Source organism: Pinus tabuliformis, chromosome 2_1 (genome assembly GCF_031772625.1).
Source record: "Pinus tabuliformis cultivar Carrire ecotype Pingquan chromosome 2_1, CPIR1, whole genome shotgun sequence".
NCBI classification, from domain to species: Eukaryota; Viridiplantae; Streptophyta; class Pinopsida; order Pinales; family Pinaceae; genus Pinus; species Pinus tabuliformis.
The window spans coordinates 750,533,882-750,605,970 of record NC_142299.1 but is presented as its reverse complement, the minus strand read 5'-3'; positions in this window follow the sequence as shown (position 1 = coordinate 750,605,970).

Below are 72,089 nucleotides of genomic sequence, written 5' to 3'. Positions count from 1 at the left end.
CTGGGAGACCAATGGGGACACCAAAATGAAGAATATAAGTCCCTCGGCCCTACCTCACTTCCATGGTTTGGCAACAGATGACCCTGACACCTTCTTGTTTGAGTTTGCTATCATCTGTTGAACCTATGACTATGAAAAAGATGAGAAAAAGTTGAAACTATTTCCTTATACTCTCAAGGATGTAGCATTGCATTGGTTCATGGGGTTACCTAGCAATAGCATCACAACTTGGGCTTAGACGCAGCAGGCCTTTAACAAAAAATACCGAAACTAATGTAGGTCAAAAGATACCAAGGAAGAAATCTTCCGAATGACCATGGGAAGTGATGAATCCTTGGAAGATTATGAAGAGAGGTTCTAGCTCAGTTACAAAAGGGCCAGGTGCACACTTGACCCTGAATCTCTAAAGTTGGTCCTACTCAGTGGAATTCCAGAAGACCTTCTGGACACCCTCCATTTACTAGCTAGGGGAGATATCTACCAACTACCTTATGAGGACATAAAGTCTGTCTTTAGAAACCATTCTAGAGTAGCCAGAAAGAGAGGTAGGGGGAGTCAACCCATAGCTAGTGCCTCCTCATCCAATTCATACATTAAAGGTGAACTTGGAACATTCTGGAAGACTTCAAGAGTGAGATGTTGCAGACTCTTGTGATGCAAATGCATACCTTGCATATCAAAAGGAAACAAGAGGAAGCAGAGAGGGTTTTGGCCATTTTTTTTCCTAGGTGCACCAGGAGGCATCCTAGGAATGAATGCCCATGGAACCCTTTAGAGGTTTTTTCAGTCTGTGAAGAAGATCATTCTACATACAAGTGCCCTTCCTTGCCCAGACTTAAAGTTGTATACAAAGGGGCTGAAGGAACCACTAAACAACTCTATTTCACGAACCAAAGGAGACCGCATGGACCTAGACCATACCAGCAGGGGATGCAAGGGACATATCAGGCATACTATAACCCCAACCAAGTCACTTCCATACCTTCTTTGGGCCCTCATGCTCATCCTTCCTGGTCCACGCCTCCTCCTTGGTCCTTTCCATCTCAGTACCATGCCCAACCAGCTGCTCATTCATTCCAATCCTATGCTCAACCAAAACCTCAGTGGAATGCATCTCATTAGGGGTGGAGGCCCTAGCACAACTCTCCTCCCACTCTTTTCCCTCCACCACTTGCTCAACCACAAAAATTGCCTCCTGCTCCACCAAGGCAACCCCAAATGCCTGCCCAGCCGAACCCAAACCCGAACAACAGACAGGCTCAACAAGTATATAGTGGGGAACCATCATGCTCAATTTATGCTGTGGAGATTTAGGAGATTAACTTGCGATATGGGAAGGTTCTCCCAGATAGATAGCCTCCCCCTATGGAGGTTGAGGAAGATAAAGAGTAAAGTGAACCTAAAGTAATTCCACCCTTTCCTGAGAGACTATCTGGGACAACACAGCCCACCTCAGAAGAAACTAAACTTCTGAGAGAATTGAAATAGTTATGTGTGAAGATACCACTTCTCCAAGCCATAAAAGATGTGCCCATATACAATTAGTTAATCAAAGAGAAGCGCTTTAGGCATCCTGATAGGAACAAGAGAGATGCCCCAACCATTAATGTCATAACACAACTTTTCAGCCTGATGTTGGGGCAGGTAATCTGTCTGAAATATCTAGACCCTGGAAGCCCAGTAGTTGATGTCCACATCAATGGCACCATGATCCCACACACCTTGATTGATCTAGGAGCTGCCATTAATGTGATGACAAAGGATACCATGCTCAAACTCAACCTCCAGGGCTCCTTGAGGAAGACCATGATAGTACTGCAGCTAGCAGACTGCTCCACCCTGATCCCTGAGGAGATTGTGGAAGATTTGATGGTCTCCATTAATTCTTGGGAGTACCATGCTGATTTCTTGGTTCTCCAGCTGAAGGAAAAGCTCACTGGGTATCCTCTCATCTTGGGAAGACCCTGGTTGGCTACTGTCGATGCCTATATCATTTGTCAGGCTGGGAACATGACCATGAAGAATGGGCATATGTAAAAATAGTTAGTCATATACCCTTATACCCAACCCTTGCTAGAACATGATCTACATCTCTAGCTAGAGGAGGAGGATGAGGACGAATTCCATTTTGCACCACTTTGTGCATTGGAAGCCACCATGGGGGGGAAACCGCAAGATGAGAATGATATCATTGAAAATTTAATTCAGAATCCACCTCCCAGTACCTTGCCATTAGAGGACATGGTGAAAGAAACCCAGAACAATCCCTTAACTAATCTCTATGTGGCCAACCCAACCTCTCTCTGTGTTAAGAATATAGAGTTCTCTCTACCCTCGTAAAAACACACCTCTGACTTTTCATTGAATGGCACAATATGTGTAATTCCACACTCTTAGTATTTCATTTGATTTCTATGCGCTCTTACTCCAGTTTTGTGTGTATGCTGATATTTGAATAGAGTTTTTTGCCAAGTTGAATAGAGCTATATTAATTGCACTGGTTGTGAAAATTGAATAGTCACAGTCGAATCTCCGACATTATTGGTTGTATTATGTGTTGAGTCACTTATGCGATGTCGCTTAGTGTGCTCGGTGTGGTGTTCTACTCTACAAGCTCAAACCCCTGCCAGTTTTTGATGGGGTTATCTCTGTCTTGCCTTAGTTAACCAATATTTGCAATTGGTGATAGACTTACAAAAGGCATTTGATTGTTCATAATTTTCAGAGGGAATCATAAGAAATACTCTCTCAACATCAATTAAAGCTTTATCTTGAAGGTGTTACCATGAGATACACAAGGTTTAGTGGATAGAACCAAAGATTCTAAGCTATTCTATACCATGCTATTGGTCTGGTCTCCCAATTGTATAACATTGTAAATCTTCTCCATTCAGGTATCTATGGTGCTGGCTGTGGTAGTCTCCCAATTTATAGCGTTGTCTCACTTTCTCAGTCTCGACACAAACGCTGCTCCAGGCACGCATTAATACTGCTCCAAGGCACGCATTACTATAATGATGTCTTCAACGCCATACAAATTGTCTTCCCTTGATTTCCAGCTTCCAGCTTTGGAGTTTAGCAGTAGGTCAGTCTGATGAGAGGACTTGACTTTTAACCTTGAGAGTGTTCATTGAAGCCCCGAAAAGCTACTTGACTGAGAAGCCCATTGGAAGGATTTCAGTAGCATTTGCTATTGGTGATGTAGCTGGACTAGAGCAGTCAATCAAATTCAGGTACTTGATGCTCACAACTCTCCTTGTTTTGTTATGAAATATGTTTGAGTATTTTGTTTATATGGTATAAGGGAGGTGACTAAGATCAGATTCACGCAACTAGTGTGTGAAAATTGTGCCACATGATTCTTACATTTGAACTATGCGCTTGAACTGGATGATCCGTTGGTGAATTTAATTTCGAGCTGAATATTTTTGAAGGTCATGGTAAAATTCTATGGTATATATGACCAAAAGTGATACATATTCAATATATGGTATGTGTTGAGTTCCCATAAAAAAAATGGTGGTGCTGGAACGATGTTCATTGAAGACTCTCGCACATGATCGTGTATTAGTGAAGAAGGTGCATTGAACCATTCATGATAGAACATTAAAGATATGCCGAGAATACAACTTGGTGATATATGCGAGTTAGTTTTGTCACTATTCAAGTTATTTCCATATGAAATGATATACTGTGCATTGGTCATTTTGGTGTGGCTCCATATACTGTGCAGTGGTTGTTTTGGTATGGTTCCATTAGCTGTGCATTGATTTCCCTTAGAAACGATGCTCCTATGTCCATACATGCATTAAAGTTTCAAATAGCCATAGTTCATACATGTGTTGAAATTTATTGGGTAGTAGATGGCATTTGTTGAATAAACTTTTTTAAAAGGCAGTGTGTTGGAATGGAGCCAAGTCCATGCATAACTCCTAGTATGTTGCATTGAAATTTTTTAAGGGATATATTTGGTATTTGCATTTTGAAGACCGAGTATCATATGATTCATGAATTAACTACTGGGCATATGTGTGTGTTTAAATAGTTCTGGAAGACCATCTTTGGCACACCAAAGCAAGAAATTTGCAGTTTATGAGATTATGTACAACTCTTTCTCTGGCAATCTGTAATCCCACAATTGCAGTTGTTCAACATGTTATCATCAATGGTTACAAGAATGTATTAGCAGTCACTATTGAAATTGAATATTATTTTCCACTGGCCGAGAAAGTGGAGTATTTGAAAGATCCAATTCAATTTAAAGTTGTTGCTTGTTCAATTTTGCTTGTTGCTGTTGTGCAGTTAAAGCATAAATTTATGTGCAACAAACAATTTTTTTCTCAACATGTTCTAATGAGAAGGTTGCTTTAATTTTTGGGGTGATATTAGTGTTATATGCACTAGATTGTCTGCTATTTCTTTGCAACAATAATTCAGATTTATGAGTGTTTTTCTTGTTGTTTTCGACATTGCAATACAGTAAAGTACAAACACATGTATAAATTATATCATGTGCTAACTTGAAGTGCTTTCAATTTCCTTCAAATACTCGAAATATGAAGCCATTAAATTGAGGAAGGGAATTATTTCAAAGGGGACTATATTGTTTTATATCGACCGTGCTACAAGTGTCTACATATTTCTTTCTAGAGAATTCAAGTGCTTAAAATTGTTGTCATTATCCTGAGTTTTTCTTGGCACTTTTGAACTAGAGAAAATGGGGAAAGCTTATGAAGTATTAGAGTTTTTGAAAATTCTAATACAGTCTACTACTAATGACATAGTAAAAATCAACAAATCCTCTCTCGCTGACATTAGAATTTTTCTGCAAAATGCACAAGAGAAGATAGAATTTTTGGAGCTTGAATCTCAGCTTCAACAAAAGGAATTAAAACCGAGCAGTCATCATTTTGAACCTGCTTCTATTCATAACATTAAAACGGGCTCTCATAAGAAGCAAGCTCATTCTGATCCAATGCCCAATAAAGTAGTGCTTGTAAATGCAGAAGCAAAAACTCAGTCTACACTTCCCAAGCCCGTCATCAGACCTTGGGAACAACTTTTCCATAAAAAGTACAAAACTTGTCTTGGATATGAAAAGGACTTGTCCTTCCATATTACAGATTACTCAAAACCAATCTAATTTCAAACTGCTATATTTCTTGAGGATGATTCATCTTCACCTGTCCTTCATGACAGTTCCACTTCAACTGTTTCAGATTCTGGTTCTTTTCCACAGCAACAACAACAACCACCGCAACAAATTGTGAAATTCCAACACTATAACCGAGTTTGCCATCTGAAACATCATTGTTTTGATCTTCATCCAAGTAAGCACTATCATAAAACCAGTCATTCTTCAAACAGATGCTTCAGAAACAAACCTCCTGTAAGAATTAAGATTCATCTTGGATGGATCACTTCTTGGCAATGGGCATCAACAACCAAGAATATATTTCAATCACATGTTAGAACTTGTTCTAGAGTATTGAATAGTCTTGCAATTGAATTTTCTCCATCATCTCACCTTCTATCTGACAGGGGGAAAATGATGGTCATCTACAAGCTTCCACATCAAGCGAAACTGAGCCACAACCTACCATACCAGATTCATAGTTGTAGCTAGAAACAAAGATGCCCCTGAGCATGCCTTCAGTTGGTAATCTGGGAAACTTCCTCTAGCAGAACACTTCAACTTCTTGCCAGCTTCGGAAGAATTCCAGGAACAAAATTGGGGACACATCCTCTAGTAGAAGACTTCAGCTTCTTGCCAGTTTTGGAAGAGTTCTAGGAATTTCTTTAAACATTCTAGAGTTGTTGGTCATCCTTAAACCATCACAGATTAAGACTTCCCTTTTCAAGTTGAATCTCTCCCTTTTATGCGGGGTGAGACCTCCCTTTCATGGTTGAATATTTCCCTCTTCAAAACAATAGGAACACTTCCTCAAGCATATAAGACTTCAGCTTCTTGCCAGTTTTGGAAGAGTTATGAGAACTGCACTAAGCGTTCCAGTGTTGGTGGTCATCCTTAAACCACCACCCTTTATACCAACATTTCAGAGAGCACATTCAGCTTAGTGTTGCCATGCATTTTTGCACATTTTGTATTATAGCTCTCTTCTTGGACTCGTACATAACCCTTCAGATTAAGGGGGGAATGTTGAAAACCTAATCCTCAATGGGTTAGTGTGGAAGTAGAATAGACAAAAGGAGTCCAAGAGACCTTGGGATGTGGAACCCAACATTCAAACCATGTACTATAAATGTATATCATTTGTTAATAAAAATGTATTCTCATGTTTTATCTTTCAGATTATGTTGCTGCCATGTGTGTTTAACAGAATATACATTATTAAATTGGGAAAAAGAAACCATGGTATTACATGGCTATCAATTTTTAATATTTCTTCTACTACAATACTTTATTCTCTTTAGTTTATTGCTCATTTCCTTGGTGAATATTTAACAAGTATTTGCAACAGGAGGTCCATGCCTCCTAGTGATTATCCATTATTACTGGAGAGTGAGAAGGAGATACCCAAATAGCCTAGGGAGTCAACACTGCTACACATATAGAGAAGGATCCATAAAATACCATAAATTTCATCATGGATCTACATTCTTTTCTCAATATATTGTTAATGAAGATCATAAAAGAGGAATCCATACAATGTGTATGAAAATCATTGCACCTGGTTTTGATAGTGTGGTTTTATTCATATTCCTCATGGACAAGGAACGAGTGTAAATATTGGTCCCTTGCGTAGATACAATTTTATGTTTCATTTTTATGAGACTCTAGGTTTTCCATCTACTATACTTGTTACATCAGTTGTGACAAATTTGTATCATGGCAGAGTGATTATTAATCACCAAAAATCTGCAAATCCACCTTGGGTTTCCTAGATTGACTAATGGGGGCCTAAAGCAACAACATGTATTGTATACTTGATTGCAAGGGTGTGAGTTCTCCTTAAATTATACTATTGGAATTGGCATGGGTATAGGGCATCCCAGGGGCAGATACTTTGAGGATCATGATTTTTGTTAAAGAGGGGCCATGTGCCCAATGGAGCATGGGGCAAAAATGATTGTTTTTTATGGTCTTTAGGTGTTAGGGAAAAATAATTATATGTGCATTGTCTAACTTTATAAGAATTCATTAGTAGATAAATGTGTTCTTTTGTGTTGCTAGAATAATAAAGTTGTGGGGTATTATTTTGTTTCATTTCTTTTGGACAAGTCTTAAAGACAATAATTAAATATTTATTTTGATTGTTGTGCTTCTGATGATAGAGCCTTTCAAAATTGAATCTTTCAATACCAATTCCAAGCAGGAGGTTAATTTGGATTGAAACTGGTACATGGGGTTATTCTTTGGCTCCTGTCATTTCTATATCAGCAGGATCAACCAAGAACAAGTCTTATTATAATAATATTGGTTTTGGAAATTTTGTGCATTTGAATGCTTCTCCTAGTAGCACTATTGGGATAGACCCTCATTTATATGACCCAGATCAACCTTTCTTCAATGATGGTGATCCAGATTGACAATCTCTCCTTGGGAAGCTTCCTTCTCTCAGGAAAGGTGAGGACCAACATTTATCATATTCTAATCCACATTACAGACCTAACTATGATATTTCTAACATTGGTATCAAAAAAATGCCTTAGAGGTGTGTCACTTCAGATGGAATCTCTAAGAATAGAGTCTAATATATATAGGACCATATTGTCCTCGTGAAACATAAGTAGGTTCCTATAGTGAAGCTTTGCAACAAGAAAAACATACAAATAAAGAATCATATGAGGGCCAATGCTCCTATAATAATGGAGAAAATATTGGTGAATGACTGATAAGAATGTCGAGTAACGAATGCTAACCAACATGAAGTTTCAAGAGCCTCTCCTTATATGATACCTTGCCAAAACTGTGGATTCCTTGTAAGTATATCAATCCTCTTCGTTAATGTGACCTTTTCTTAGAATTACTACTGAACTCTCGACAATTCTATGGTGCAAAATGAAAAGTTATGTATCTAAAACAAATACCCCAAATTCTTAAATCTCGAAAAATACTAGAACCCTTTAATTAGAAAATCAATAAAAAATTACCACCAAAACCCTAAGAATTGATTGTGGGTTGTACATTCCTGTCATAGGTGGGCAATGAGGCAATTGTATGGCAATTTTACCAATTACAATATCAGGTGAGCCTATCATTGCTTTAGAATTGCGGTATCAAATGATGTTCTGATTTTTAAGATTGGGAATATACATTATTAAATTGGGAATTAGAACCCATGGTATTACATGGCTATCACTTTTTTAATATTTTTCTGTACTACATTATTTTATTTTGTTTAGTTTATCGCCCATTTTTGTGCTTGTTTGTAGAGGATTGTATTATATTTTTTTCACATTTTCATATTTTACATATTTCATGTTAGGAATTAATGCCAAAAGTGTTCTTTAAACTTATATCTCTTTGTGGAATGCCAAGATGAAATCATATCCTGCATTAGTGGAAAATTATGTGGTGGAGTTGAAAAATATCCGTGTTACTCAATTTCATGGGTTCCTTGGAGATAGTATGCGCTATTATCTATTTTTTCTTTAACATTTTAACTTTTTATGCTTATTAATTAATTAGAAATTTTTAAGTAATATATGAACTTTTAGACTAGAAATATTTGGATTGGTTATATATGTGTAGTTTGTGATTTTTTTTATGATTACAATGGCTTGGAAAGTGTTTTTATAGAGGGTTGTTCCTTTTGCATTCCCTACTTCACTCTAAACATACAACTTTAATGAATTTCTGGGTAACATTTTGCAATATGAGTTCAATCTTCAATGTGTCACTGAAATTTAGTTGTTAGAAACTAATATCATGTATATGAAGCTCTTATTTATCCCCTTCTTTTCCCATAGGTCATTAGTAATTGATTAGTTATTCTACAGTTTGAAGTATTATGATTTACTTGAAATTTTAAAATGAGAATTGTGGCTTAGTAAACTGTGGACTAGTAGAGAAATTATGTTTGTTAATTACCTCCAACTGGAACATAGAGCAATGAATAACAACGAAAAATGAAAATCTTAAGTGGAAGCTCGTATCATGCACTTAACAATAATCTACTAGAAGCCTCTCTTGATTCATTCTATGACAATTCTCCTACTTTCAATTGTCCACAAAGATTATAATTTCATGTACCTTTAGTACCTTTCACCTACTTTTGTGGTATCTTGTTGGATGTTAATAAAATTATAGAAGATTATGTTTTCTTTTAAAATCTCAAATAAGTTAATAACTCATATTTTGGTGTGTATGTGCCGATACCAAGTTTTTTGTCACAAAATTGTTTCATGCACTAGAAGATAGCACAATTCTGACATTTGTGGATGATACAGAATGTAGGAATCCTATAGATACCACTACTATGATTGTTCCTGGTGACTTTGCAGGTATGAGTTCATCTCTTCGTAATTAGAGAGTTCTTAGCATTATTGTTGGTTCTTTTTCTAAACATGATGAACAAGAGTGAAGTAATGATGAGGATGATGACCAAAACACTAAACACACAAGGAAAATTTTTGACTTTGCATTGTTTACAGAAGGTGAATATTTAAGAGGTATTTGCAATAAGAGGTCCAGGCCTCCTAGTGATGATCAGTCAGTACTAGAGAGTGAGAATGAGATATCCAAATAGTCTAGAGATTCAACATTATTACACACATAGAGAGGGATCCATAAAATACCATAAAGTTCATCATGGATATGCAATATTTTCTCGATTTATTGTGTATGGATATCATAAGAGAGGAAGCCAAACAATGTATAATGAAGTTGTTGCACCCCGTTTTGATAGTGTAAATGGTCTTACTCATCTTCCTCACCAAAAATTTCAAATCCACATTGATTTGCCTGGAACTAATGGAGGCCTAGAGAAAGAACACCTATTATATAATTGATTGCAAGGGAATGAGTTGTCCTTAAATTCTATCATTGGAATTGGCATGGGTATAGGGCATTTGAGGTGTAGATACTTTGAGTAGCATGGTTTTTGTTTAAAAGGAGACATGTGCCAAATGGAACATGGCGAAAATATGATTTTTGTCTATGATTTCTAGCTGTTAGGGACAAATAATTAGTCACATTTCTTATTAATATGTTTATTTTCAAACTTTATAAAACATTCATTGATAGAAACATATGTTATTTTGTGTTGTTAGAACAATACAATTCAGTAGTATTCTTTTGTTTAGCTTCTTTTGGCTAAGTCTCAAAAACAATAATTAAACATTGGTTTTTATTGTTTTGCTTCCGATCAAAAAACCTCTTAAAATTGATTCTTTCAATAACAATTTTAAGTAGGAGGTTAATGGGGATGAGAAGTTGTATAGGGGGTGGATTTCCGCATGCTTTCATTTCTATATCAGTAGGTCCAACCAGGAAAAAATATTATGATAATAATATTGGTTTTGGAGATTCTATGCATGTGAATGCTTCTCCTACTAGCACTATGGGGATAGGCCCTAATTTATATGACCTAGATCAACCTTTTTTAAATGATGGTGATCCAGATACATGATCTCTCCCGGGGAAGCTTCCTTCTCTCATGAAAGGAGGGGAATAGCATTTATAAGATGGTAATCCACCTAAAAGGCCTAACCATGAGATTTCTAACATTGGTGTCAACATAAGGCCTTAGAGGTGTGGCACTTCAGTTGGCATCTCTCATAATAGAGTCTCATTGTATGGGACCATATTGTTGCTTGGGAAACAAAGGTAGGTTCCTTTGGTGGATCATTTTAATAAGGAAAACTAACAAATCAATAATCATATGATTGCTATCACTCCTATAATAATGGATAAAATATAGGTAATGAAAATGTCGATGAATACTATGAGTATAAGGGTATCGACATTAGTGTGTGACATAGAAAACTAGACGAACTGAGACACATGGAGTGTAGGTGGACAGAGGCTCAGATTCATCCAAACATGTTGAAAGTGTCTGCCATAGTCACAGAAATCTGGTCTAGAGAAGTAGACAAGGGAACTAGAAGGAACAACACACACTATTTGTATCTTGTATTCCTTGCCAAAACAACATAGTGACATTACTTCTATCTCATTTTAAGAAATTTGGGGAGGTTTTTGGAATTCATATTCCACCAAACACTCAGAGGAATTTTTTTACAACATTAGGGAAATTAAGATTGTTAATTTCCTTCAATTGGAAAAAGGAGAAATGGATGGGAATGCAAAAGGTAACTCTTAAGAGGAAGAGTGTGTCATGCACTTAAAAATAATATACTAAAAGCCTCTCTTGAGTCATTCTAGGACAATTCTCCTACTATCAATTGTTGGCAGAGATAATAATTTCTTGTATCTTTGCTACCTTTCACCTACTTTTGTGGTCTTTTGTTGGATAATAAGTTAGTACTCGAGAATGGCAAGGAGATATCAAACAGTTTAGGGGTTCAACATTGTTACACATACAAAGAAATATCTATAAAATACCATAAAGTTTGTCATGGATCTGCATTGTTTTCCCAATCTATTGTGGATGGATGTCATAAAAGAGGAAGCCATACAATGTATAAAAGAGGAGGTTTATTGTGGATGAACATTGTTTGTATCTTGTATACCTCCAAAAAACAACAAACAAGAATTACTTCTATGTCATTTTAAGAAATTTGGGGAGGTTCTGGAATTTCTATTCAACCAAACACTTACAGGACTTTTGTACAATATTAGGGAGATTATGATTGTTAATTCCCTTCACTTCTCACATATCCCATCTTACACTAAATATGACATTCTAATTTGGAATGATAAAGGATATTCTATGCATCTGTGATTTTAATATCTGCTATTGGTTTTAATATCCAACATTTGGTAGGCATGGGGATGCATTCTGAAACACGAAAGTAGGGAAAATGGAGGAATGAGGTGTTCAGGATTTGTATGAGGTATATTTTTAGTGTTTTCCACTTCCATGTTTTGAGGAACTTGCATTTTTTTGCAGCTTAAGATGGGTTTCATATGTAAACATTGTTAAAAAAAATACATATTGTAGCCAAATATGCAATGGGTTCATGATCCATGGTTGTCAGTTCAAACTAGGGTTATCATTATTTACTTATTGTTTGTTTCTTACTACAAGACTTATGTCAAGTAGCTTATAAATGGTAGAAATCCAGACTGTAACTAGGAGGTTTTGTTTTATTACAAATTCGGTGATTTCTACAGAATATGTAGATTGTTATATGCATTAGTATGGATTCTTTTATTTGAATGTGATGTTTGAAAGTGATATTTTCTTGTAGCATTGATATGGAAATAACCAATTCCTAACTTCTAAAAATCACATATATAAGTTGTAAACAACACTTCTAAATAATTCATAAAATTATAATCCCTATATAAACACCATATAAATAAGTGGCCCCAAAATTTAACTCGTTTTTGAGAATTTTACCCATGTATTTTTCTATACTTTATTGTTAAAAGAATGCACATTTTAGCACATTGAAAGGTTGTGAGCATGTCTATGAGCAGATACATGGCCACTTGAAAAATTTGAAAAACATGTTAGAGATGAACTACTTGTATGGAGTAGAAGGCTTGATTATGGACTGAAATCTAGAGACCCCAATATCTTATTTCACTTACAACACTTTCTCCTATGCTACGTTAGTGATTGATTGTTTGCAATGAGTTACTACATGGAATCTCAATTGATCCTGCAGTTTTATTTTCTCCCATTCTCATTGGACTTCAAATAAATTTAGGAAAAATGTCAGTAAGGGGATTGAGACTTTATTAAAGATTCCCACCAATAATGTTAAGGATGATAATGTGTTGATGGTGTTGTGCCTGCTGACATTTAGGGGATCTCCATGATATGAAGTCTCAATTAGACCTCACACCACTTGGTGTAGGAGACCCATCTGGTACGATGGCCCAGTTATCATTTACCTAGATATTTTCCTTAGCTCTTGTTGTTCATCACATGAGAGTGTTATGTTGGTGCATTCTAAAAGTGAGGTGAGTATGCCTAGTGAGTGCGTAATCTAATTCATGTCTTGTTTCTCTTACTGTAAAGGGAGAGAGTAAAGTGAGCCTCAATGATAGGTAATAGCACCACCTAAGAAGAGATGCACATGAACCATAAAGGTTTGTCTAGCATCCAGTGGAATATTCCACAGTGGATGCAACAGTCATTAAAACTGAAGTGCAAGGGACAACATGTACACCACCTAGTGGAGTAGTCCTCGTGGATGTGACATTCGTTGGAAGCACAACACAAAGATGGTTTGTCGAGTATCCTATAGAATAGTCCACAAGGATGTGACAACGGTGATAAACAGTACATAAAGGTGGTCTGTCTAGTATCCCACGGAGTGGTACACATGGATGAGACATTGGTGATAACTAGTACAACACATTACCAACAATGTAAGTATTAAAACAACCGAAATAATTCAACTATCTTAGTACAAGTGAAACAAACATGCATTACATATGCCGAAATAATAGTCTTACAAACATATACAAAACATGCATGAAAATGTGATGGCCTTAATAGGCTTCTATATTAATAAAAATTCCAAAGACACATTTGTACACCGTACATCACTAGTCCCAATAGTGGGACGTTGGACCCACTCCTCGCTCCTCAACAAACTGACTGACTACTCTCAAGGTTATTTGGGAGGAGCCAAGGCGGAATTTCCTTCCTCATACAATGGGAGGGGTATATATATCCAAGGGTGATGCTTCACCCTTTTGAATCTTGGACTAACCTCATGACTATTCAACTTCCTATGAATTTTCAACTAGCATGACTCTTTATCTTGATGTGTGTGTCCATTAGATGCCCACTTTACATTACATTCAATTACAATAGATTTGTCCCATAGTGGTCATGTGGCCTTCAAAATTAATGACACAACCTAACATGACACTACTGATATGTACTGGTTGGTTGTGGTGTCCATGTCAAGTTGTTGCTCTGCTAAGTGATGGATGTACTCTCGGGTGTGCTTTTTCTTCTACTCTGCATGGCTTGATTCTACGAGATCTTCAACGGTCTTATTATTACACGATGGTTCTATGAATGTGTTCCTTTCATATGGTCTTGGATGTGCTTGCATCATCTGTCTAGCTAAAAGTAAGTCTTCTAGCATGTGCTGTCCTTCTTCATGCCATTCTTTATCTGGCCATGATCCATCAGTGTACATATTCTTGAAATTCACCCATGACAGAATGACATCAAATCCAAAACATTATAGTCTAATATGCATGCATTATTTTCCATGATCCAGTATTGGGACAAATGACGTGATGGGAGGAGGGCCCAACAAATATGCAATGCATGGTTTTGGGCGACAGGGAGGTGGACAGAGTGCGCAGAGCACAATTCGGGCTTGGCTGAAGAACTTTGGGGCATAGTCTACACTGTCAAGAAAAACTGCCCAGAGGTCACTCGGAGGCAGGTTTGCGGATTTGAGGTCACCAATGACATTTGCAAGGTGGGACCCTTAAGCACAACTCTGCGCAGTTTCCAGAGGTAAGACAAGGCAGGACATGAGAGAGACCAAAGGATAATTTTGCACAATTTTTTATAGTAGTGAGTCCCGACTGAAGGAAGTCACTAGGAGGACATATATGCACATTTTCTTGGAGCAGTGCACACTTAGGTATTTCTGCAATGCGAGATTCCAGTAAGCAGGAAGGAGGCTTGATGACTGTACTTGCGAAGTGCACAACTCAAATAGGAAATGAGGTAGTTTCTACAGAGTTCTTAGAAGGAAGACATACTACTCACCTTTTGGATTTTGTAGTGAAATTGACTGGAAGGACAATCTTAAGAGCTATACAGTTCTGGGTAGCATAGTAGCACCACTTAGGGCTATGTCTACATAGTGCAGTTCAGTCAGGGTCTCGTGAAGCGGGGTTTTTCAGTTGGTTATATTTTCATGAAAATAGCTAAGTGTGAGAGGCAAGTGAACTTGTGAGAACTTCAACATTGTGAACACAATGACGATCGAGACAACATAGAAAAGCATGACCCTCTGTGGGACTGTCTAGTGTTGAGAGCTACAAGTGCGACACTTGGGATAGAACTTTGGACATCCATTATGACACTTTTACCACAATGCTTACAACTTTTTATATGAGTGCGATAAGTATTCACATGGTTATGACAACTGGTATACACAAAGACCGACCTTCATGGTAACTAGAATGGTTCGCAAACATGACATAACAACTCGACATGTCAAAATATGACAATTGGTCCAAGAGCCGAAGGGAGTAAGACCGTAGATGACACATAGAATGAATTTCATTGCTTGTAACCATGCATGTCATTGAAGACAAAATGATATGAGAATGACAAGTAGTCCTTCAAGCTATACTAAGAGGGGTATTTTAAAATATGTGCTTCATTTTCCATACCTTCCTCCCAAAGGGTTGTGCATCAGATGGAGTCTTCATGTGGCCTCAATATTCTATGACACCTTGGGTTCCTTGGTCTTCTTATCTTCTTCCTCAACATCTTGAGAGTTATCTATCATTTCATACTTCATGTGATCAGTGAGAGACACATTTGCACAGTGGGAAGTGACCGTTGTGGGATGAGGCCCTCGGAGGACATATCTAGGTAGTTACAGGATGCAAGGTAGACTAAGTAGCTTAGGGAAAAACTAAACAGTTTTAGGATTCAAGAAATATTGAGTAGCTGAGGGACAAACTGCGCAATTTTAGGATGCAAGGAACTGTTGCGGGATGAGGTGTTGGGAGGACACCTCTCCACAGTTTTAGGATGTAAGGTAGACAATATTGTTGACCAAAAAAACTGTGAAATTTCTGGACAACACTAGTGTAGTTTTGAATGCTAAGGGAGGCTCGGAAGATTTCCCCTTAAAGGAAAACAAACTTCCCTTTCCATAACAAGTGATAATCCCCATCCCCAAAGATGATACATATTGTAGCCGCTACAAGATAATGATAGGATGAATGCTGTGTGATCTGGTTGGGCTTGTTCTGATATGGAGAAACTAATATTGAATAATTTATGTGACTAATATTGAAGGTTAATCCAAGATTGATTTGTTTTGAAGTACAATACTTTTGATACTATTTTTGTTTGTCTTGGTATTTCAAAATTTTTTGTGTCTCATAGCTAGAGCTTCCAACAAGTTACTCTACTCTATTCCTTGTTTGGAGAAGGTCAAACCTACTCAAATACTCTACATCAATAGATCACAATTGTCTTAATCACACACAAATTGCAAACAAAAATCAAGAGCACCCATCTCATAAATCTCAATTACATTACATTGTTTATAGTAATGATTCATGAATAAGAAGTAGAATACACACCGGAAAGCCTAAAAAAATCAAGTTTTATTGTAAAGGATAATCAATTTTTAATTTAACTTACCTTTTATCCTTGTAAATGGGAAATACTTTAATTTATACTCCAACTATTACCACCATTTTTTTTTATTTATGAATTAAAATGTAATTCAAATATAAATATAACCTATCAATAAAATGCAAATTGAACCAATCTAAATTCCCTCATTTATACGTGACAAAGAAAATGAAACATTCTTTAAAGATTCTAAATAAAAATCCGTAATCAAATCTAAATAAATATTAACTGTACAAGATTTAAACGAACATTATTATAATATCAAAAGAGAATGTATTACATTTTCATTGCTTCATTTTACAAGATTGAATTCATTAATAGTGAAACATTTGAGAGGTAATATAATTATTTTTATATTTAGTTATTATATTATATTCATTTGGTTTATAGTTTTACTATTACAAATCAATTCTTTAATTCTAACCAAATGTTTTTCTTTCGTATGTAACCAAAAGTTAATGATAAATATTTGAAATGGTTTTTGAGAATTTTGAAGAAACGTTAATGATAAATATTTCATGATCAATTTTTGACCCAAAAAATATATGGTCTTTGAGAGTTTTCAAGAAAACTCCATAAATATTTTATGATTAACGTTTTAATTAAAAGTAATATTTTATAAAATTGATATCATTGATATTTGAAGAAGATTTGGTGCATGAAGTAATTATATATTTTTTTACACATTATATTAAGTGTTTTTGTTGATAGTTTTTGGTTTTTTAGTGTTAGGACAATGTTTGACATGTAACTATATGTACCCAACTTTTTGGGTTAATTGAAATGTAATTCAAATGTGAATGAAATGTAATGTATTTTGAATTGATGCATTTTGAATTAATTTAATTTATCATATTTAAAATTTAGGAAGAAAAATAAAAAATAAGAAATAAGAAATAAAGAAATAGTGAAATGGTCATTGAGAGTTAAAAAAAAGTTAATGATAAATATTTCATGATTAAAGTTTTAGTTAAACAAAAAAATGTTTTATAAAATTAATATTATTGAATATTGTATTTAGTGGATGAAATAACTATATTTTTTTTTACACATTGTCAAGTATTTTTGTTGATAGTATTTGTTTTAAGTGTTATGGTAATGTTTGACATGATGAATTCCTTTTATCCAACTATATAGTTATATTTAGAAATAGCATCCAATTAAATATTTCACCTTTGCAAGTGGTAAATACTTTGATTATAAACCAATTACAATTACTTATTTTCAATTTATGAATTGAGATGTAAGTCTAATGCATATACAAAATGAAAAATACATCTTATATTAATCTAGGTTTCCTATTTAGGAGTAATAAAGTATCAAAAGATATGAAACAACAAATATCAAATTAAAGTGAGTATAGTAAATAGTTTACAAAAGCATAATTACAAAAATAGTCATACAATTAATCCAAAATGAAAATATTGTGTGTTATGTTGTTGTTAGGGGAGAGAAGGTTCTTCAACTTTTGGAGAGTGGGATGAAAGTGAAGAATATGAGTTCCTGAAGGAACTTTAATAATAGAGGTTGTTTTGGTTTTGGAATTTAAGAGGAAATTGATTTGGGAATCAAGTGAGTTCAACATCTGCTTGACTTGTGGTACTGACATAATCTGGGAAATTTAACTCTGTTTTTATATTGACAAGATCTAAAGTTATTTTGACATTATGAAACAATAGTGCTTCAGGACAGTTATTTTGATATTGATGAGATCTAAAGTTATTTTGATATTATGAAACAACAGCGCTTCAAGACTGTTATTCTTGATTGTATTTTTTTTGGGTTTAATTTTAATTATGCTTGTGATAATTAGATTATTTTGAGTTATTTTCTATGCTTTAGCTATAAACATTTGTATGCTTCTTATGTTTAAAAAGTATGATCCTTCAACTGGTATTTATGTTATGGACTTCTATGTAATCCTAGAATGTCCTAGATACAGAGGACAAAGAGAGCTCAATATTTTGCTTGCATTCAAGAAAGAGTTACCAAGGAATATGCCAGGAAGTGGTTTTAAATATCTAGTCATTCTTAACAAATCAAAACATGTTTAAACAAGCAATTTTAATAGGTTCTTTATCAAGAGTATCCTTGGTGGGAATCCACATCCTTGAACAAGGAATTTATATTGGCTTGGTTTAATAGATGGATGGATGTGATTTCCCTAGAAAATTGTAATATTTGAATTTATGCATTTAAGATTTTATAAGTTATCAATGAAACAAATATGGAGTGCTAAAAAATCTTGTAACTCTATCATATCAAGAAGTAGGGAAAGGTAGTTACCTAACCCTAAATACTTCCCTGAATATGGATTCTCAAAGAAGGGGGTCAAGCTGGTAATTTTTGAGTACCTGAGAGAAAAAAGGAGAAAAGGGGAATATCTGTAGTGGTGAAAGCTCAGACGGATTGAGAGCTAAGTCTAGTGATGACCAGATAATTGTGGATGCTATGACTTATAAGTCTTGCAAGAAGACATCTGTCTTGTGAGAAAAAGCTTGCCCGGAGGCTTGGACCTGAAGTCAAGTCTCATGGTTGTGATGATAAATATGTTGAATTATAGTTGTGACTTGAATAACTTACCGTCATAAAAGACTGTATCTAGGTAAGTATATTAAATTGATGTATTTATTTTGGCTATGAGACTGTATAAGAAGAAATAGAAAGTTGAAAATTTATTTATTCTTCAACCAGATAAATATGTGGCATGTAGACACTAGAGTAGACTGTATTCTACACGCATATATATCTATTGTAAGGAATCAAAAGATAGCCTCTGTGGATTTGTAGCCAAACAAACAATCTTTAAAGCTAGAGAACAATAAGTAACCTATGAACTTAAGAAGAAAGGTATTCCTTTAGTGAAATTTAATTCAAATAAAGACTACTAAATAGCAGCGTTATGGAAACGATTATGGACAGCTAAATACAAGTAACCAATTTAAGTAATTTCTCTAATTTGGAAAATCATTGGATCAAACAAGAAAAATATAAATGGGCCAAGTTCAATAACCTAAATTATGTAAATGCTGAATGCAACGAAATGGATAAATACTTCATTAATCATTTCTATGGACTTGTGGTAGTTCACCGAGTAGAGTAAACGAAATGCAAGATATCCTTAAGACACCTATAGCATAAAAGGTTGAGAACTCTAAAGAATGGTATATTTAGATATGGTCGAAATCGCTCCTGTAAAGATAGATCCAGAATAGAACACCAGACCATAATTCAAGAAAATAAGGGAGAACTAAAATCTATATTGCCAAGGGTAAATTCAATTAGATCAAACACATTAATTGAAGAGACAAATTTTTGACTGAGACTTATAACTAAGGGACTAAGTAATCTAGACAACCATGACCTCTCGCAAAATTCTAAACGAACTCGAAGGGGTTTGAAAAACTGGAAATCAGTAACAGAACTAGTAAATATATAGTGAAAACTCATGCAAATACATTTACAGTGATAGCTCTAAACGAATACCCAATATATGTATAACAAAATTTCAACGAAAAGCCAGAACGACCACTTAATAACAGAGCATAAGAAATTCACAATAAAATTATGGAGTTGGAACTCCATAACTTACAAATAAAGAATAACGCATTCATTTAGGGTTTGGAACCCTCATCAAAACAACCTGAAGGGTTTTAAGAAACAAACCTCATAATGAACATGTGCTATCTATGTTTTGTCAAAAGAGATATAACTTATTACATCAATAATGACTTGCCTCAGAAGGGCGAAGCTATTCGGCATGCCAAAAAAGTTACACAGAATAATAACATCATGAGAGACTGAATGCTAGAAAATTAGGCCAAAACCTTGCTGTAGGTGCTCAGGTAGAGGTAAATCTATATTGAACCCACAAGAAAGGTAATAAAGCTTTGCTTCCTATAGGCTACCAAAAGAAGAAAGACCCTTTCACATACCCGAAGAAAGATCTATGTCTAGAACCCGAAGCCATGATAGAGCTCCGGATGAGGCATCTTGCAATGATACCAGGAGTGCTCAGGATCCTCCAGAGGAACCTGAGACAAACCAAAGGAAAAAGCGTTACCTGGAAAGCAGAATAACAAAATAATAAAATACATGAAGATATCTATCAGTGAAATGGTGAATACCTGTTAGGGTCGCGTGATGGGCGGAAATTACAACAAAGAAAGATTCAGTAGGCCATGCCTTAGCCACAACAGCATAGCATATGGAAACTTGTGGTGAATCCATGAAGCCAGAAAATCATCGAAAGGCCAAAACCATATTTGTAATGCTGAACCAGAACACAATGAACTCACCGATGAACAACCAGAGCTATTAGGGAACCGCTATACCATTGGATGAGTGTAAGCACAAAGGACTATCGGTGCAGAGAAGAGGCTAAGGCGGAGAGGATAGTTGGAGAGCAGACAGAGGATTTCTCGAAACCTGCTCCCTCCATCGCTCAGGAGGACAAAGGAGTATAGGAGTTAAGTGATATCCATAGATTTAACATCAAAAATCCAAATCATCGTGTTGTGTATTAAATGCATAAACTAATGTATAGATATGGAGGTAGTGCATTCACAAGTGATAAGAGATGATTTCCATATGTAACATAGTTATGTGAACTGATTTTTATATAGTTTAATACTATCTTTTTTACAATTAAATATTTTTTATTTATTTTGATTATGTGGAGACATGACAAGTGGTATCATAGTGCTCAGGTTACAAAGTTGAGCCCTCTAGAAACTAATGAATAATAGTATTTGTGATTTACATAGTAAAAGAAGCAAGAGAAAATAACATGAAGAGGACATGCAACACACTTCATAGATCCATGACAGGTTTAGGACCTACATCTTTTCAAGAAACCAACCCTGAGTTATGGGTACAACTCGGAGAAGAACTAGAAACTGTGCAAGAGTTGAAGTGTGAGATGGCCTGGTTGAGGGCCTGTTGGGTGCAGGAATTGCACTTAAGAAAATCCTCAACACTTAATTTTCAACCCGGGGTATTCGTAAACTTAGAGACAAAGCAGAGGAAATGCGAGAGATGGTATGAATATTTCTAATGTCAATCCCCACTTTCTTTAAAGGAAACACTGTAGAATCAAACTAAAAAAAGAAGAAGGCAACTTGAACCATCAAAATAATCTAAGTTTGGAACAAGGAAGAATGCATTTACAAAAGAGATTTAGAAATAAAGGGGCAATCACCCTAGCTAACTATTGGTTAACTACTAAGTGTGTGCTTTCTTTAGTAGACACACTTTAGCAGTCTCAACAGATGGGCCCTTCAAACCTACTTATAAAATATTTCCTTCTTGCACTAATTCAAGAACACAAGTTTATGAAGAGGGTATAAATGGTGTCTATACTAAAAGTGTTTTCTTTCGTGCAAGGGCTTGAACTTTCTGAAGTTCAGACCACTCAGATCCCATGGAAAGGAACTAGTTCTTGTACCAGATCAGAGCTTCTTACACTTAGTATTTAATTCTTGAAATAAGAGCTTAACTACTGCAAGTGTTGTGAAATCAAACTACAAAGATAAAAATGAATTTTCTGATTTTAAAAGAGTGCAAAAATAAGGAAACAATCCCTATAATTTATCCTGTCGTGAAACATTAATGAAAGCAAGAAAATTGTTGGAAGTAAACTAAAAAGGCTTGGTGCGTCACACCAACGTGCAGTGGTGTAGGTTCATTTCTCTTGGTTGGAGCAGGCGGGAAAACCAAATCAAACAAAACTATAGAAAGTGAATAGCACATGAACGTGCACTGGTGCAGGTTTATTTCTCCTACTTGGACCAGGCGGGGAAAACCAAATCAAACAAAATTGCAGGAAATGAATAGCACACCAACATGCACTGGTGCAGGTTTATTTCTCTTGCTTGGACCAGGCGGGGAAAACCAAATCATACAAAACTACAGGAAATGAATAGCACGCCAACGTGCACTAGTGTAGGGTTATTTTTCATGCTTGGACCACACGGGGAAACCAATCCAAAATCAAATGCAAGAAAATAAACTATAACTACTTCACACTCTCGATCCGCTTTCACTCAAATAGGAATTCACGTGTTGTACATTAAATCAAACTTGGTAGTATAAACATAAATTACAAGAACAAAAAATAGGGTAAACGTGCTCGTTGGCTAGGCCCTAACCAACCAGCGCGTTTCCCTTTTAAATAGAAATGCTTCTCAGCACTTTATCAATTCATCAACTTTCAAACACAAATACGATTCATGAGAACATAAGGTAGAGCTACTTTCTTATTAATTCATAGAGGCAAAGACATGTGTGATTACATAGTCTAGCCCAGATTTTGGGCGATAACAAAAATACAAACCTGTTACTGCCTCCCTGGTTATATCTATGTTCTACACAAATTTATCAAAAACTATCTCGTCCTATTTACATTCTGCGTTATACGGATCCTTGGCTAAAGGCCAAAACAATTGTTTAACTAATTACATAACTTATATGCAGAATTTAGCTTTCGGCCTTCAAAATTAGGCAACTTAACAAAACTCGTCGTAGCCAATGTCTAGGTTTTCGTTATTCATAAATCAGATCTTAGCTACCTTTCGATTTCCTTGCTGTCGTAGCTCGAGCTCGGATGCCTTCAGATCTAACCTGTTGTCATGGCTGAAGCAGTGCAAAAAATGGTGGTGATCAAGGAGGTCCAAATCTGCAGCAAAGATTTGTTGTGTTGGCATTGGTGCGAGATCTGATCCTACACTGAGATCAGCGGTCATAATAAGCACTTGACTATCAAACAACATTGGAGATATCAATAAGTTACAAGAGTGATTATAAGCGAGAAATCACGTAATAAATAATTAAATAATGCTAGTTAAGTTAAAAATATAACATATAAACTTCATGTGAAATATGTCATTGTTCTTGGACTAGTGCAAGATGAGGGTGTATAAGAGAGGTAAAATAGCGGTAAATGATCATGATTGTGGAAGGGAAAAATTGTCAAAAGGGAGAAAATTAGGGGCCTAACATCCTCCCATCCCTAAACTGTTGTGTGTCCTCACACAAATCTTTAGCTCTATAAAAAACTTCAAAACTGTAAGCACTCCAGCTCAATCCTACTTTGGCATACTGTCATCACCCTGCAATGTTTTAGACTTCTTCTTTTTGGTGCTCTTTAACTTCTTAGTCAGCTTTTTAAGTCGCGTGAAACATTGCGCAGCTCGATACTTCCAGACTTTAACTTCCCTTTTCTTCTTTTGGATTTCTTCCGTCAATTCTCCTCTGCTCTATTCTTTGTCCTCTTGTGCTTTGGCTACAAGTTGCTCTAAATTTTGTACTTGAAGCTCTAACTCAACTACCCGAGCAGCAGGATTTACCAATTCCTTATCATTTTCTATTTCGGCAGGAGCTGCGTCTTTCTCAGGGACCTCCATATCCACCATGGTTACATCATGAAACTCTTCTCCCTCTGGTCCCTTTTTTTTCGGTTCTTCATCCTCTAGTTCTTCTTCTTCCAGTTCTTCCTCTTCTGGTTCTTCTTCTCTTGCCTCTCCTTCTCCTGCTTCTTCTTCAGATTCTGCCTCTTCTTCTTCTAATGCTTCATATTTTGTAGGGTCTCCCTCTTCTGTTTTGGATTCCACCTTTTCTCCTTCCGATTTTGCTTCTTCTTCTGTGGGTTCTTCGTCATCTAGTTCTTCTCCCTCTATCTCTTCTTCTTCTACTTCTTCGTTTTCTACTTCTTTTTCCAGTTCTTCTTCTTGCACTCGTGATTCTTCCTGTATTGGTGCAAGAGGGTATTCCACACCCTGTGGGGATTGTGGTTCTAGGCCTTCATCCAAGAATTTACTCTTTTTCCAGAGCTTATTGATAAAATTGGCCAAGAGAGCATCATCCTCGACCTATACAAACTTTATTGCATCTACAAGGACTGACAAGTTGTCATTTTCAGGGGTCGAAGTGGTCTCTTCAGCTGGTGTGCTAGCCATCCTCTCATTTGAAGGTGAGGCCTTCTCTTCTTGTTTAGATCACTTCCCTTTTTCACTGGTGAAAGAAGGACTGCCCTTTTCATTTTTGCTCGGGCCCTTGGTTATGTTGGTGGGGTGTTCTATCCCCTTTCTAGCGGCTATCCCTTTGTACAATTGTTTTAACAACACTTCCCATGTCATACCTTTTGCTTCTAACTATTTTAGGACCAATATTTTTATTAGGGTGTGATGATATAACCTTGTGTCAGCTTGGTCTACCCTACCATCCTATACTCTTTTAGCCATTTTCTCCAAGCTTTTGAGCAGAAAATAAGGGAAATTCATCCTCCATCGGACATGCCAGCCAGTTTCGAAATGTTGTAGCATTCTAAAGTGATATACCAAGGTGCGGGTGTATCTTCCTTCACAGGTCACAAACTTTTGTAAAATGGAAAGGAGGTCTTTCCACTGACCCAGCAGAGCGATGTGTGGAACTCTTACTTTCGAGTCTACCTCTATCCTTTTATCGACGATGAAACACTTCCAGCATTTCCTTTCTAGCTTTTGATTCTTAAACCATTTTTCTCCAGTGATCTCTAAGCCCATTGTTGCTACTATGAATTCCTCTGTGACTTTGAATTTGAGAGGCCCAATTCTCACTCGGTCGTTTATAAAACTCCTTGTGAATTGTAAAGCCACTTCCTTATCATAACCATCAAACTTCTACAGAAACAGAAGAAAACCCAAGTCTCGCAATAGTGCAAGATTATTTTGTTACTTGGGGATCTACTCTATTTTGTTGAGAGACACGAGTTCATTCTGAACAAGTGGCATTGCTGCTTAACGACTATGGATATTCGAGTCCTGAAATTTTACATGCAATACTGAGGAAATCGGTCATTATAAATAGAAATCTAACTGTACACCATCCTTTCCATTGTATCACCAGTTCATACGCTATATATGCATGCCATCTTTGAGGTTAAGCTAGATTGGTACTTGTGGCGGCAGTTTAACAGCTAGGTGAGGCAATAATTATGAGCGAAGGAAGTTCAGGATTATGGCGGAGAGGGGTAATCATGTCCAAGCAATGGTTAAAACATGTTTGCATTCCTTCATAATTCAAGAAAAGAACTTAGCATTTATTAAAAAAAAGGATCATGACTTCTAACTTAAAAACACCTTTTACTTTAAATAATTTTCTCCTAGTTAGTATGATAGCATAAGTACTTCGTCGGTTAAGTGAAAGGACCTCATATAAATTTCATGATGACGACTTTCCTATGCCGTATTCTATAAAAATAACTTGTATTATGTTGCTAATGAGGTGAATGCTTACACTGATCTACTTGCACCGCTTAAATCATACTATTCTGCTGGTACCTTTCTGCTTATCTTATCATATAGGATAGCATGTTTCCACTAGTGTAAGCATAATATCTAAAACAGAGAATTTCAATAAATAAAATATAGGTTGGATTTTCACATGACTTCCTCAACTTATACTGAAAATTTTCTTTGCCCTTTCTCGATGCTTCAGAGCATATCCTTTTGCTCTTTGTGCGAGATCCTATTCTAAATTTCATGAGGGAATAAAGAAGTGGGAAAGGGGAATTTTCAGAATGGGAAGGAATTTGGTTAGAGGGATTCTAGGAATCGTACCAAAAGAGGGAATAAATGGAAGTGGGAAAGGGAAAAGAAATTCAAAGGTAAAATGGGATTTCTTCGAAGCGAACAGGGCAAATTTAGAAGAATGTGGGAAGGTTAATCATTCTAGGATTGAAGAAGAAAACTGAGGGAATATTACGAAAGTGGAATATGAAGTAAGGCATAAATTCTTTTGGAAGGTTTTCCTGCAGTAGTGTAAGAAAAAATAATTGTAATGAAAATTAAGTGTTACTTGAGTAAAAATATCCATGCTAATTACCCAAACTATATAAAGGTTGGTTCTGCTGAACCTGCTTTTACCTAGTGGTAGCTAGCATATCTAAAGATCAAGCAACATTTCTTTCTATTAGAGATTTTTTATCTTCTTGCCAGCAAGTTGGTTTTCAAGTTGATCCTTCTGCAATCATGTTAGTGAACTGATTTTTATAATTATAGGAAAATATTTTTTCTTTACTTTTTTCTTATTTTTTATTTTTATTTTTATTTTTATTTTTATTTTTTTTAAAGAAGAAAAAAAATTCATGTTTTCAAAAGGTTGGTATTACCATTCACCACTACCATCCCAAATTGTTGTTGGACATGTTGTGTAAAATATTTTCTGGTAGGTGGCTGAAAATACTTCTTTAGCCTATATCCATTTACCAAGGATACTGAATTTTGTCCATCAATAGTTTTAATTTCTACTGCTCCATTCTGAAATACCCAAATCACATCATAAGTCCCATCAATGTGTATGGAATTTTCCTTTAAAGATTTTAAATCTAGAATCATAAAGGAGCACCCAATCACCTGGTTGGAACTGCTTTTTCTAAATAAACTTGTCATGCCACCTTTTACATTGCTACTGAATTGGTATATCCTGCAGAAAAAAAATCCCTACGAAATTCATCTATCTCATTTAATTGGAGAAGACATTGTTGTTGTGCCTCATAGAGATCTAGTCCTAAATGAGCTGCAGTTCTGAAAGTTTTGATCTGTAATTCAATTGGTAACAGAACCTGTTTTCCATATACTAGCTCATATGGTGTATGTCCCATGCTATTTCTCCAAGTGGTTCAGTATGCCCATAAAGCCTCTGATAATCGTTCAGCCTAGTCCTTCTGATGCATATTGAATGTCTTTGTAAGAATGGACTCAATCACTTTGTTTGTGGATTCCACCTGAACATTTGCTTGTGGGTGATACAGTGTGGATTTCCTGTGCCAGATCTTATATTGGTCCATCACACCCTGTACCAGATTAGAAATAAACTGCGGACCATTGTCAAAAACAATTTCTCTAGGCCCACCAAATCTAGTAAAGATTTCAGTAAAGAGAAAATCAACAAAAACTTTTTCTATAGCAAAAGAAACAGCTTTAGCTTCTACCCATTTCGTAACAAAATTTGTACAAACCAAGATATGCTTTTTGCTTAATGATGTTGGATTTATTGGTCCTATAAAATCAATAACCCATTTTTCAAATGGCTCAATCATAATTTGAGGGCATAAGGGCATTTCATTGGTTTGATTAGGCTAGCCCATTTGCTCACAACTATCACAATGCTTGACATATTGTTTGGCATCCTTAAACAAGGAGGTCCAATAATAACCAACACACAATACTTTATATGTAGTCTACTTATCAGCAAAGTGGCCTCCATAAGGTTCATCATGAGAAGATTTTTATATGTCAAGAATTTCCTCCTTTGTTACACAGCTACAGATAATTAGATCTAGACTGGTGTAAAAGAGATCTCCTTCAATCCAGGAATATTCAACACTTTTTGAACAATACTCCGCTTTTCATGAGCGGACAAGTGGGGTGGTGTTTTCCCAGTAACCAAGTAATTAGAAATGTTAAGAAACCGCAGGGAATCTGTTGACATAGCAAAAAGATGTTCATCTGTAAAATCATCATTAACATGAGTTGCTTCGCCAGGATTACCTAATTTAGAAAGAAAATCTGCTACAACATTAGATTTTCTTGGTCTATCAACAATAGTAATATTAAATTCCTACAACAATAGTAACCACTTAGTCACTCTATCGCTAGTTAATGGTTTATTCATCACATATTTAAACATGGAATGATCAGCATGTACAAATACTTCATATCTTGTAATATAGTGCCTGAACTTATTACTTGTAAAAATTATAGCTAAAAACTCTTTCTCTATAACTGTATAATTTTATTCAGCGAAAGACAAATTTTTACTAATATAATAAATAGCATAGGATTGTTTAGTTTCCTCTTGTCCTAGTGTTGCACCAATAGCCAAGTCTGAAGCATCAGAGGAAATATGAAAAAGCAGAGACTAGTTAGAACCTCTTAAAACTAGTGCATGCACTAAATTTTCCTTCAATGTTTCAAAAGACTATTGGCAAGCTGTGGTCCACAAAAATTCACTATCCTTAGATAGAAGTTGAAAAAGAGGAGCAGCTATCTTAGAAAAATTTCACTGAATCTCCTATAATAACCAGCATGTCCTAAAAAACCCCTTGCTTCCCTTTAAGTTTTGGGTGCAGGGAGATGCATGATGATTTCGATCTTTGTTGGATCAACCTGGATACTTTTACCAGAAATAAAATGGCCAATTACTATTCCTGCTTTGCACATTAATCTACATTTCTTGTCACTCAAGGCAAGATGGGCTTCCTGACAATGAAGAGTTACTTTTTCCAGATGTTCGAGAGCTTCCTGAAAAGAATCACCAAACACAGAAAAGTCATCCATATAAATTTCTACAAATTCTAGATCAACAAAATTTTCCAGGACTGCCCTTTGAAAGGTAGTCGGGGCATTACATAAACCAAAGGGGAGCACTCTATAAGCAAATGTACCCCATGGACATGTAAAGGTAGTTTTATCTTGATCTTCGGGTGCAATCTGTATCTGGTTATAACCACTGAAGCCATCCAAACAGGAAAAGTATTTCTTTCCTTCAAGGGTATCAAGCACCTAGTTAATGAAGGGTAGAGGGAAATAATCTTTCAGAGTGGCTTTGTTTAATTCTCGATAATCAATACAAATACACAATCTTTCATCTTTCTTAGGTATTAGCACTAATGGAGAGACCCATTGACTATCAGAAATAGGATAGATAAACCCAGTATCCAAGAGTTTTTGTACTTCTTCCTTCACAATATCTCTTAGAGCTGGATTCATAATTTCATTCACCTTTGGGGTTGTTGCACAGGTCAGGCTCCTTCTTGAATATAGATGTGATGTGTACAAGTTTCAGGGGGGATTCCTTTCATATCTTCACAGCCCCATGCAAAGGCACTAAGATGGTTTTGCAACAAATTCACAAGCTGCTCTCACTGATATGAGTCCAAATCTAAACTAATATACAAGGATTTACCAGGGATAATCTCAACAAGACTAGTATCAGGCTTAGGAGTACTCAAGGGGGTGGTCGAATGCAGTGGTACAAAAGAATCAGAATCATGGTTATTTTGAAAATCTAAGTTGAAGATCTGGATCAATAGCTCAAAATTAGGCATAGTGCCTAGATTATTCAAGAAATCTCGAATCTCATCTTCTTGTGAAGACCCAGTATGCTGATGGATAAAGGAAATGGGCTAAGTCTCCTCATCATTGATCTGGTCTAACCATAAAGTATCGTGGAGGTCCTGAATGAATCTAGCAGGGGGTATAAGGTAACTTTCTTCCTAGATTCCCCATGTGAAATATACATATCACTGGAGTGACATCCAATATATGCATTAACTGTAGCAATCCATGGTCGACCCAAGATCAAGGGATGTCCTCCTACTAGGTTCTTTGGCTGAAGCACAATGAAATTAGTAGGATATTCCCAAGAATCTAATGAGATGATCACATTGTCTAGTACTCCTTCTCACTTAATTTTAGATCTATCTACTAATTCAAGCATAGTGGGAGTATGGCAAAGAAGAGATAACCGAAGTCGATCCATGGTTTTCTTAGTCATGACATTAATGGTTGCCCCCAAATCTATAAGAACATTAGAGACAATGACATTACCAATCTGAACTGAGACAACAGGGTTTTCGGGATCTGTATATTATTCCATAGACACACATCCCATCATCAACTCTGCTGCCCTACCAACAGATTGAATGGTTTGGGGTTCCAATCTCTTCGTTTCAGTTTTCTTGAGACAGAGTTCCTTAATAATCTAAGCACAAATAGGGATCTCTTTGATGGCTTGGGGCAAAGGTGTCTTAATGAAAAGATTCTGAAGCTCTGATGCCAAACTAGTCTAAGAAATAGGCTCAGTTATTTCCCTTACTAGCCTCTCTGGGAAGGGAGGCTGGTTGGAAGAAGGTGGCAAGGATTCAGAAGGTAAGGGTTGCTTAGTGACAACTTTTGGAGAATGATTAAGAGTTTCCTCTTCTTCTTTCTCTTCAACAACCACTCTAGGTTGCTTCTGATTTTATGATGTTACAGTCCTACTCGATCTTAATTGAATATCATGAACCCCAACTGGAATAGACTGGTGCTAGAATAAAAGTGGGTTTGTTACATAGATCATTTGCACTACTTTATTATTGTTAAGATTGGTCATAGGTTGAGCAGGCAACTGAGGAGGTCAAAAAGGTGGAGGTAAGGGTAATGGTGGAGTAGACTGACTCCATGGTTGAGGCATTGGATAAGGTGCATGTGTAGATGGATATGAATGCATGGGTGGCTGGTAGGAATATGGAGAATGAGTTGGCCCTCTCCAACGTTGTTTCCATCGTTGAGAACGTTGCCCATGCTGATATTGGTTTCCATACTGCCACTATTGATGAGTCTTAGGATAAGAATATGCATGTGAATTATAACCAAAATAGTGTGGAGAAAATTCAGGAGCTATACCTGCACCTACCTGAGGCCAATTTCTTTTTTCTCCCATAGCATACAAGTATTCAGTTTCAGGCTGTCCCCCTGTAAATGCAGCTTTAGGTCCTGGTATTGAGGGACATTTTTCTATGATATGGTATTCTACACAAATAGCACACTTATTAGTTTCTTCAAAATTAAGAGGACATTCTTTAGGAGGATGCTTGTCTCTACATTCAGGGCAAAAAATACTTAATGACTCTTGTTCCTTCATGAGCTTTTGTTGAAATTTTGAATACTCCAATTGTTTGGTAATAGTATTGATTATATCAATTTTCATATTTTCTATTTTATTTTCTAATCCAATAATCATTGCATCAGTAGATTCAGTTTTTCTATTTCTATTTCGAGTTCCTCTACCAGATCCATACTAATTTCTTGAAAATTTCATGCAATAATTCTCAAATTTGTTCAAAAGTTCACTGAGAAACATCACCTTGTCATAACCGATTTAAATTATTTCTAGCTTTATCAATAAGTCCTCTTAAGAGAACACTTGGTGGATGGGTGAGATAGGGTTTGTAGAAGTGCGATTAGAAGAAGCAATGGCGGCAGCACTGGTTTTGGGTGTGGGGTACCTCTCAGACGCGGACACAACCATCTTGACCGTAATTGACAATCTAGACATGATCGTCCTCTCATCCTGCGATAAACTGATCTGCCTGTGGAACATAACCAGGAAGCCTGTGAAGCACGATATCCCTCGGCGTCGTCTGTCTGGCCAGATCGTGGCCACTTCCTCCGACGGCCAGCCCCCCTTCGGCTCCTGGGATGATGAGATCATGCTTTCTATTGGCCACACCAAGGCCACCGCAAATGTCGTTTTCCTCTGGCGATCTCTGGGCACATTTGTATTCTTGAGCACAATGAACCCCATGGGGTGGGAAGACTACGAAACATCGCATCGAGGGGCGGCGACGAGATGCAGAGATGCGGCGCTCCAAACGGGGGCCTCTCTCGCCCTTCTCCAAATCAGCAACGAGGCAGGGGTTTGTATGATGCAAAGGTTCATTCGGACCATCCACAGATCCGCAGGCCCATCCTTAGCAGCGGATCAGGGCTGGAGCATTAGCTTCCATCTGCAGAAGCCTTTTCCTCTGCCACCGCCTTCAGTTCGTCAGGAGACGGAAAACCCAAAAGATTCAAGCATGGTGTTGATCCAGAAAGCGTTTAAAAACTTCTCTGCCCCCTTTCAGGTTCAAATCTCACAGATCTCAGGCAAGACCATTCTGCAATGGGTCTCCCCTTCAGATCTGGTGCAGGAACTCAAGGTAAAACTGGAACGCCGATTCAGGATCCCCTCTGCCCTACAGAGACTTCTATTTCAAGGTAAACAACTTGATGATCCTCTTCCCCTCTCTTCTTACAACATTAAAAATAATAGCTCTTTAGTGTTTTCCCTTCGCTTGAGAGGCGGCGCTGCAGGTCAATCTTCTTCTACTCCTCCCTTCTCCTACAAAGCTGTTGTACACTCTGAGATTCCCTTTTCCCCTGAGGCTCCCAAACCCAAGCCTTTCCCGGTGGACAAGTTAGAGGAGGTTCCCTCTGTTGAGATCTCCCACCCTAGCCTTGCAGATTACCTTAAAAAATTTGCAGAAAGGGCCATCATCTGCAGATTCAACGGGTTTTGGCCACGCTCTAAGGACCTCTATGACTGGACCCATCTCAACTGGACTCACCATTGCAAGGTCAGCTTCTACTCAAAAGGATATTTTATAGTTCTCTTTGACAATCCTAAGCATTATGAATAGGCCTTAGAAGAAGGTCCTTGTTTTATGGGTACAACAGGACTCTTCTTAACTGCATGGTTCCCAGATTTTGACCCAGCATCTGCAGTCATCACCAAAGTGCCTGTCTGTATTAGACTTCCAAATTTACCAGCTCACCTGTGGCATTTAGCAATATATAGGTGTATAGGTAACAGCTTGGGTTGCTTTTTAATGGGAGATTCTATGCGGGAACATCAAGGTCTCTACACATATGCCAGAATATGTGTGGAGCTAGACCTAAGAAAGTCTGCCAGATAAAATCAATCTTAAGATCAACGATTTTGTTTGGATCCAGAACCTGGACTACGAAAACACTGCCTTCCGTTTCCGCCATTGTCACCTAACAGGGCACCTACAGAATTCTTGCCCATCGCTCCTTGCAAAAGCGAAAAAGGGCAACATTGCAAAGACCAAATCCAAACGATGGGCCCCTTGTCCTCCACTGCAAGCAATGAGTTCTGATTCCTCAAGTTTGGACGATGAAGAGAGTGGTGCAAAACCAAACCAAGCGCCTCAATCGATGGATCCGCCCACTGATACTCCTGCACACCCCTTCGTCTCAGCAATCTCCCAAAAACGTATCCATGAGACCTCCTCTTCTGAATCAGATAAGGAGATTGCCTTGATAGAAAATTCCAGTCTTCAAGTTGCTTCAGCTCATTCTACCCAGGATGGTTGGATAAAAGTCAATAAAAAGAAAGGGAAAAAACGTCGTGTTGATAATTCTGCCCCTGTGGGGTAAAAGTCAGTCTTTGGTCTCAAGTTAACTATTGTAGCTCTTTGTATGGTTCATTCCTTTTCTGGCACCGAGGTTGATAGTTTCATTATTTCCGGTTGGACGATTTCTTGTCTCTCTTGATTGTACTATATTTTACTCAATAGAAATAGTTTAATTTTACTAAGAAAAAAAATAAGTCCTCTTAAGAAAAAGGTTCTAATAGTACTGGAATCAAGCTTAAGTTGCAACCTTTGTAAAATATACATAAATATTTCTATATAGTCTTCAAGAGTTTCATCATCATCCTACATGATTGTAAAAATCTCATCCTGCATGTCTCGAGTTTTGCAATATTCTTGATATTTAGAGAAAAACACTCTCTTCATCTAATCCCAATAGGCTATATTGTTTCCTCCTAACCCCATAAACCAGCGCAAAGCTAAGTCCTTGACAGTAACATGAAATAATCTTAGCTTCTAAGCATTAGTTTTATAATCATAAATTCTATCAAAATATCAAACTCGAATAGAGAGAGTCAGGATCTTCATGAACTTTACCATGGAAATGAGGGAGAGCTGATGGTGGAATTTTCTTTATTTCTGACACAGTATTGGGGTCCACAATTGGAAACACAAAATTGGATTGTTCCCCACTTACCTGGTTTTCATCAATCCTTTCCCCATGATCTTCACAGTCTACCATTATTTCCATTTTGCTCCCAATAGACTAAACCACACCTAAGTTGTTGTCAGCAGAATCTGGATGGACTGTTCCTGCATGATGGGTTTAAAATGGATTGGACTTCCTGCTCATAGAAGGAGACCCAATATGAGAATGGTTTCCAGAATTCTTTTGGCCCTTATTGGGATTTGAACCCCTACCTTTTCTAGACATTCATTTCAAAAAAGAAAGAAAAATAAGCAAAACAATTTCTAATGAAAATGTTGTCAGAAATCAATCAACACTAGTAAAATTCCTTCAAAGAAGCTTTTCCAAAAAATACTACAAAAAATGAAGGAAACATTACCTCTATAGTATAATTAGAAAATTCTTACCAAATCAAATCACCTCGCTGACAACGGAGCCAAAATCTTGGGTGCAAGAATTGCACTTAAGCAAACTCGTCAACACTTAATTGTCAACCCAGGGGATTTGTAAACTTAGAGACAAAGCACAAGTAATGCTAGAGATGGTATGAATATTTTTAATGTCAATCCCTACTTTCTTTAAAGGAAAGAATGCCAAATCATACTAAATAAAGAAAAAGGAAACTTGAACCATTAGAATAATCTAAGACTCGAACAAGGAAGAATGCATTTACAAAAGAGATTTAGAAATAAAGGGGAAATCACCCTAGCTAACTATTGATTAACTATTGAGTGTGTGTTTTAATTAGCAGAGACACTTTAGCAGTCTCAACAGATGGGCCCTTCAAACCTACTTATATAGAGATTTCCTTCTTGCACTAATCTATCTTGCACTGGTGCAGTCTGCTTGCACTAGTGCAAGAATAGAAGTTTATGTAGAGGATATAAATGGTGTCTGTACTAAAAGTGTTTTCATTCATGCAAGGGATTGAACTTCCTCAAGTTAATAGCACTCAAATCCCATGGAAAGAAACTAGTTCTTGCACCAGATCAGAGCTTCTGACACTTAGTACTTAATTCTTGAAATAAGAGCTTAACTATTGCAAGTGTTGTGAAATCAAATTGCACACGTAAAAATGATTGTTTTTTATTTTAACAGAGTGCAGAAATAAAGAAACAATCCCTATAATTTATCCTATCATGAAGCATTAATGAAAGAAAGAAAAATATTGGAAGTAAACTAAAAAGGCTTGATGCATCACACCAATATGCACTGGTGTAAGTTCATTTCTCCTACTTGGACTAGGGGGAAAAACAAAACAAACAAAACTACAGAAAGTGAATAGCACACCAACATGCACTAGTTCAAGTTTATTTCTCCTACTTGGACCAGGTGGGGAAAACCAAATCAAAGAAAACTGTAGGAAATGAATAGCACACCGACATGCACTGGTGCAGGTTTATTCCTCCTGCTTGGACCAGGCGGGGAAAACCAAATCAAACAAAACTGCAAGAAATGAATAGCACACCAACGTGCACTGGTGCAGGTCTATTTCTCCTGCTTGGACCAGGCAGGGAAAACCAAATCAGACAAAACTGTAGGAAATGAATAACACACCAACGTGCACTGGTGTAGGGTTATTTATCCTGCTTGGACCAGGTGGGGGAACCAATCCAAAATTAGATGCAGGAAAATAAATTCTAACTACTTCACACTACAGATCCGCTTTCACTCAAACAGGAATTCATGTGTTGTACATTAAATCACACTTGGTAGGATAAACATAAATTACAAGAATAGAAAATAGGGTAAACGTGTTGGGTTGGCTAGGCCCTAGCCAACCAGCGCATCTCCCTTTCAAATAGAAATGCTTCTTAGCACTTTATCAATTCATCAACTTTCAAAAAAAATATGATTCATGAAAACATAAGGTGGAGCTCCCTTCTTATTAATTCATAGAGGCAAATACATGCATGATTACATAGTCCATCCAATATTTGGGCAATAACAAAAATACAAGCCCGTTACTGCCTCCCTGGTTATATCTCTGTTCCACACCAACTTATCAAAAACTATCTCATCCTATTTACATTATTTGTTTTATAGATCCTTGGCCAAAGACCAAAAGGATAGTTTAATTGATTACATAACTAATATGCAGAATTTAGCTTTCGTCCTTCAAAATTAGGTAGGTTAGCAAAATTGGCCATAGCCAATGTCCAACTGTTCCTTCTTCATAAATCCTATCTCAGCTACCTTTGGATTGCCTTGATTTCGTAGCTGGAGCTCGGCTGCCTTCAGATCTAACCTGCTGTCATGGCTGAAGTGGTGCAAAACAAGGTTGTGATCAAGAAGGTCTAGATCTGCTGCAAAGATTCATTGTGTTGGCACTGATGTGAGATCTAATCTTGCACTAGGATCAGTGGTCACGATAAGCACTTGACTACCAAACAACATTGGAGATATCAATAAGTTACAAGAGTGATTATAAGTGAGAAATCATGTAATAAATAATTAGTTAATGCTAAGTTAAGTTTAAAATATCAAATATAAAGTTCATGCGAAATATTTCATCGTTCTTGGACTAGTGCAAGATGAGGATGTATAAGAGAGGTAAAAAAGCGGTAAATGGTCATGATTTAGGAAGGGAAAAATGGTCAAAAGGGAGAAATTTAGGGGGATAACAGGGCCGGTAATGAAAGGCTGATGCAGGAACATGAGAATATTATGAAGAGTCTGTGGGATAGACAAAATCAACGTGAACTAGTCCCCAGCCCAGAACATGGGCATATGACGAGAGAGCAAGAATATCGGACATAATATCTCGAGACAGAACGAGGGGAAGAAAATTAGGAAGAAAAATCTGATAATGCATTAGAACACAAAATGCAGAAAAGACAAAAGATAAAACTATAAGGAGGATTTCAGAAAATAAAACCACCCATCCTTGATGGTGAGTAGGAAGAGGTAGCTGAAGCCTAACTTATTAATATGAATAAGTATTTTCAGTTGTATGAATATGATCATAATTTAAAAATTGTGCTTGGCCATTTTCCAGCTGCAAGGGAAAGCAACCCTGTGGTGGGAAGAAGTGAAGACTGTGCATGGGGTGAATGAAGAGAGCATAACATGGGAAAAATTTTGAAAGTATTTTAAGGAAAGATATTTAACTGAATGATTCTATGATGAAAAGGAAAAAGAGTTTCACAATCTAAAACTGGGATAACTAACAATGGATGAGTTCATTACAAAATTTACATCCTTACTTCGATATGTTCCCTACATACAGGAGGAAAAGGTAAAGGTATGGCAATTTATCAATAGTTTCTCATTGTTCATGAAGGACCGTCTTGAATTTGATAACCCAAAAAACCATGGATGAGGTTATACGGAAAGCTCAAATATGCTATCAACAAAACAAACAAAAGGGAGATGTAGGGAAAATATGGATTGAAAAAAAGGGAATTAAGTTCCTTGTTGGCAGCAAGGGAAACAAGTCTATAATCAATAAAGGACCCCACAAAGGAAAAGTAAACAAAAATATTAATAGAAATCAATCCAGATTTAGACTTCGCAATGAATCCAAAACCAATGAGAAGTGAGGCAAAATTGAGGTTCAAATAGTTGTAAGACCCCCAGTACAATGTTTGGGATGTGGAGGATAACATTACGTAAAAAAATTGGCCCAATCGCAAAGGAATTGAACAGATTTCACAGATTCAGGAGGCATCCACTATAGGAGAACTAACTAGGAGCATCCAAAAATCAATGCTACCCTTGAAGACCATTAGGGAAAATACCAACCAACCACGGTGGAATTCGAAGGTAAAACTTTTCACCAAACTATATTTGTCTTAATTGACCTAGGAGCTACATTAAGTTATGTTAGTCCTAATATAAGAGATCAGTGTTGTTTACAAGCTGTTAAGTTCAAAAATCCCTAGTTAGTACAGTAAGCCATGGGGGAAAAAAGATGTGTGTTGGAAAAATTCAACAACTGCCCATTGAAAATAGGGGGTTAGTCCGTAGTGGTAGACCTGAATGTATTTCCCCTAGGGTTGTATGACCTTCTAATAGGCATGGAATGGTGGGAAAATCATTTGTCCCTCATAAACTATAAAACAAAAGTTATTTGCTACATGGATGAGGAGGGAAAGAATCAGGAAATTCAAGGCATTTTTAGGCCTCTAAAATTAAGAGCAGTATCTACCTCTCAGTTAGCAAAGTGTATCAGGAAAGGGTGAAAATTTTATGCAATTTAGGTGGGTTATCCCAACACAAAAGAAAAATCAGCTTCCTTAGAAAGTATACCTCTGGTATATAATTTTCTAGATGTATTCCTTGAAGAGATTCTAGGACTTCCTCCAAAAAGAGATATAGACATCACCATTGAATTAATAATAGGAACAACTTCAGTATCCAAAGCACCTGATCGCATGAGTATACTAGAGTTGACGGTGTGACACGGAATGAGTTGATCTTGTGGACAAGATAGACCTTCCTAGAATCTAACGATATCTAGTGACAAGCAAGCCAATCAAAAACTATCTTTCTCTAAATATGCATTTATAAACAAAGGAAAACAAGTGTTTAGGCCTACCTTGGGTCCAATGCAAGTTTGTGGAAGCCTCGCTCCTTTGATCCAAATGAGCTCCCTTAGTGCGAATCTGCAAACACAAACAAGAAAACAAATTAAATAGCACCTGAAAAGCCAATATCGTAAAGCATACTTAACATGATGATCAAGGAATTCATGAAACAAATGACATAAGACAATTTATTGAGAAAAATGAATCTGATTGTATTAATTAAAATCAAAGAAGAACTTTACAACCTGTGCCTTGATATTGTACAAGCTCCTCCCAAGGTCCAACAAGAAGTCTCCTCTACTTTGACAAGTTTCACTCTCTTCCCAATGAAGCCAAAAAGGTATGTGATCTCTCCTCTCAAGCTTAACTAGGAAGTCTCAATTCCACCAGAATTTACCCTAAAAAATGTTCAGCTTCTAACCTCCCTAGCAACCAGCCCAATTCCTTCATTTATAGTGCAATGGAGGGAAGTTACTAGGTCCTCCTTTAAAGGGATAAAGCCCTCCTTCAAAGGGATAGCTCCTCTCATCAAGGGATTAGCTCCTTCTCTTTTGGGATGCATGAACCACCTAAGAGCGACCAATCCACGTCAAAATTCCTTCTAGAATCATCTAGAATTAAGCCAAAGTGAGTTTTTTAAAATAAACTTGTGCCTTTTTTACTTTCACAGGGGTCTGCACCCACTCCTTTAGGGACGGAGTGGGCAGGTCCGCAGTTTTTGTGAACAGGGGGTGCGGGACCACAGGCAATAGTGAGAGAAAGTGCGGAACCAGAGCTTTGTTGATTTTCAATGTCTTTCTCTCATTTTCAAAGCTTGACTTGAAGAGCTGAGGTCTGAGACTTGCTTAGGAGGACAGTACAAGTGATGATAGACCCATACTAACTGCAAATAGTCATGGGGATGATATTTTGTGTAACAAATTGCCCCCTAAAGTGCGAAGTCTGTAGTAGATGATGATTTCATTTATCATTTAGGAAGAGTGAAGTACTTTATCATTTCGAGGATCATCTTGTGGAGAGCCCGATCGGAACTTGTAAAAGACATTCAATGCAAAATATATATATGAGATCATATCATCGTTGAGGTAGGAATTCCCATTCTCAGATCAAAACTGACTTAGAAAACTAACTACTGCTCTGATATAGGAATGATCTTGTAATACATCACAAGTATAGACACATGTAGACACAGTATGGACGCAGCCATCTGTTTATGAATAGTCCACAATATAATGAATACAAAATTCCTCGCAACCTGGATTGTGGAAACTGGAACCAGGGTCTTCATTTCTACTTCCCGAAACAATACGATTCTATCCATGCGAATGAATGTGTTGAAGTCGAACATGGTAGAAACCACTTGATTACCAGTCAATGATGTAAACTGTTAACAAGTGTGAGAGAAACCACTAGTGATGTCAATGGCTCTCAAAGTACTCAATACAATCCATGAGATGTGAATAGATGTGTTGATGTCGAACATGTCACGGAATCCTTTGATCAAAGGTCAATGATGCAACCTGTCGTCAAAGGCGAGAAACCTACCATTGAGGCATGCAGATCCCAAGGTACTAACGATTTCTAGATCATCTTTCTAGATAATGAGCTGAAGTCTATAGAAAGTGATCCGTCGCAGGCAAGCCCATAACACGAAATCATAGATCAAGTTGAAGAAATTTAGTTGCAAGGACTGACTCAGGGATGGTCAAGATGGATGACAGATATTTTGCAGATGAATGGCTTATTGACACTAACCTCTTGATCACATAACGGCATAACAGATGGTTTGGTGACAATTGACCCAAAGTTAATACCCAGAAACTGGCTGAAGACTTTCAATGTGGTTTGATCAACTATTAGGCAAAGGATTTCCCAACCCAGGTGAATAAAAGTGTCGTGTTCAAGAGTGGTTACAAAGTATGACAAACAGGCTCATTTTCCTCTCTTTTCCCCCACCAATTCTGGTAAGTACCTCTTTATTTTTTACAAGCTTGAGGAGGATAACATTTGCTTGATTATAAGCTCATCCTTCGGATAAGTCCAACTTAGTTTAAATTCGAACCCTAAGAAGGAGTTTTTCATTCTTGTTTGTAATTGAACAAGTCCTTTACTGTTAAATTTTAACGAGTCTATTATAGGAGAAACTCGGCGTTTTTCAATTTTAGAGAGTCTGAAAAAACTTATGAAGACTCCAGGGTTGACCTTTTTCGTAAATTTGTGTCTCCCAAGCCCGAAAAAGTATAAAATAATACTTGAGAGAACCTCTTGATCTGTACGACCAAGGAATAATTTTCCTAATTAGTGCCCCTGATTCGAAAAAGTAAAAAAGTGATCAATGACACAGCGTTTTATAACCAATATCGAATTTGAAATGACAAAAATCCAGCAATCTTTTCATGTTTTTACGGTCAGAAAAGAGCTGTAAGTGGACCGTCTTTTTAGTTCCGTTTTAACGAGTTTAAAAAGAAAAATTCGGTGATCTTTTCATGTTTTAGGAGTCAGAAAAGAGCTTAAAGGTGACTCTAAATATTTTTTCGTCGAAAGTGACCGATTTCGCCTGAACAATCCATTATCCTGAACAAAATTGCAAACATTACTCATACCTGTTTGAGATGGATAAAAATGCTGCAAAAGTTACCTTTCTAAAGTGAAACATAAACAAATTTACAATTCATTTATTCAAAAAACTTATAAAAGGGGCTTTCGTCAATTCATTTTTACCGTTTGAGATTTGGGTGAGAAAATAGTGCTTTTGTTCAGAAACTTCCCGTGAAGATTGCGGAAAATCCATCAGTTGGAATCAAACATCATCTCCTCCAGGTAATCCACATCATCCTACTCTTCAATTTCCACCATTTCAATTTTTTTTTAGGGTTTTATTTCATTTTTAAGAGGGTTTTTATGCTAGAAACCCACGCGCGGGGGCCTGCGGGCATAACACTGGTAGCCTTCGGACCCCAACTTTTTCTAAATGGGGAAAAAGTCAGGGGTCCGCACCTTCCATGAAGGCAAGGTGTGGGCCCACGCACTGTCTCTAATAGAGAGGGTGCGGTCCCCGCAGTAAGGGTTTTTAACCCAAAAATTCTCAAAATTGACCCAAACAATTTAATTTCTTGCATTGTAATTCGCCTTTTTGTTGGATGCAAAGTGTACACCATGCTTGATTGACGAGAACGGGAGCATGAGGATATAGATCTTGTTGTGTTAAATCACCAACTTCGATCGATGCATTGAAGGCATGCGGCTTGTACAAATTCTCGGCCATACCTGGCATGAGGGCCCAGGTGGACTTCTTGCAGTGGCTGGTAGACAAGTGGAGCATACAGGACCAGTGCTTCTTCATTGGTGACCACTAGCTCGAATTGAGCCGGCAGATATATACTTTTTGACTAGTTTGCCTAAGAGAGGTGAAGACTTGACTCTATTCGGGACTAGGCCAGGTGGCCAGTGTGTCGATAGCCTCTGGATGGAGTTCTGCAACAACCAGGCTAGAGACAAAGGGATAGACATTAAAACCATATCCCCTCCTGAACTCATGGTGATCGCGTTTACTATTACCAGGCTTTGCGGGAGTGCCGCACTACATATTGCCACCAGATCCCAGATGCGGATGGCAATTGACTGCTTTCGAGGAACCATCTTCAACTGGTGCGATGCTGTGTTGGCTAATGTAAAAGGCCAACTGACCACAGCCAAGAACGGACAACTGAAGACCTTTGGTTATGGGGCTGTGGTTGTGAGCTTTGGTCTGGAGAAGGTCCCAATGTTGGTCCCGCAGCACCTTACTGTTGGAGCTGGGCTTCCTCGAGAGCCCAAACTGATGCGATGGGTTATAGTTATGGCCCGCCATCCTAACGAGGGGACAGAGGTTGTTCGATTCAAACTTGAGTATTTCCATTGGTTGGAAAACCAGGTTTTTGCTATTTAGGACTTCCCTTAAGCTGGGGTAGATTTTTGCGGTGACCCAGACATGGCTCTTCCACCAGGAGAGCAATGGGATGACTCAGGTAAAATCATTTTCAACCTTTTCCTATTTAAATTTTTTTTTGTATGTCGTCCTAAAACTGATAGTAAAAGTTTCAAATATAGATGTGGGTCCACAGAGACCAGCCACTCTCTAGCCTTACGAGAGGAAACAACCAGTTGCAGAAGCGCTAGCCCCACATGACGAATCAGCAGAGACCTTGGCCGAGTTGGAGAGTCATCTAGAGTGCTTGACAGGGGACATTCCAGAGATCATAATAGATGACATTCCTCGTCAACTACAGCGCTATGTGATTGGGGTCCCAGGACCTTTTAGGAGGTTCCTTTGTAAGGTGGCCCATACAGTCATTTCTTATCGAGATCATCACCAGTGATAGGATGATCGCCTATTGTAGACACATATGACATTTTTTCTTTTTGTACTTATCAGTTCTACCGATCATAAGGCGTTTTTCAACCTATGATCGAGGACGATGTATATTTTTACACACTCCTATATATGTCACTATTACCGTCTTATCTTGTAAATCATGTTATGGAAAGCTTTTAAATTTACATGTATGATTATTGCAAATGTCTACTTAACATTCAAGAAGCAATTGCATCTGCTAATGTATTTAAAGATCTTGGAATATGCTGATATTCAATTCACATTCTGTTGAGGGCCCCGAAGTCGGGTCGACAACAAGGCGGATACCCACCCGGTCCGGAACCTGGTTGGCGGCTCCTTGCCCGTTTGGAGTAGCGGGTCCGACTGGGGGTAATTGGACCAGTTTCCCAATGTGAAGGGTGTGCATGTGTGTGTAGAGTTTGATGGTATTGATCTAAAGGTTTCTCTAAACTAGTCTTAATTCTAACTGCTAAACTAACTCTATGCTAATGTAATCTAATGAAGAGAAACAGTACATCTAGTCTACGCTAACCCGGGGTGTTTTCTTTTGTTATGCGATCTAGAAAGATTTCAAACAACAGCTGGTAATAAAGATCATTCAACTATTATCAGAATATAAATCGATAAAGATAAACCATTCTGCATAAGAAGTTAGGCAGAGTAGTTGTGAACAGCATATCGCATAATCAGTTTTCTATATGTCAAGCATAAATAAATGACCCCACCGTACAGAAGTGCCAAATGGTAATACAGATATTCATACAGTGACATATAAAGAACTCAGCTGTATATTACTTTAGGGATACTAGCAGAATTTAGTCAAGAGATAAAAGTACCATTTATGACTGATTTCACTAATAAACTTCAAGCAATAATGATTTATTTCTACTTGTTCTAATATCTACTAAGAGTACAGAAGTGCAACATCAGTAACAGACATTAAAATGCAAACATAAATAAATCTCGATCCATCCATTCATCAAAAACCTCCTCTGAGGGTGCAGAAGTGCATGTTCCGAGGACAAGTTTTTTGACAGATTTCGGGACCCTTCTCCAAATGCCATGAGAAGGGTTAAATACTACTAACTAATTAATCTTAATTACACAAAATTAGGGAATCGGCTTCAAATGACCGCCCTTTACTAAAAGCAAATTTATTTCTAAAACTTTAAATCTAATTTCTGACCGTTTCTGTATATTCTCTTTAGTGTTGTCAACAGCGCAACGTTTTCCTGGGAACAGTCGGCTGGCCGCCTTCTTCTTTCGCTCGGGAGATAAAAGTGGAAATAACAAGAGCTGGCACTTCCTTCTGATAGACCAGAAGATATTTTCGAAAACCTTTCTCTAGCTGGGTGTATTCGCCGCGTGTATACTTAGCACAACCCAGGTTCTTCTCGAATTGATTTTGCTGTTGCTATTCTGGTTTCCGGTCGTGCAAATGACTGAGTGGGTTAGGAGTCGCGCTGTATGGACAATCCCCTGTTTCGAGAATTGTTTCCGCTCTTTGTTCCAGGCTTTTCTGGAGCGTCCTCCTTCTCATGCGCTTCTTCCTCTGCTTTACCAAGTCTGAGCTTCAAGATCTTTTGTGAACACGCTGCTTTTGTGCGCCTTTGACTCTTAGTCCTAGATAGTCTAATTTCATCAGTGCCGGTTGGCTTATAGTATGGAGTCCGCGGTCCTGCTGCATGCGGCATCCATTTGTGGAGGCATCTTCTCTCTGCTGTCTGATTGGCGCTTTCCCTTTTCCTTTAGATGTTTCCTGCATATAGATTTATATTAGTTGCGTGTCTTGCAGTCTACGCAAAGAAGAAGGGAAATGAAAAGATTGACATGAAAGCATTAAACTCTAATGAATGCATAATCCTGACATTCATCATGACTTGACTCTTCGAAAAATGTGATGCAATCATTCCTTGGTACTCAATCATGCGGTCATTAATTTCCTTTAAGGCGCGCGCTTAATCTTGGGTCTATTGGGTATGTCGGAGAATTCGTGTGATGAGTCTTTTCATATCGCAGATCGCAGATCGCAGATCGTGGTTCGATGATATCGCAAATCGCAGATCGCTGACATCGCAGATCGCTGACCGCAGATTTTATTCAATGGTTATGCCGCCTAGTGCGACGTTTGCGATGTGCGATGTCGCATATCGGCGATCGGCATTTCTTGAAGGTCTTCTTTTTAGAGAGCGCTTGGGATGCATGCGATGCGATGAATTTCGCATCACTCTTTCGCAGTTTTGTTTTCCGCGCTTGGGTAATGCTTCAGCCTTCCCTTGCGATGCGATTTAAGCCTTAGGGAGAAAAATACAAAAAATTAAAAAAAAATACTTTTGGGATTTTTCTTTCAGGGTCCCCCCTTTGGTCGATGTTATTGCTAATATTGAGCAAAGAGGGGGGTTGTTGGTGACCACAACAATGGCGATTCACTGTGAAGAACCAGTTATCTCTGCTTGTTCTATTGCATTTTCACTTCCAAAACAGAAAAATTTTTCTTATGCCTAAATTTTGTTATGGACAGATAGAGTATTACCCCTTATCCCATCAATGATATTTCGTCACAACTTTTATTTCATTCTGATTGTTTGCTCCCTCTGGGTTATTTCTTGTATTCACACCTAGGCATTACTCAGTGCTTTTCAAAGACAAAATAAGGTCTTCTCTGCGTACTGGCTTTGTAAAATATGTTCATTTGTCGTAGGTAGAGCCTCTGCTGCCCGCAAGCATCCATAGCCTCGACAGGGTTACCATGTTATCCAACAATGATCCTTTTTCCTGTTTGAGGTTATTTACAACATACCAGAGAAAAATCCTTTTGACACTTTTTCTTTCTTTTTTGATTTTTTTTTTTTTTTTTTATTCTCTAAAGAACAGTGTCCTGGTTTGGTGGCCAAATTATGACACAGTCATTCACTTGATTTACACTTTTGCTGAACAAGCTGGCTCGTGATGAGACCCCTTGTCTTTTGATTGCAACAATATTGAGTCGTTGCCCTGTTTTGGTAGACAGTAGTGGCAAAGTCAGCAAGTTATAATATCTGTGATCATGATAAGCCGGCTCGTGATGAGACCTCTCATTCTTTGAGATATAGTGTTTTCTTGGATTGTTTCTCTGGATGTTGCGATTCTCCTTAGCAGGGAGGAAGTCATTGTTTTTCCTTAAGAAAGCTCTGGACGACAATAATAGAGTTTAAGAATAGCAGTTTTGCAGAGAATAATTATTTTACTATTGATGATACTTTTCATTGCGTTGGCATAAAACAATGTTTTGCCAAAAGTTACTTTCATCCCAGATTTCTTTGTGAAGTTGAAACTAACATCATATTCAGGCTAAAGTTAACTCTATCTGTCAATAATAAAAGTCAGATTTTTTTTTGAAAAGTTTTACTATTTATACAAGTGAAATCAAAATCTGATAGAGAAATGGTATGTTTCTTCATGAATATAATTTATGATCATTCACAACCAACCTTATTTATAAGAAATAAAAACTAAAATAAAATAAAAAATAAAACTAAAATTATCCTACAAAAATAGAAGGATGACCTTCTATGGAAAATACATTTTGAGGATTTGTCCATTCACAGGCAGAGAATCTCTCCTGCCTGTCAAGTCCTGCAACACAAAAGTCGACGGGCCTATGACCTCTACGATCTGAAAAGGACCAAGCCATAGCTTCTGGAATTTCGTATGTTTGCCCTTTTCTTTGTGAGCCTTATCCCATTTCAAAACTAAATCTCCCATCTGAAAGTTTTTTTTGGTCATTATGTTCGAATCAAAAGAGGATTTTATAAGCGTTTGGTGGTGAGCGTGGGTTTTCTTTGCCTGTTCTCGTTGTTCTTCTAGCTTGATTATTTCCATTTGCCTTAGCTGTAAGGGAGAAGTAGATACTTCATCAATGTATTGTACTAAGGACAAGGAGGGAATGACTAAGTGAGTAGGAAGAACTGCTTCTCTCCCGTAAACTAAATTAAAGGGAGAAGTGCCGATAGAGGCTTTCTTTGTAATTTTGTCTGCCCATAAGGCGTTTACCAGCGCTTTATGCCAATTCTTTTGGTTTTTGTCAACTGTCTTTTTGATAATCCTGATTAGGTTCTTGTTCGTTGATTCAGCCAGCCCATTACCTTGCGGATAGTAGTTGGCAGAATACTTCAGTTTGAACCCTCTTCTGAGCGCGAACTCAGTCATGGTATTTCCAGAAAAATATGAAGCATTATCAAATATTAAGGCCGTTGGCAATCCAAACCTAGTAATGATAAACTGATCTATGAATTCAATAATGTTTTCAGAATTAGCTGTCTTGAGAGGAACTGCCTCTACCCATTTAGTAAAATAGTCAGTTGCCGTGAGAATATACCTATGCTGTTTAGAGGAGTGAGGAACGATCTCACCTATTATGTCCAGGCCCCATTGGCTGAACGGCTGTTCGATGTTAACCGGCTGCAGTGGCATGGATGACTTCTTTTGTTTTCCTGCAGCAGTTTGGCAGACTTGGCATTTCCTTACGTGATTGTACGAGTCTTTGAACAGCGTGGGCCAGTAGTATCCTGCACGTAAGATTTTGTGTGCGGTGGCTTCTCCAGCATAGTGTCCACCTGCTGGTCCATCGTGGAGTTCCTGCAAAACCTTTTCGGCTTTAGTTTTTTCAAGACATCTAAGAAGCACAGAATCATAATTTCTTTTAAACAAGACATCATTTACGAGCTGGTATTGTTTAGCTTTTAATCTCAGGGCTCTCTTCTTGATGTGATCCAGGTGAAATGGAGCATGCCCGTTTTTCAGGAAATAAATGGTGTCAGCATATAATGATTGTGCGTCGTTTAGGCTTACCTCATACGCGTGTACCTCTTCAGATGATTTTTCAGGGATTTGTGATGCTCCAGCTAACATCTTGCAGAAGCCTTGGCCTCTTACGATGTGTGTCGGCTTGATCTCCAGGTCGTATTCTTGCAAGGCGGTGATCCAATTCGCTCTCTTTTCGCCCACATCTTTCTGTATTAGGAGGTTTCTTACCGCTGGGAATGGTACTATGACCTTGGTATGGGCCTTTAGCAAGAAAGGTCTGAAATATTTAATTGCTTTGAAAACGGCGTATGCCTGTTTCTCTACGTCCGAATATTTCAGCTCAGCACCTTGTAAGTTTGAGCTAAAGAATGCGATCGGAGCTTTTACCTTTTCTTGATTCGCTTGAGTCAAGATCGCAGCATAAGAATTCTCTGAGGCAAACATGTATAAGACAAAGGGCTCTGAAAAATTTGGGGTTGCTAGAGATGGAGCATTGATGATGGCTTTTTTGATTAAGTTAAATGCTTCGTGCTCGTCTAGACCCCATTTAAAGTTTGAATTCTTTTTTATCATTTTTTGTAAAGGAGAAATAATACGTGAAAAATCTGGGACAAATCTTTTCACAAAATTGATCTGTCCTAGGAAAGATTGCATGGTCTTTTTTTTATGAGGCATGGATATCTCGGAAATTTCTTTGATTCTGTCAGGTTCAATGTGAATGCCAGATTTGGACACTATGAATCCTAGCAATTTTCCTTCACTCAATGCGAAAAAAGATTTCTTCGGGTTAAGCGAGATCCCATACCTTAAACATCTTTGAAAAATTTGCTTCAAATCTTTGAGATGGTCGTTTCGGTTCTTGGAGTATACAGTTATATCATCCAGGTAGATCACTACCAATTTGTTGACTAAACCTTTAAATGCAATGTCCATGGCTCTCTGAAAAGTAGCGCCGGCGTTGATCAGACCGAACGACATTTTCCGATACGCGTAGGTACCCCATTTAGTTCAGAAGGTGGTTTTTAACTGATCATCTGGGTGTACCAACACTTGATTATATCCTGAAAATCCGTCTAGGAAAGACATTAACTCTGAGCCTGCGACTGCCTGTAATATTTGCTCCATAGGTGGGAGGGGAAAATTGTCTTTCTGACAGGCTTTGTTGAGATTCCGGAAGTCGATGTAGATTCTAATATCTCCATTTTTCTTCCTAACAGGTACCATGTTGGATACCCATTTGGAATGTCTGACCGGGAAGATTATTCTGGCTCTCAACAATTTATTCAGCTCAGTTTTTATCTGATTTTCCAAGTTGGGGTGGATTTTTCTGAGCTTCTGTTCGACAGGTTTCTCGTTGTCAATCATAGGGATAGTGTGTTGAATGATAGAAGTGTTGTAAGTCTTCAGCTCATCGTAATTCCAGGCAAAGACGTTTTTGTACTGTCGTAGAAGACGGATATATGCTAATTTTTCTTCAGGAGCTAGGCCTTGACCTAGATTAACGTTTTGCGGCTTCTCATCGGTTCCTAGGTTCACTGATTCGTAGTTCAGAGTTCAACTGTAAAGTTTGGCGTTAGCTAACCTTTTGAACCGACTTTTCAAGTCGTATAAGTCTTCTAGTTTGACCACCGATTTGGGTATAGCATTATCAGTGCTATTTCGTTGTATCTGGTGATCATGACAGTCTTCGTCGATTATCTGGTTTGAGTAGGATCCTTCGGAGGTGAGGAAACTTACGATGTCTGGGTCGTCGTTGAATACTCTCCAGTTGGTGATGTTGTCAGGGATAGATGGTTTAAAAATCAATTCTATCGAAAACCTATCTGGACTAAAGTCTTCGGAGGGGATGAGTCTGGAGGCTACGTTAGCTAACAGGTCTGCGTTTGCATTGTGAAGTCTCGGGATTGACGAAATATTGAACGCTGTAAAATGTGTAGTGAGATCTTGTACTAAAGATTGATAGTGCTTTAAATGATTAGACAGGCAGTGTATGGTGTTGTGTACCTGTTTGACGACGATCTCAGAATCTCCAAAGACTTGAAGATATTTGACGTTGGAGCCGATTGCTTTGTATAGGCCTTGCACCAAGGCTTCGTATTCCGCTGTGTTGTTCGTGCAATCGAACTCCAGTCTGCATGTGAGCATGGTCTTATTTCCATCTGGGCTAATCAAAACGCATCCTGCTCCTGCTCCCTCGTTGGATTTAGAGCCATCAAAATATAATTTCCAAAATAAAGAAGTATTTACAGGGTTATCTAAGAAACTAACACATTTTGAATCATCAGTCTGGGAAAAGTTTTCAACTTGGGACAAAACTGAATTTTCTAAATATGGTGATATGTGAGCACTGAAATTTCCGAGGAAAGAGTCTACCGAGTAGTTGCCTATGATGTTGTTGTTGTATGCTATGGCTTCGTTCCCTCCTTCCAAATCTGTCACTATGTATTTTTGGTGCAGTTCCCGTTCAACCTTTATTTGATTTGGTTTCCCGTTGAAGGGTAACCACATGTGCGATCAGTCGGTTGAAAAGTATCCGTGGAGTTTCTCGGACCAGTCCCTGCTAAGAATCAGACCATAAAATTCAGGGATGTCAGCCACTAGAATGTCGATAACCTGACATACCTTGGGGTTAGACGACAGTCTTATGGTCACTTGATTAAGTTCGCCTATCACTTCGACTTGCGATCGATCAAGTTGAACTATGCGCACTGCGGATTTTTGCGGTTGAACATTAAGTTTAGCACATATTGACTTGGGTAGAATATTGGTTGAAGCACCAGAATCGACCAAGTAGTTGTGCACGTTTCTGTTAAAGATTTCATAAGTGAGGAGGAAAGGAGGAGTATGAGATCTAGATCTCCCTCCAATCAAAGCAATGTCATTTGGATCGATTTTATTGATCGTGTTGATTGGAGGTCTTCCTATATTATGAGAAGCTACGGTTGTAGGTAAAGGTGTAGTAGGTACGGCGTGTAACTCTTTCATCATGATTTTCTGTTGGTGTTTCAATTTGCTCAACTCGTACAGAGTGATATTAGCCCTAGTCTTTTTCATGTCACCGATGATGTTATACTCCATTTCATCCGACACTATTAGTGTCTTTGATGGAGGTGATTGCTCTGATTGGACTGGGCTAAATGAGGTCGTTTTAGCAATTGTTTTCTTTGGTGCAACCTTTTCTTTTGCTGCAGGGCTTGCGCCCTTCTGTTTTGGGGTATTCTGGGGAGGATCAAGTTGATTTCTGCTTCGTGTGCTAACCAGAAGTGCTTCTTGATCTTCCTCTTGTGGGAGGATGAAATCCCACATTCCTTACAGTTCCACCACTTCTTCATCGTCGGTCTGCGTTTCGATGGTGCTCTCCTCTTCTTCTTCTTCAGATTCCACATTTGAGACCACGTTGGGTGGCTTCGTCTCCATGCGAGGGTTTCTTTTGAAATTCCTAAAAGGCTTTCTTGGGGACGATTCTGCTACTTGTTTTCTTATGTCAATCATCTCATTAGACATGGCCTTTAATACCTTTTGTAGTCCTTCCATGTCAAAAGGATCTTTCATTTGCTTCTTCCTGGTGTCTTCTTTGAAAGAGATTTTCTTAGATTTACGCTCTTCGATTGTAGATCTCTTTTCTAGGGCTACTACGCGTCTTTCAACTGCTAACGCCTCAGCCAAATTTTCGACTAAGGTTGTCTTGCTTGCCCTATCTACGAAGATGGCCACGTTTGAAGGTAAGTCCGTGATGTACCACTCACATCTTACTTCCTCGCTGGGTTGAGAAGCAGCGGGGATTTTGTTGAGGATCTTGTTGAATCGTAAGTTAAAATCCTTAATGGGTTCCCTATCCTCAGCTTTAAGATTGGATAAATCGTTGATCAGTGTTGCTGTCAATCTATCATCGCCGAATTTGGTGAGAAATTGATTTTGAAAAATGTCCCAGCTGGTGATAGATCCGGAGGGCAGCGAAAAGTACCATGACCCAGCTGTTCCTTGCATTGTATAGGGGAAAAGTCGGACCACGGCATCTTCGTTGGTAACTCCGTTGAGATTAACAGAAAGCATGAAATTATTGATATGTTCTTCAGCTAGCATTCCTGTTTCTGGATTGAACTTTGGTAGCCATTTCTCGGGATGGGCAGCAATTGGACTTACGGGTGGAGGCATTAAAACTGCCCCAGGATTGTTCCATGGAGATTGGGCCATCGCTGAGTTGCTAGTCAACAAAAGTGTAGGAGATGGTCTTTGATGTTGAGAAGATGGAGATGTTATGATCTTTGACGACTACAGAGGAAGGGTTGTGGAAGATGGATGAGTGACTTGAGGTGGAGATGTGGGTGGTTGACTTCGCGGAGAGGGAGTTGAAATGGAGGAAGTGGATGAAAGAGTCTCTCTGTCAGAATCTGGGAGTGCTTTCCTTGCTCTTTTCCTAGTGGGGAGAGGGATTTCAGTTGGCTGGATGCCAAACTTTTCACTCTTCAATCGGGTCAGGGGATGAGTAGGATTGTACTGTGAAGTCAGGCTGCCTTTAGATTTATCAGACTTCTGGGTAAAAATAGAGAATCCCTGGAGTTTACGGATCAAATTTTGAACTTTAGGGGGATCGATAATAAGTTGGTCTGATGTATCAGTATGTATAGCAGCGGTAGATGTCCGAGCGACTTCTAGTTCCGAGATTAGTCGTACCGGGGAAGTCGGGGAAGTTGGTGAGGGTGATTTGCTCTCAAAATGGTATTTGGATTTTGAATTATGCGCCACTCATAGCTCGGCCCTCCTTCTAGCGCCAGAAATGTTGAGGGCCCCGAAGTCGGGTCGACAACAAGGGGGATACCCACCTGGTCCGGAACCTGGTTGGCGGCTCCTTTCCCGTTTGGAGTAGCGGGTCCGACTGGGGGTAATGGGACTAGTTTCCCAATGTGAAGGGTGTGCGTGTGTGTGTAGAGTTTGATGGTATTGATCTAAAGGTTTCTCTAAACTAGTCTTAATTCTAACTGCTAAACTAACTCTATGCTAATGTAATCTAATGAAGAGAAACAGTACATCTAGTCTACGCTAACCCGGGGTGTTTTCTTTTGTTATGCGATCTAGAAAGATTTCAAACAACAGCTGGTAATAAAGATCATTCAACTGTTATCAGAATATAAATCGATAAAGATAAACCATTCTGCATAAGAAGTTAGGCAGAGTAGTTGTGAACATCATATCGCATAATCAGTTTTCTATATGTCAAGCATAAATAAATGACCCCACCGTACAGAAGTGCCAAATGGTAATACAGACATTCATACAGTGACATATAAAGAACTCAGCTGTATATTACTTTAGGGATACTAGCAGAATTTAGTCAGGAGATAAAAGTACCATTTATGACTGATTTCACTAATAAACTTCAAGCAATAATGATTTATTTCTACTTGTTCTAATATCTGCTAAGAGTACAGAAGTGCAACATCAGTAACAGACATTAAAATGAAAACATAAATAAATCTCGATCCATCCATTCATCAAAAACCTCCTCTGAGGGTGCAGAAGTGCATGTTCTGAGGACAAGTTTTTTAACAGATTTTCGGACCCTTCTCCAAATGCCATGAGAAGGGTTAAATACTACTAACTAATTAATCTTAATTACACGAAATTAGGGAATCGGCTTCAAATGATCGCCCTTTATTAAAAGCAAATTTATTTCTAAAACTTTAAATCTAATTTCTGACCGTTTCTGTATATTCTCTTTAGTGCTGTCAACAGCGCAACGTTTTCCTGGGAACAGTCGGCTGGCCGCCTTCTTCTTTCGCTCAGGAGATAAAAGTGGAAATAACAAGAGCTGGCACTTCCTTCTGACAGACCAGAAGATATTTTCGAAAACCTTTCTCTAGCTGGGTGTATTCGCCGCGTGTATACTTAGCACAACCCAGGTTCTTCTCGAATTGATTTTGCTGTTGCTATTCCGGTTTCCGGTCGTGCAAATGACTGAGTGGGTTAGGAGTCGCGCTGTATGGAAAATCCCCTGTTTCGAGAATTTTTTCCGCTCTTTGTTCCAGGCTTTTCTGGAGCGTCCTCCTTCTCATGCGCTTCTTCCTCTGCTTTACCAAGTCTGAGCTTCAGGATCTTTTGTGAACACGCTGCTTTTGTGCGCCTTTGACTCTGAGTCCTGGATAGTCTAATTTCATCAGTGCCGGTTGGCTTATAGTCTGGAGTCTGCGGTCCTGCTGCATGCGGCATCCATTTGTGGAGGCATCTTCTCTCTGCTGTCTGATTGGCGCTTTCCCTTTTCCTTTAGATGTTTCCTACATATAGATTTATATTAGTTGCGTGTCTTGCAGTCTACGCAAAGAAGAAGGGAAATGAAAAGATTGACATGAAAGCATTAAACTCTGATGAATGCATAATCCTGACATTTATCATGACTTGACTCTTTGAAAAATGCGATGCAATCATTCCTTGGTACTCAAGCATGCGGTCATTAATTTCCTTTAAGGCGCGCGCTTAATCTTGGTTCTATCGGGTATGTCGGAGAATTCGTGTGATGAGTCTTTTCATATCGCAGATCGCAGATCACAGATCGTGGTTCTCTGATATCGCAAATCACAGATCGCTGACATCGCAGATCGCTGACCGCAGATTTTATTCAATGGTTATGCCGCCTAGTGCGACGTTTGCGATGTGCGATGTCGCATATCGACGATCGACATTTCTTGAAGGTCTTCTTTTTAGAGAGGGCTTGGGATGCATGCGATGCGATGAATTTCGCATCGCTCTTTCGCAGTTTTGTTTTCTGTGCTTGGGTAATGCTTCAGCCTTCCCTTGCGATGCGATTTAAGCCTTAGGGAGAAAAATACAAAAAATTAAAAAAATATTTTTGGGATTTTTCTTTCAGGGTCCCCCCTTTGCTCGATGTTATTGCTAATATCGAGCAAAGAGGGGGGGTTGTTGGTGACCACAACACATTCCAAGAGATGCACTCTCAAAAATAATCTCAATAACACTGGATTTCTAATGGCATACACTCTATTAAGCTGTAATACAATGAGTTCAGAATCTAACCTCACTATCAAACTTTGAATCCCAAATGAAATAGATTCAGATAATAACTCAATCACTGCACTATACTCAGCAATGTTGTTTGTTGTTTGACCGAGGCTTACCCCATACATAGATACCAACTCGTCAGAGGGCGAATAGATAACCCAAGCTACAGAAGAAATGTTTGGTGTATTACGACAAGCACCATCAGCGAAACCAATGTATGTTTGGAGAGGCATCGACATCTGCAATATCAAGAGTAAAACCAAAATAAGAAGGAATAATGACGAAAAACACTCTCTAAGCTAAGCACACTTTTTAAACTAAAACACACCATCTAGAAAGAAAACTATCCTACCTAAAAATCTCCATACCCATTCTTTAAGCATAATACCTCTTCAGGTAAAGACCATTTCAAGGTTTACCTAAAGAGTCCCCATCAAAGTTTACCAATTCATAGGCCCCTTTTGTTAGCTTTCGCTTGACAATATAGGGACCATGCCACATAGGAACGAATTTTCCATTGCCTAATTTATCATTAGCTTGATCGTACAATAAGACTATATCTCCTTCCAAAAAAATTTGAGGGGTCACATTTCGATCAGACTGAGCTTTAATACGTTTTGCGTGAGTTTCGATCGCCAATGCAGCATCACGTCAATTCTCATCTAATTGAGCCAAGTATAACAAATATTTTTCCTCTTCGGAAGTGGCTCGAAGTAACTCGATAGCCATTTGCAATGATGGGATTTCACATTCAATGGGTAACACAGCTTCTAGACCATAAACTAGTTGGAAAGGAGTGAACCCTGTTGATGTTTTTACTGAGGTTCGATACGCCCAAAGTGCTGAAAATAGCATGTTATGCCAATTTGACCGATGAATCCCAATGATTAGTCGGATCATGATGACTAAAACTTTGTTGATGGATTCAACCAGACTATTAGCTTGTGGACAATAAGGAGTTGAACTATCATGACGTAAGCCAAGCTGGCCTGTAAGTTCGGTCATCATAACGTTTTGAAAATGGCACCCATGATCAGTGATAATCGCTTGTGGAACAAAAAAACCTAGAAATTATATGATTGAACATGAAAATTGCAGCTATTTTGCCGTCTGCCTCAAATGTAGGCATCGCCTCAGCCCACTTGGTAAAATAATCTACCGCAAGGATGATATACGCATGTCCCCCGGCCGAGTGAGGGTTACATGTAATAAAATCGATACCCCATTTGGAAAAAGGACCAACGACAATTATAGGGTGGAGAGGAGCAGGAGGAGCGCACATCTTTCGATCAAAAATTTGGCAGATGTGGCATTTTCGAACCGCGTTAATACAATCTTTAAACAAAGACGGCCAGAAGTAGCCAGCGCACAATATCTTTTTTGCTGTGGCATACCCAGACATATGACAGCCACACACTCTAGAGTGACAGCCATTTAGAACCCTTTCAACTTATGCATGAGTTAAAAAACGTCGAAAAATAGAGTCCGCCCCACGGCGATAAAGAGTATCTCCAATAATTCTGAATTGTTGGGACTGGAATCGTATTTTTCGACGTTCTGACCTTGAAATTTCTGGCCAAAAGGATTGGGTCTAGAGATAAACGATGATATCCTCATACCACGGATCTAAAGTGCTGATTAGAAAGAAGGATTCATCCACAATGGGCTCCTCCGCCACAGTTTTCGTGTCAGCACGCGGGAAGTCACACATTAACTCTGCAAAAACTAAAGATTTCTTAGACTTAGATTTTTCAAATTCCAAGTCGAACTCCTGCAGGATCACAATCCATTTGGAGTACTTACCCCCTAGAAATTGCTTGGTCAAAATTTAGATCATAGGGTTGTAATCATAAATTACTGTAGTTTTACGTAGTAAAATGTAGTGACGAAAATGTTGGACAACTTGAACAGCGGCCAATGCTAATTTCTCCACATGTGAGTATTTTAGCTCAGTTGGATTTAAATTTTGACTAAGGTAATATATCACATGTTCAGTACTAAATTCATATTCCTAAACTAAGACCATTCCAATGGTGGAATGAGAGGCGGCGAGATACAAGAAGTAGTCATGGTTGTAGTTGGGAGGATACAATAACGATGCATGGGTCAACGTGTGTTTATTTGCATCAAAAGATTCTTGAGCTATCTCATCCCAATAGAATGAAGTATTCTGTTTCAACAACCGGGTAAAACCCTTTGTAACCTCGACATAGTTAGGAATGAATCGTCGTAAAAAGTTTGCTTTCCCTTGCGAACATTGGAGTTGGCAAAGACTCGAAGGAGGAGGAAATTTGACAATAGCTTAAACCTTCGAGGGATCGACGCGAATGCTGGCTTTCGAAACAACAAACCCCAGCAATCGACCCATTTCTATACAGAAAAAACACTTGTGTGGATTCAACCTAATCCGATAATGCCTACACCTCATAAATATTGCTCGTAAATGGATGAGATGATCAACTTGATGTAATGAATGAGCAGGCAAATCATTGAGATAGGGTTGCACAATGTGCTTGATGTCATGAAACGCATAAGACATAGCCCTTTGAAAAGTTGCCCCGGCATTCTTGAGCCCAAAAGGTAATTTGAAATAAGCAAATGTCCCCCATGGACAAATGAAAGCCATTTTTGGTCTATCAGCAGGTAGAATATTAATTTGATTGTATCCAGAAAAACCATCCATGAAGGAGAATATTTCACTGCCGGCACAATCATCAATGATTTGATCGATATAGGGAGTTGGGTAACTGTCCTTTGGACAGGCTCGATTAATGTCCCTATAATCGATACATATTCTTATTGTCCCTTGCTTTTTGTTAACCGGAACAATATTCAATACCCAATCTGTTAACAAAATCGGATAAATTAAACCTGCTTTGAGTAATTTTTCAACTTCTGCTTTAATAGCAACAGCTTTTCTTGGGTGAATCTGACGCAAACGTTGCCGGACGGGTTTAGCGTCCGGGTAAGTTTTGATTTCCTGAACAACAATTGTAGGGTCAATTCTTGGCATTTCCTCATACGACCAGGCAAACACGTCACGGAATTCCTGAAATAGGGCCTTATATATTTGAATTTCATCTTCTGTACACGAGGCACCTATATGAATGTTTTCAACAATTCCAGGCTTAACCGAAATGTCAATAGGAATAGTTCGAGAATTTTTTCCTAAATTTAACTCTGAATCAGGATTTCTCATTTGATTTTGAGGTTCCTTGACATATTCAGTCGTAAAAATTGATGAAAAATCATTTTCAAAATGATCATTCTCGGGTAAAAACGAAGATCAGTGATGGAGATCTTCCCATGGTAAATCATTGACACATAGGATTTCATGAATTTGCTCATTAGAGTGAACAAGTTCGGAAAATGTTATTGAATCTGAGTTTGATGTGAAAAGTGATTCCTCATGGACCACATTGATTAGATCGATTTTGGTTGAAGATGGGTCGGAAAACGATTGCACGGCTTGATACGCAATTTCATATGGACTCAAAGGCATAACATCACCTAATGAGTCTATCTCAGATTCAGAAGGTATGATCCAAGGATCATCATAAACAATGGTGTCTGACGAAATCATATGAATGGTTGCAAAAGAAGATGATGCGTTGATCGGAGGAAAAGGAGAAGTTCCCAGTAAACCGACATCTTTAGCTAGTCCTACTCCAACATCCTTATACGGGATAGTCGTTTTACCGACATGCTGAATGCTTTCAGAAGAGGCTAGGTCGGATGAAAAGTAAGTCAGCTGGTCTATTGTTACGATCTTTCCATTATGAGGAAACTTTATAACCTGAAAGACCGATGAAACGACAACTGTCATATCGTAAGACCAACTACGACCCAAGAGAAGGTTGTAATCTAGAGGGGCGTCAACCACCTCCACATCTAGATTAACAGTTTTTCCTTCAACCCCTATAGGTAAATCCTGTAGAATGCGAAAAGGATGAAACCCACGGCCATCAAAGGCCTTTAGAATCGTCAGGGATTGATTTAGTGAAGGAGAACCAAGCGATCTCCAACACTGTATCGACATAATACATGTTGAGGCTTTCTCATCAATCACAGTCCTATGAATAGGTCTGTTTTTGACTATCACTGGGATCTGGAAAGCCATTTGATGAGGTAAGCGCGGTGTACTATTTTCTAGATCGAAAATTATTAGGTTCGAGTCCTCAAATTCAACAGCCCCTATAGCCAACAAAAGTAATTTACGTTGTGCTGGACATGATCGCAGCACTTCCAAAGCCGACATTGCTTAAGGTAAAATAGCTAAATCCTCAACAATGTTATAGTTCTGAACCGCTCTCGCATGTGGACTGAAAGCTGACTTTCGAAGTATACCCTTGGCGGTCGGTTTGATTACTAAGTCTCGATTAGGTTTCTCGATCTGTAGTGGATCGAAATCGGGAGCTGAGGTTGATGGGTTAGAATGAGAAGATTCTGCTTCTTTACCATCAACAAGACTTTTACTACCATAATCATGCGATCGAGTTGTAATCCTAACATGGGACATCATCAGTATGGGTTCTTCATTGGCATTCGAGGAAGAACCTATCATCTTACTGTCTTGACTTGGAAGAGGATCCTTCAAAACAGCAGGCGTTTGGGAACCTTTGACAATCTTGGCAACCTCTGCGTGATGAGGGCATTCTCTTGTAAAATGATCTTCATCACAAATGAGACAAGGATAACGAGGTTTGAGTTTCTCTTCATTTGATTCTTCTTTTTCTGGTTTCTCTTTTGAATTTTTATCTATTTTATTTTTCTTCTTCCCTTTCTTTTTACCATCGGATTTTGATTTGGCTGTAGATGACTCTACAACATGAATATCGGCAGAAATCTCCGCGGAAGAATCTCCTGTCGAGGAATCTGGCAAGGTTATGATAGGAGAAGAATTCTTGGAAGACTTCTTCTTACTTTTGGTGTTAACCGTAACAATCATACCATTAGCGGCATGAGACCCTGAAGGAGCTGCAACGATTTGATTTTGCTTAGGAAGATCGAGGATTTTCTCGTGTAACATACCTGATTGAGTATAAACTAAGTCAAGGTACTGCACTTGAGCAATTACTTGCTCCTCAGTAACGACTCCGACTTTATCTACATCCTCAGTGATCTTTGGCAATAAAGATTTTACAAACCATTCAGCTAAGATCTGATCGAGAATAAAAACCTTCACTAAACGCCGTCGACGTCTCCATTCATGAATATGATACAAAATGTAAGTGGACGTTGATTGCTTTAATGAAGTTAGTAATTCTGTGCCATTGTCATATCTTACTGGCAACTGAAAATTATTTAAAAACGAAGTAGCTAACTGACTAAAGTTATAAAAAGTGGCTCGTGGTAACTCAATGTACCACTTGGCCGCAAGACCAATTAGAGTGCGCTAGAAAAGCCTTAGATAGATTGAATCATCTGAAATGGAGTTAGACACACACCAGAGGTGATAAGTCATCACATGGTTCGATGGGTCCTCTCCTGATTTGCCTTCAAACTTAGGAATATCAATAGGCAACTTATTCGGCATTGGCGGCCAAAACGGAAGATAGTTAATGGGATCGTTCGTTAGGCGCGACAAGTCAGGCAAGTCCAAAGTTGTGATAAATGGTAACTGACGATTAGGGTCCCTAAAACTATGGGTCATGAGACCAGCACAAGGAGGAGGATATCCAGGATAACTAGGAATAGGAATTGCATTTGGGATATTGTATCCTCCTCGAAAACCAGGATTAACTGGACTATACTGGGGTTGTTGAGGTTGTTGATACATATACCGAAGGTACGGTTGATACTGATAGACTAGCTGTTGCACAGCAGGACTGAATTGGTACTATCCCTGGTACGGTTGATAAGTAAATTGTCGTTGACTTGTGACAACCGTACTTGAACCAGGTTTTCCTACATGCATTTGAACCAAAGTTTGAATTGTGGATCCAGACTGGGGTAAAGATGTTTGAAGATTTGATACAGGAATAGTAGAAACTGGAGCTGTCGATACTCCAGAAGTAGGTGGGGTTGATTGAACAGATGTTACGACAATTGCAGCAGCCGTTTGAGGCAGAGTACAAGGCATACTAGGTCCAGGCTGAGAAACTACCAAAGGTACAGAAGTTTGAATAGTAGACTGAACAGGTTGCTGGGGTGAACCAGAAACTAAGTGTTGTCCAGTTTGAGATGACGACTGTACATTCAGTTGCAAGACCTGTTGAGTTTGTGATGGATCCCACACTAAATTCATTCCGGGGTACGGACCCATAACAGGTTGAGAATATTGAGGACCATAACCGGGTTGAGGGTAGGGTTGATAATTCAAAGGTACATTTCTTGTTCCTTGAACATATGATTGACCGGAGGGTGGTTGGAAACCTTGGTTCGAGTACTGACCTTGGGGTTGATACCCTTGAGGCACGTACTGATACTGGGGTTGACCTTATGGTACATATTGATACCGGGGTTGACGTTGAGGTACATATTGACTCTGGGGTTGACCTTGAGGAACGTACTATCCCGTAGGTATGTACTGTCCTTAAGGTTGCCCCCCAGGCGCAAATTGGGTACCTCGAGGTTGCCCCCCAGGCGATAATTGAGGATTTTGAGGCTGCCCCCCAGGTAGTAACTGGCCACCTTGAGGTTGAGGATTAGGAATAGTAGCTGACATCATGAGAATATCTTCTACACTCAACGGATTAGTACCATTGTTTCTAGTTAATAACCCTTGTTCAATGGGTTGACGAGACGCTACCACAAAAGTACCAGAAAGTGACTGATACCCAGAGGGAACAGAAAGACCGCCGGACAAAAAGGATTCTGGCGATTCAGTAAACATGGAAGACTATCTTGACATATTTAACGGAGGATAGTAACCTCTAGGTGTTGGGTGATAAGGAATACGAGGTGGTGAAAAACTTAGTCCCGGGTTTTCCAAAAAATTAGTCAATGAAATATACCAAGCACTGCCCCTAGGTGGACTGTAAAAAATTGATTCACACTCCCTAAGTTTGATAACAGGTTGATTTTTAGGGATAGGGATGCCTACTTCTTCTTCCGGAGTAGCAAGTTCTTCAATACCTATAAGTCGAGAAGGAAGATTTTGGGTAATTATTCTTTCTACCCTGGGTGAACCAGGACCACCAGAAGTTGGAAGGTAAACCCCGATGTTGGGGTAGCAAAAATTTCACTTTCAAGTTCGGATATTTTAGTTTCCTCACCTATATCACTAGTAGATGAAAAGCTACCAGTAATTTCGGAAACAGACATTGATTGTGGATTATAATCTGCTACTAAAGCTTGAAAATCAGGATGTATCACCAAAGAAGACTCTCCTTCCTCAGGTGACCCAACTCTACTGTCTCTAGGAGTTACGAGGGCTCTTAACCCTTCAGGCTGGCTCAGTGAAAACTTAGGAGGTTGGCCCCGAAGTCTACGAGACTTCCTTGGTAATTCAGCCACAATTAAAAAATTTAACTACTTCACATGAAAACAAAGTAAAATCTCAATCAAAACCACCTAAAGCCTCTAAATAACCAAACAAATTTGAATCACATGCCTAAAGAATCTAGGAGATCAAACCATACACAAACAGTAACTTTCCGTACTGAAAACACTAGTTGGTTATGAAGCCCAACGTCACAGAATTCAATATAGAAATGGCGGTTGGAACAGTTACCAACCTGCTTAATGAATAGACTGGCACAAGTTCGTCCACTAAACCATCTCGAGTGAAGAGAACCCCCAGAAAATCCAAGTGAGTCTAGCCAACGTCTGCTCCAGGTACAGTGGGATCTTCCCACCACTGTCACCTTAGGAAGAATCCTATAGAATATGGTCACTAAGGTTACCAATGGAAACAAATATACCTGGGGGAACAGTTTATGATATGATACGCACACAAGGGCAGAGTAACAAGCTCAATCCCCTTGAAGGCTCCTTGACATAATCCAAGGTTTACCAACAAGTGACCCCAGGCTCCTCGACAATGGTTAATCCAAGGTTTACCATTTTTAATACGCGAATATCTGGTGTCGTTCCTAATGAGGAAGGATTGATTCCCACACTGGTTCGGACACGATCTCGTGCTTCTCCTTTAAGAGGAGCTTTCCCAGAGCATAAATGCAACAATTGGATTTCTCTCCTACCACAAGATATAGCTACTTGTTTTTTTTACTGTCTTGGAGAGTTAATTACTCCCTACGCCAAGACACTAGCCTAAGCTATATTGGTGTATCAGAGCCATAGAAACAAAAAAAATTACTAGATAGATTTTACTTTAAGCATTATTTTTATTGGTTTTTGTTTAAGTCAAGAGGTGCAGAGATGAAACTCGTGATGTGAAGACTCGACTCGAAATCACTAAAAAATGCACTTAAGATGATTAAGCAATCTTTTCCCTTCAACGAACTTCTAGCTAGGAAAGAGTTTGAGAATGAAAATACTTGTAAACACAAATCTTTCTTAACAAACAAATTAAAAGAAGAGCTTTTTGTCTTTTCCAATGCACTCAAAACGAGACAACTAGTTATTTTCACAAAAAAATCCCTTTTCTTTCAAAACACTCAAACACTACAAAAACAAACTTTTTCCAAAAGAGATTTTTTATTTTTTATAAAACACTTAAAAGTATGGAAATTACTAATCTTGAGATCTATATACTATAAAAACCTATTTGAAGTCAAAGCTTACAAGATGTCTTTTTCAAGGATGTTTTACTTAGCTACAAGCGAACTAAGGACTAATTTGTCCAGAATCACAAATCAATCAAAAAACAACCAATTTTTGTTTTCTTTTCTAAAAATGAAATCCAAACTTTTAACACAAGCCTTTTTGAAGTTTCGTAAGGAGAAAACACAAGGTGGATTCCTCAACAAAGGTAGATTTTTCAAATGGTCAGACTCATAAGAAGGCTACTAAAAACCAAGGTGATATGAGGTTTCTACAGCTTCTAAGCTCAGAGCTACTACAAGACCAAAATGAAAACCAAACCCAACAATCAAAACTTCTAGGAATTTCACCTAAAACCCTAACACCAATGGAATTCACCTAAGAAAAGCTTCTGACAAGTTATATGCAGGTCTGGGCAGGGGATAATAACATCTAAACAAAAACTAAGCTGACTAATAGAGAAAATATTAGGTTTTCCAAAATTTTGACAGGGTTCGCAGGCCCACAGTTAACACAGGTGTGGTAGCGCTCTGTGCTAAAAGCAAAAGTGCAGATAGGTCCGCACTGTGTCCCAAGCCGAGGGTGCGGTCCTCTCCCAAAGTTATGAAAAACAAAAAATAATCCTAGATCTACTAAATCTACCCAATTCCACACACAACAAGCCAAAAATAGAAACAAAAACACAGTTTCTCAAGTCAAAGTAAAAACAAGGAAAAAATCAAGTCCCCAATGGAGTCGCCATTTTGTCACACGGAATGAGTCGATCTTGCGGACAAGATAGACCTTCCTAGAATCTAACGATATCTAGTGACAAGCAAGCCAATCAAAAACTATCTTTCTCTAAATATGCATTTATAAACAAAGGCAAACAAGTGTTTAGGCCTACTTTGGGTCCAATGCAAGTTTGTGGAAGCCTCACTCCTTTGATCCAAATGAGCTCCCTTAGTGCGAATCTACAAACACAAACAAGCAAACAAATTAAATAGCACCTCAAAAGCCAATACCATAAAGCATACTTAACATGATGATCAAGGAATTCATGAAACAAATGGCATAAGACAATTTTTTGAGAAAGGAATCTGATTCTATTAATTCAAATCAAAGAATAACTTTACAACTTGTGCCTTGATGCTGTACAAGCTCGTCCCATGGTCCATCAAGAAGTATCCTCTACTTTGACAAGTTCACTCTCTTCCCAATGAATCCAAAAAGGTATGTGATCTGTCCTCTCAAGCTTAGCTAGGAAGTCTCAATTCCACCAGCATTTACCCTCAAAAATGGTCAGCTTCTAACCTCCCTAGAAACCAGCCCAATGCCTTAATTTATAGTGAAATGGAGGGAAGTTACTAGGTCCTCCTTCAAAGAGATAAAGCCCTCCTTCAAAGGGATAGCTCCTCTCATCAAGGGATTAGCTCCTTCTCTTTTGGGATGCATGAACCACCTAAGAGTGACCAATCCACATCAAAATTCCTTTTAGAATAATCTAGAATTAACCCAAAGTGAGTTTTTTAGAATAAACTTGCGCCTTTTTGAGTTTCACAGGGGTCCGCACCCACTCCTTTAGGGACAAAGCGGGCAGGTCCGCAGCTTTTGTGAATAGGGGGTGCGGGACTGCAGGCAACAGTGAGAGAAAGTGCAGAACCAGAGCTTTGTTGATTTTCAATGTCTTTCTCTCATTTTAAAAGCTTGATTTGAAGAACTGAGATCTGAGACTTGCTTAAGAGGACAGTACAAGTGATGATAGACCCATACTGACTGCAAATAGTCATGGTGACAATATTTTTGTGTAACAGACGGAGTTAAAAGTGCAGTTACAAGAATTGTTGGATAAAAAATGCATCTACCTAATCATATCACCTTGGGGAGACCCAATACTTTTTGTGAAAAAGAAGGATGGAACCATGCATATGTGCATGGATTATCGCCACCTAAATAAGTTGACTATTAAAAATAAATACCCTTTACCTCATATAGACGAGCTGTTTGATCAAGTGAAGGGTGTGACAGTGTTTTCAAATATATATCTATGTTCAGGATACCGTCAGATTAGAATCGAGAAAGAAGACATAGCTAAAGAAACCTTTAGAACTCGTTATGGAAATTATGAGTTCGTGGTGCTACCTTTCGGGCTGACCAATGCTCCCATGACCTTCATGTGTCTCATGAACAGTATATTCCATCAGTACTTGGATAAATTTGTGTTGATTTTTATTGATGATATATTGATTTATTCTCAGAATATAGAAGAACATAAAGAACATCTCAGAATAGTGTTGCAGACTCTTAGAGAACATCAACTGTATGCTAAATACAACAAGTGCAATTTCTTTAAAGAGAAGATTCAGTATCTAGGACACATCATTACCAAGGATGGAATTGTTGTGGACCTAGAAAAGATAAAGACTATAATGGAGTGGCCAGTTCCAAAGGACGTGGCAGATATAAGGTCATTCATGGGTCTAGCCGAGTACTACAGGTGATTTGTTGAAGGATTTTCTAGAGTGGCATACCCTATTACCTCCCTGTAAAAGAAAGGAAAAACCTTCAAGTGGATAGTAGAATCCAAAAAAAGTTCTAATGAGCTTAAGAATTTATTAACCACTGCGCCTATCTTGAGCATCACAGACCCAAATAAGGAGTATCTGGTTTGTACAGATGGTAGCAAGGAAGCAGTTGCTGGCATTTTAATGCAAGAAGGCAGAGTGATTTCCTATGAATCTAGGAAACTTAAGGAGCATGAGCATAAATATTCAACATGTGACTTAGAGCTAATAGTTGTCATTCGTGCACACAAAATGTGACAGAATTATCTTATGGGTAAGAAATTTCTCTTAATGAGTGATCATCATAGCTTAACTAACTATTTTAGGCAAGCCACTTTAAATTTTAGTCAAGCCAAATGGGTTGACATTTTAAGTGGTTTTGACTTTGAAATCAAGCACTTGAAAGGTAAGGAGAATCGGGTCGCAGATGCTTTGAGTCAGAAGGTATACTATATTTATGAAGTCTCTTACAGTGAGGTGCAGACTACCTTCAATGAGTTGATCAAAAGGAAGCCATGCATGATCCAAAATATCAGTTTTTATGGAAGCAAGCTAAAGTTTCGAATAGTCATGAATAACAGCTAGGATATGAGATAAACCATGAAGGTATGTTGATTTATAAAGGAAGAATGTATGTGCCTAACCAGAAAAATATTAAAGACTTAATTTTGGATGAATATCATAAGATTCCATATGCAGGCCACCCTAGATACCAGAAGTTGATTACCACACTTAGAAAAGAATATTTATGGCTTGGCATGAAGAAGAATATTGCCGAATATTTGACTCACTGTCTGGAATGTTAGCAAGTGAAAACGGAACATCAACATCCAGCTGGGTTACTGCATCCACTGCCAATTCTAGAATGGAAATGGGAGACCATTTCCATCGACTTCATTACAGGACTACCTAAGTCCAAAAATAAAAATGATTCTATAATGGTGGTAGTGGATAAGTTGAGAAAATATGCTCATTTCATACCGGTGCAATCAACCTACAAGGTTGTACAGATCGCTAACATATTCATGCAAAATATTTTTAGATTACATGGACTACCAAAAATTATAATTTCTAATCATGATGTAAAATTTACATTATCTTTCTAGAAAGCATTGTTTGAGGGATTGGGCACACAACTGCATTTCAGTACTACTTACAACCCTCAAACAGATGGGGAGTTCGAGCGGGTCAATCAGGTAGTGGAGGAAATATTATGAACTTATGTAATGGACTAGCCCTCCAAATGGGAGGATTACCTATATTTGGTAGAATTTTCTTATAACAATGGCTATCATACGTCATTACAAATGAGCTCGTTTGAGGTTTTGTATGGGTGCAAGTGTTGAACACCTTCAAGTTGGGGAGGGTTGGAGGATAAGTTAATTCTAGGACCTGAGATGTTAAAATAAATGGAGGAAGAGGTTAAGAAGCTTCGTTCCAATTTGAAGGCTACTCAAGATTGACAAAAGAACTTTTTTATCAAAAAAAATAATTTTTGGGAATTTCAACTTGGAGATGACATCTATTTACAGGTACGAGCTAAGAAAAGTACATTACAATGGAGCGGATGTGTTAATTTGGGACCTAGAATTTTTTGCCCTTTCCAGACCTAGAACGAGTCGAACCAATGGCCTACCAACTTGCCTTGCCCAATCACATTCATGTGCACAATGTTTTCCATGTTTCCATGTTAAAAAAATATGTTTATGATCCTAAACATACAATCAATTGGAAAGATATACAAGTAAAAGAATTTTAACAAATCTGTCAGAAGCAAAGTACTAATAGTAAAATGGATTGACTAAAATTTTCTTTTGTAAGTCGAACCAAAAAGCGAGTTCTTGGTCGAACCTCTGGTTATACTTGATCAGAGAGAAGTATTGTTGCGGAAACGAGTTATCACCTAGGTTAAAGTGCAATGGTAGCACTTTGTGCTGGATGAGACCACCTCGGAGGATGAGCAGGTTATGAGGGAAACTTGTCTGAGTCTGTTTGAAACATAAAAACATCAGGATGATGTTTCATTTTAGGGGGGAGGGGGTAGATGTGATGTCCCCAAAAAATTGTAATTATTTTATTTACTGCAGTAAAACAAAAACTCGATTTTATTATTAATATTTGAATTTATGCATTTAATATTTTATAAGTTATGAATTAAACAAATATGGAGTTTTAACAAATCTTGTAACTCTATCATATCAAGAAGTTGGGAAAGGTATTTACCTAACCCTAACTACTTCCTTGAATATGAATTATCCAAGAAGAGGATCAAGAGGGTAATTTTGAGTACTTGAGAGAACAAAGGAGAAAAGGGGGATGTGTGTCATGTTGGAAGGTCAGACAGATTGAGAGCTAAGTCCAGTGATTACCAGATAGTTGTGGTTATTGTGACTTATAAGTCTTGCAAGAAGACATATGTCTTGTGAGAAAAAGCTCAGGGGGAGGCTTGGACCTAAAGGCAAGTCTCATGGTTGGGAGGATATACCTGTTGAATTATAGTTGTGACTTCAACAATTGACTGTCATAAAACACTGAATCCAAGTAAGTATATCAAATTGATGTATTTATTTTGGCTATGAGACTGTATAGGAAGAAATAGAAAGTTGAAGAATTATTTATTCTTGAACCAGATAAATATGTGGCATGTAGGCACTAGAGTAGAGTGTATTCTACATGCATATATATCTATTGTAAGGAAACAAAAGATAAACTCTGTGGATTTGTTGCGAAACAGAAAACCATTCAAGTTGGAGAACAATAAGTAGCATATGAACATCAGAAGGAAGGTCTTTCTTTAGTGAAATTTAATTTAAATAAATACTTCTAAACAATAGTGTTCTGGAAACGGTCATGGACAACTAAATACAAGTAACCAATTTAAGTAATTTCTCTAATCTGGAAAATCATTATATCAAACAAGAAAATAAACAAATGGGTCGAGTTTAATAACCTCAAACTGTGTAAATGTTGAATGAAACCAAATGAACAAATACTTCATTAATCATTTCTATAGACTTGTGGTAGCTTTCCGAATAGAGTAAACGAAATGCGAGATAGCCTTAAGACACCTGTAGCATAAAAGTGTGAGAACCCTAAAGAATGGTATATTTAGATATGGTCAAAACCGCTCCTATAAAGTTAGATCTAGAACAGAACACTCGACCATAATTCCATAAAATAAGGGAGAACTAAAATTATATTTTCAAGGGTAAATTATACGAGATCAAACACATTAATTCAAGAGACAAATTTATGACTGAGACATATCACTAAGGGACAATGTAAGCTAGACAATAATGACCTCTCGCATACTTCTAAACAAATTCGTAGAGGTTTCAAAAACTAGAAATCAATAAGAGAACTAGTTAATAAATAGTGAAAACTCGTGCAAATACATTTACAATGATAGCTCAAAAAGGATACCCAATATCTGTACAAGAAAATTTCATTAGAAAGCTGGAACAACCACTTAATAACAAAGCATACGAAATTCACAATAAAATTCTAGAGTTGGAATTCCATAACTTACAAATAAACAATAAAACATTCAGTTAGGGATTGGAACCCTCATCAAAACAACCTCAAGGGGTTTAATAAACAACCCCCATAATGAACTTGTGCTATCTATGTTCCATCATAATAGATATAATTTATTACATCAACAATGACTTGCCTCAGAAGGGCAAAGCTATTCACCATACCAGAAAATTTACATAGAATAATAGCATCATCACAAACTGAACACTAGAAAATTAGGCAAAAACCCTACTGCAGGTGCTCAAGTAGAGGTAAAGTTGTAACAACCCCATAAGCAAGATATTAAAGCTTTGCTAGCTATAGGCTACCAGAAGAGGAAAGACCCTTTCACATACCCGAAGAAATATATGTGTCTAGAACCCGAAGCCATGACAAAGCTCCTGATGAGGTGTCTTGCGATGATACTTGGAGTGCTAAGGAGACTTAGAAGGAACCTGAGATAAACCAAAGGAAAGAGTGTTACCAGGATAACAGAATAATAAAATAATAACATATAGGAAGAGATCTATCAACGAAATGGTGAATACCTGTTAGGGTCACGCAATGGGTGGAAACTACAGCAGAGAAAGAGTCAGTAGGCCACGCCTTATCCGCAACAGCATAGCATATGGAAACTTATGGTGAATCCATGGAGCAAGCAAATCATCAGAAGGCCAAAAATAGAACTGTAATGCTCAACTAGAACACAATGAACTCACCAATGAACAACGAGAGCTATTAGGGAACCTCTCTGTCGTTCGTTCGATGAGTGCAAGCACAAAGGACCATCGACGGATCGAAGATGCTGAGGTGGAGAGGACAGCTAGAGAGCAGACGAAGGGTTTCTCGAAACCTGCTCCCACCATCGCTCGAGAGGACAAAGGAGTATAACAGTTAAATGATATCCATAGATTTAACATCAAAAATCCAAGCCATGGTGTTGTTCATGAAATGCATAAATTAATGTATAGATATGTAGTTAGTGTATTTCCAAGTGATAAGAGACGATTTCCTCACGTAACATAGTTACGTGAACTAATTTTTAATATAGTTCAATACTATGGTTTTTATAATGTTTTTTTTTTTTAATTATTATTATTATGTGGATACATGACAATGGAACACTCCATCATGTAGCCTTAGAGTAGTTAGCTCGATGTACTAGTTCTATTGAAAGCTAAAGGAAATAACTTTCTTTACATATTATATTTTAAAGATATTTTGAAATGTTGTTTTTTTTGCAATTAAGAATGTTTTGGTAGGTTTTCTTTTGACATCATCTTATTCCTTGAACATCAAGACATGCACTGCTTAATTGAATACATCCTTTGGATTTTAAACAGGTAGTTCTTGCGTGTGTTTAATGGATGATATAACATTCCTTCTGTTTATCAAAAGTTTAGTTGAGATCAAAAAAAATAACTCTCCAAAATCTTGTCAATTGAACGTAAATCTCTAGAATATTAGACTGGTTGGAATCTCCCTGAAACATAACATATGATAAAAAAGAAAGGTCACTAAAGAAACAAAATTGCATAAAATTTTTACTTCTTTCTTCTATGCAATTGTTTTGTGTACTTTCCCCTTATGGTGTTTCCTTTTCAATATGTGATATAGTTGCTAGTTAATAATTTGACCCATTTTAACAAGACCCATTTTAAGAAGAAATCTACCAAACAGTAAGAAGGATCAAATCACTTGAAATACAAACCTCTTTTAAACTTAAAAAAAGATTTGATCATTTTTGCCCCTTTGTTGTGAAGATATTTTATGATGAAAAGGTTATCTTCATGAGTACAAGTTTGAGTGGCCTTAGTAAAATCCCATGGTAGAAAATTGTTTTTTTCATGCCACAAGTTAATCTTAATAGTTAAAAAATAAAATAAAAACTAAACATTAGTGCAAATCTAAAATGCATTTTCTTATTACATATATAAAAATTATATTCAAAAAATAATATTTAATATATTAACTTTATTCTTAAAAGTAAGAAAAATATTATTATTTTTGGGAAGAAGAAAAAATGTATATTAATGGCGATGCTCATATTTGTTCCTATTTTTTTTATTTTTTTGGGTACGGATTAATAATAATATATTAAAGAATAGATATCGAATTCAAATAAAAAATATTTTCATTATTTAATATTTAAAAAAATAATATTTAATATATTAATTTTATTCTTAAAATTAAAATAAATATTATATATGGCTAGTGATGCTCATATTCATTCATATTTAATTTATGTTTTTTGGTATTCGATAATAATAATATAGTAAAAATAGACATTTTTTCATGAGATTTTTTCCAGTTAATTTTAACTAAATTACTTTAGAGGAAAAGAAAAATATTATTATTATTATATATTAATAATTATCCTCATATTTATGTTATTTTTTGAAACTGATTAATAATAATAATATATTAAAAAATAAATATTAACTTCAAATAAAAAATATTTAATATTTATTAAAATAATATTCGGAAAATAATATTTAATATTTAATTTTATTCTTAAAAATTAAGACAAGTATTATTAATCTTATATATTACTCGTGATCCTAGTGTTCATATTTATTTTAACTTTTTTGGATTAATAATAATACACTAATAATGAT